Source organism: Cydia amplana, chromosome Z (genome assembly GCF_948474715.1).
Source record: "Cydia amplana chromosome Z, ilCydAmpl1.1, whole genome shotgun sequence".
NCBI classification, from domain to species: Eukaryota; Metazoa; Arthropoda; class Insecta; order Lepidoptera; family Tortricidae; genus Cydia; species Cydia amplana.
Window position 1 is genome coordinate 34,987,565 of NC_086096.1, and position 66,743 is coordinate 35,054,307.

The following is a 66,743-nucleotide window of genomic DNA, read 5'->3' on the forward strand; positions in this document are numbered from 1 at the left end:
AATATTTTGATAAAGTGTGGCAAACACATTTTGTCAGAACACTGTTTCATACATTCTGGCTGATCTTGTAATCTGTATGGGACAGCAAAAGTATTTTTTCGTTTCGGCATTGGTCTTATAATAAAAGTTGTTCAGTATGACCTATAAAATGTCACTCTGTATAGAGACGTATAATCTCTTTATGTTAAGTTATCAGAGATACTAGTTTTGACGCGTACCTAGTTTGATGCTGACTGTGGCTATGTGCACGATTTTCGTAATTTTCCATAGTTCAAGATTTATGTTCTATTTATATTTTATCTGTTGGTATACAACATCAGATTTTGCACAAAAAACACATTTTACTTTTCGAAACCTTTATTTTTACAGATAGTACAACAATGTTTTCGCAACTTATGATAAGTTTTACCTAGACACTAATATTTATTTTAAATCTTAAGTATAAAACAATGATTTTAGTCTCAGTACACTTATTCAATACATATAGTTCGGTAGGTATTATTAAATAGGTACCTAATATAAAAAATCATTCAGTTGAATCATTCAGTTATAAAATAGTAGTTTATGCAACAGTGATATAATAAGGGTTCTTAAAATTCAAGGGTCGAAGTTACAAAACGAGACGTAGTCGAGTTTTGTAAAAAAAGACCCGAGAATTTTAAGAACCAATTATGAGCTGTTGCATACATTACTTTTTCTATGACAGCTGCAGCAAAAAAAAAAAAAAAAAAAGAGTTATTATTAAAAAAAAGAGTTATTATTTAAAAAAAATTGAGTTATTATTTTAAAAAAAAAAGTTATTATTTAAAAAAAAAAGAGTTATTATTGTAAATGAAAACATACCTCTTTCAATCAAGATGATCGGAACTTGTATCTTTAAAAAAAATAAAGCAGTTGTATTATACTCATAAGATGACTGCTAGCAGTCATCTTATGAGCCTATAGACAAAGCATTCAAATGACATTGCTTTAGATATCACTGTCAGTCATTTAATTGACACATTTAAGTGCTGGAGTAGAAAATAGTAGTTTATGCAACAGTGATATAATAAGGGTTCTTAAAATTCAAGGGTCGAAGTTACAAAACGAGACGTAGTCGAGTTTTGTAAAAAAAGACCCGAGAATTTTAAGAACCAATTATGAGCTGTTGCATACATTACTTTTTCTATGACAGCTGCAGCAAAAAAAAAAAAGAAAAGAAAAAAAAAAGTTATTATTAAAAAAAAAGAGTTATTATTAAAAAAAAGAGTTATTATTTAAAAAAAAATGAGTTATTATTTAAAAAAAAAAGAGTTATTATTTAAAAAAAAAAAGAGTTATTATTGTAAATGAAAACATACCTCTTTCAATCAAGATGATCGGAACTTGTATCTTTAAAAAAAATAAAGCAGTTGTATTATACTCATAAGATGACTGCTAGCAGTCATCTTATGAGCCTATAGACAAAGCATTCAAATGACATTGCTTTAGATATCACTGTCAGTCATTTAATTGACACATTTAAGTGCTGGAGTAGAAAAAGATAATAATTGAGTAATCGTGTTCTAATGTGTTCAATTCAGTACATTTTCTTATTATAGAATTTATAGATCTACCACTTATCTTATGCGGATGCATCTACAATATATATAGATCTATATAAAGGAACGCGCAGTTTAAAAATGCTTTCGTTAACTGTTATAGACTCCGTCTAAACTAACTCTGTACCGACTTTTATACGACAAAGTGTGGGGTGTCAATATAAACGTCACATTTTCATACAAATTTGACACTTATGACGACTGTCCCACACTTAGTCATTACAAATGCGATGCAGTTGGGTTAGGCCGACTCTAATATGTAACATCATTTAATACGAAAAAAAAACTTTTATAAGTAACAAAGCTCGAAAGACACTTACAGTCACCTGCAATAATATGTTACACAACGAAGGCCGCAAAACACGATCTTATTTGTCGAGCCATAAGAGCTTCGAAGAGTAACATATTATTGCAGGTGACTGTACTAATATTATACACCGTGTTAATATTGAATTCTGTTAACTTCGGGGTATGGTTCAGTACGTTTAAGAAAACTAAATGGCATGGTTAATTTTAAAAATACTAATTTTATTTAGTTTTTATCAATCACCAATCACCATCGTCATACCAAGCAGACGAAATCGCGGGCAGATGCTAATATAAACGTTATCTCAAAGAGTAAGCCAAAGTATATGGCATCAGGGGCCCTCTCAAAAGCTTGTAACTTGTAATACAAGCGGATGTCACTTTTTGACAGCTTTTGTTAGAAAGCGACTTCCACTTGTATTACAAGTTACAAGCTTTTGAGAAACGAGCACTAGAGGCCTATTGCATAATAGAATACAAGCTACTTAATACTTATTAGTGATTTTACATACAAATTCACTAATAGTATAGCTTGTATTTTATTATACAATAGGCCCCATATCTGCCAATTGCGTACAGAAAACTCTAAGAATAGATTCAGCAATTGGTCTTTAGACAAAATGAAATATACACATTTATTTAAATACTGTTACAGAGTATCCTGTGTTAACTTAATATGGCATACCTATACAAAAAAAAACATTACAAGTGTATTTTGTCTAAAATTCCGATTCTTGATTCAAACAACAGTTGATTACTTTTCCATTTAGTTCTACAGGCACCGGAAATGCCTAGCTAACGGCTCGGCCACGACATTGCACGACAGGCGACGGTGGCAACCATAGGAACGAAAGGTCCGATCGCTGTCTCGCTCCAACCTATGGTTGCCGTCGCCAGTCGCGCAATGTCGTAACGTAACGCTGTCGTCCTCAAGCTAAAAGGCTTCTAAGTCTTCCAGAATAGTAGACTAAAGGCCGGTTGGTCATGCCAAGTGTGATGGTACGTACTTATACTTTAATTTTGATAACACATTTAAATAACATAATATATTTGGCCCCCAATACCCGCAATTAATAGGGATGATGACACATGTTGAATTTTATAACAAAATGTAGTAAAATAGATAGCAAACGAGCAATTTATCACAATAATGTGGATATTAAAATAAAATATTGAAAAATTACAATAATACAGGACCTGAAAGTTTCAAAATTTAAGTTTTTTTTTAACTTCCAAAAACGATAAAAGTAAGGGTACCAATTCGATTCCTTACATTTCATCCAAAAAAAATATTGTATAGCAACTATATACATAAACGCAATATTTCACCGACAAAACCGCAATTTTCTTGTTTTGTCCATACTACAAGATGGGCGATGACGTCACGGCCTCTGGCCGTTTTGTATAGGGCGTTTCGCGAGTGAAGTGCGACTATCGGACTTTGACTACAATTTCTGACTTTTGTGTTACTTTAATGCAATGGGTCCCGTATAGACATTTGATCCTAAAAACAAACCCGATCCATTGATCATCATCTTCCTCGCGTTGTCCCGGCATTTTTTGCCACGGCTCATGGGAGCCTGGGGTCCGCTTGGCAACTAATCCCAGTAATTGGCGTGGGCACTAGTTTTTACGAAAGCGACTGCCATCTGACCTTCCAACCCAGAGGGTAAACTAGGCCCGTTTAGGGATTAGTCCGGTTTCCTCACGATGTTTTCCTTCACCGAAAAGCGACTGGTAAATATCAAATGATATTTCGTACATAAGTTCCGAAAAACTCATTGGTACGAGCCGGGGTTGGGGAGCCGATACCATAAAAAAAAAATTAGTCATGTAGCCTATTTTGATAGATGAAACTCCCCTATTGTGGTTGATGCAAGGCGACGTACTACTGGCAATAAGTACAGCTGCCTAGGATATGATCCACAGCATGTTGAGGCCGGCGGGGCCGAGATGCACGCGGTGCAGCGCGGGCGGCGTGCGCCGCGCGCAAGCGGCTATCAGCAGCAGTATAGTATGCAGGAGGTTATTGCGGCCGCGGCACACCTGCAAACAAATAGGTTTAAGATTCTTTATTCTCACTAAGAATTTACAATTCCATACATTTATTTTGCATGAAAGAACTATTAACCTTTTCGACGCCGTGTCAAACACAAAAGCTGTCACGCTGACGCCACGTCACCGAAGTGTCGAAACTGAAATTGAACTTTATGCATATGCACGTAGGTCTATGTTGCTCTATGATCTGTCTCTATGATTAATCGGTCTTTGGCGTTGAACCTACGGTGCGGATATATTCCAACGCGTATTTTCCAACCCTACCCTAGATCCGGCCCTGCTGGTCAGTATAATGATTAAGTAGACCGTAGGTTTCACGAATCGGGACTGCTTTTTATATAAGTCTTGTTAACCTGTCGAATCCCACGATATGACGTCACCATAAGCGTTCTGGCTCATATATGAGCCGTGGGAGCTGACGTGCACGGACGTGCTAAGATTTTAATGCAAAAAAATATATAATTTTGTGTACAGACTCAATAACTTCCGATGTTCGCGCATACAGGATAGTCCAAACCTCGACGTCCAAACATTTTTTTAGTTTCCTCACATCGTGGGCTATCAGAATATACCCCATGTATGTTAGCCGAATTTTCGTAGTTTTCAAGTTATGATAGTAAGTATAAGTTGCTTTAATATGGTTTGAAGGCTTATTTAATTTAATTAATTAATTCATAAACGCGCTACCAACCTAAATTACCTAATATAATCGTTTGTCCTTATCTGTAATTTTGACTTATGTATTTGTAAGAAAGGGATAAAACTTAACTAAATCAGGCCCGTAAAGTTTTATGAATAAGGGGAATAGAAGACTCACCTCAATAGTGTCATCCTCTAGTGCTAATACGTAGTGCGGCGGCCGACTGGTCACTTTATGTATAGACAACGCACTGGCGCCGCGCGGCGGTGGCGAAGGCGCGCTTGATAAGTGCCCCTCCGTGAAAGCCTACAAAAATATCACAAATTATTAATAAACGTCAAATACAGACGAAATTTTCGGTTAAATACTCGTTGTAAGTAACAACGACGTTTTGAACTAGAAATACTAAGTTCAATAAAACATTTCCATTCCATTTCAAAAACAGATTCGATAAACTTCCTCTCGGCAGTCAGGTAAAAACTAGCACAGATAGAAGATATGTGAAGAAGATGTCTTGAGACCATGAGCGGATGTCGCGCTTGAAACGCAAGAGGTAATTACAAGTTTAAGCTTTTATCAGGACAGTGACGTAATAACGTTCTATTACCGACGTATTAGCGACAACTTCCAAGATTTACCTTGCGGCCTACGTCAGGCAGTTGTCCGTCAAGGTAGGTGGCGAGTAAATGTAGAATTATCTCTGCGTCGCTGCCGCCGTTTCATGTGTAGTTGCTGTGCACAGACAAGACATCCTCTAGACTGAGCATAGTAACGCTACCCACTCTGCCACTTATACGGTAGTTTTACTCCATCTTCGAGTCAATCCCGTGCCGTGATTGGTCCGTGTCTTTGAACGGACCAATCACGGGACGGGATTCGCTCACCTCGTCCCCCCGCACCCCCCCCCCCCCCAATGTAGAATTATCTCTGCGTCGCTGCCGCCGTTTCATGTGTAGTTGCTGTGCACAGACAAGACATCCTCTAGACTGAGCATAGTAACGCTACCCACTCTGCCACTTATACGGTAGTTTTACTCCATCTTCGAGTCAATCCCGTGCCGTGATTGGTCCGTGTCTTTGAACGGACCAATCACGGGACGGGATTCGCTCACCTTGTCCCCCCGCACCCCCGTATTTTTGGCAGCATCGGTTTCATGAAATAATTGCTCTAAACTCCGTCTAGAGGATTCCTAGTCTATGTTGCTGTGGTGCTACATACCTTGCGCCGACGGCAGGCAGTTGTCCTTCGAGGTAGGTGGCGAGTAAGTGTAGGACTATCTCCGCGTCGGTGGGCTTGCTGTCGTCGTGGTCGCCGCCGCCGTTTCATGTGTAGTTGCTGTGGTGCTACATACCTTGCGGCCTACGTCAGGCAGTTGTCCGTCGAGGTAGGTGGCGAGTAAGTGTAGGACTATCTCCGCGTCGGTGGGCTTGCTGTCGTCGTGGTCGCCGCCGCCGTTTCATGTGTAGTTGCTGTGGTGCTACATACCTTGCGGCCTACGTCAGGCAGTTGTCCGTCGAGGTAGGTGGCGAGTAAGTGTAGGACTATCTCCGCGTCGGTGGGCTTGCTGTCGTCGTGGTCGCCGCCGCCGTTTCATGTGTAGTTGCTGTGGTGCTACATACCTTGCGGCCTACGTCAGGCAGTTGTCCGTCGAGGTAGGTGGCGAGTAAGTGTAGGACTATCTCCGCGTCGGTGGGCTTGCTGTCGTCGTGGTCGCCGCCGCCGTTTCATGTGTAGTTGCTGTGGTGCTACATACCTTGCGGCCTACGTCAGGCAGTTGTCCGTCGAGGTAGGTGGCGAGTAAGTGTAGGACTATCTCCGCGTCGGTGGGCTTGCTGTCGTCGTGGTCGCCGCCGCCGTTTCATGTGTAGTTGCTGTGGTGCTACATACCTTGCGGCCTACGTCAGGCAGTTGTCCGTCGAGGTAGGTGGCGAGTAAGTGTAGGACTATCTCCGCGTCGGTGGGCTTGCTGTCGTCGTGGTCGCCGCCGCCGTTTCATGTGTAGTTGCTGTGGTGCTACATACCTTGCGGCCTACGTCAGGCAGTTGTCCGTCGAGGTAGGTGGCGAGTAAGTGTAGGACTATCTCCGCGTCGGTGGGCTTGCTGTCGTCGTGGTCGCCGCCGCCGTTTCATGTGTAGTTGCTGTGGTGCTACATACCTTGCGGCCTACGTCAGGCAGTTGTCCGTCGAGGTAGGTGGCGAGTAAGTGTAGGACTATCTCCGCGTCGGTGGGCTTGCTGTCGTCGTGGTCGCCGCCGCCGTTTCATGTGTAGTTGCTGTGGTGCTACATACCTTGCGGCCTACGTCAGGCAGTTGTCCGTCGAGGTAGGTGGCGAGTAAGTGTAGGACTATCTCCGCGTCGGTGGGCTTGCTGTCGTCGTGGTCGCCGCCGCCGTTTCATGTGTAGTTGCTGTGGTGCTACATACCTTGCGGCCTACGTCAGGCAGTTGTCCGTCGAGGTAGGTGGCGAGTAAGTGTAGGACTATCTCCGCGTCGGTGGGCTTGCTGTCGTCGTGGTCGCCGCCGCCGTTTCATGTGTAGTTGCTGTGGTGCTACATACCTTGCGGCCTACGTCAGGCAGTTGTCCGTCGAGGTAGGTGGCGAGTAAGTGTAGGACTATCTCCGCGTCGGTGGGCTTGCTGTCGTCGTGGTCGCCGCCGCCGTTTCATGTGTAGTTGCTGTGGTGCTACATACCTTGCGGCCTACGTCAGGCAGTTGTCCGTCGAGGTAGGTGGCGAGTAAGTGTAGGACTATCTCCGCGTCGGTGGGCTTGCTGTCGTCGTGGTCGCCGCCGCCGTTTCATGTGTAGTTGCTGTGGTGCTACATACCTTGCGGCCTACGTCAGGCAGTTGTCCGTCGAGGTAGGTGGCGAGTAAGTGTAGGACTATCTCCGCGTCGGTGGGCTTGCTGTCGTCGTGGTCGCCGCCGCCGTTTCATGTGTAGTTGCTGTGGTGCTACATACCTTGCGGCCTACGTCAGGCAGTTGTCCGTCGAGGTAGGTGGCGAGTAAGTGTAGGACTATCTCCGCGTCGGTGGGCTTGCTGTCGTCGTAGTCGCTGCCGCCACCGTTCCATTTGTAGTTGCTGAGACAGCCACCAACTGCCAGTTCTGAAAGGAATGTGTTGTAAGAAGTAAAGAAAATGAATGAACGAACGAAACGCAACTGTCACTCTCACAAATATGGAAGAGTGATAGAGAGACACAAAGCGTTCTAACAATTGTCACCTTGGCCAAGTACCCAGATACGCTTACATGAGTTATATCATGTTTGTAAAACAGCTTTAGTTAAAGCATTTTCAGCCAAAGTTTATCATTTTTAAATTGCCCTTGTGGCCTCATAATAGGTATAAAGGGGCCCACTGATTACCAGTCCGCCGGACGTTATCGGCCTGCCAATTAGAACAAAAAGTTGACAGTTACGAACAACTGACAGGCCGATATCGTCCGGCGGACTGTTAATCAGTGGGCCCCTTTATGGGTGCTTCAGTTGCGTGGTGCATTTAGTTCAAATAGTTTCATAAACAATCCTGAACGTTTTAATGTATAATTATTTATTCTTTATGAGATGTCACATGGCCTGCGTGGCGTGAGCGTGGCGTAAGTGTGACGTGTTACCTTTAATCCTTTGCACGAGGTACTTCTGGTCTGGGAAGGCTTCGAGGAAAGGCAGCACCGCGGCCAAGGACCCGCAACCCACGGTCTTCGCGCTCTGTCGTAGACGCTCCACGGATACCTGACAAATACAATAATTTTACTCAAATGTGCATTACGTCTCACTCCCTCATTAAGCAAAATGTGAGACGCAAATACACATTGGACAAAGAAATTGGACGGGTGGAATACCACCCTAAGGGGCTGTCCATAAATTACGTCATCTATTTTTGACCCCCCCCCCCCCCTAATCATCCAAAAATCATGCTTCGAATGACCCCGTTTCCTCCTACGTCTTGCTACCATCATCCGATGTCCAGACCTCCCCCCCCCCCTAATTTGAAATGACGTAATTTATGAATAACCCCTAAGGTGCATTACGTACTGCCAGCAGATTTCTTTAAAATTCGTAATAAGGCTGCCAAAAATATTAATACCAATCCTGAGGCCATTCTCTAGTAACTTAATCTGATTAAACAACTTTCGCTCGATGGATAATAATACGCACTATTAAAAATTTGTTTTTATTTTAGGACATAAGCTTTTTCATAATGATTTTCCGTAGTTTCCGATAAGGTTCACGATGACGCGCCCAGGGTTCGAAAGGATAATTATCAATGATAGTTAGGTATCTTTATAATTATCGTGATTTTTATGCCAGATAATTATCGATTTGATAATAACCTAATAAAATTTGTAAAAAAAATAGCAATAAAAGTCCAATTATTTTTTACTATCAAAGAATTCAAAGAAAATAAATATAGCACCATGCATACCTGGGATAATTATCCGATATTCATCGGCTAATTATCGCGATAATTATCAAAGACTATAATTATCTGGATAATTTCGAACCCTGGACGCGCCGCGCAAGATAGGCGTCCAAAGGGTTAAAAAAATTGAAAATGTAACACTCACATGTCCCAGTTTCACGTCATGCAGCCCGATCCTAGCGAAGGCCTCGTCAACGGCCGCCATCTCTCTCACCAAGCGCTCCAAAATAGTCACATGTAGCCACTGTACATAAACAAAAATAAGTTTTTGGCAAAAATTTCATTTTTAGGGTTCCGTAGCCAAATGGCAAAAAACGGAACCCTTATAGATTCGTCATGTCTGTCTGTCTGTCTGTCTGTCTGTCTGTCTGTCTGTCTGTCTGTCTGTCTGTCTGTCCGTCTGTCTGTCCGTCCGTATGTCACAGCCACTTTTCTCCGAAACTATAAGAACTATACTGTTGAAACTTGGTAAGTAGATGTATTCTGTGAACCGCATTAAGATTTTCACACAAAAATAGAAAAAAAACAATAAATTTTTGGGGTTCCCCATACTTCGAACTGAAACTCAAAAATTTTTTTTTCATCAAATCCATACGTGTGGGGTATCTATGGATAGGTCTTCAAAAATGATATTGAGGTTTCTAATATCATTTTTTTCTAAACTGAATAGTTTGCGCGAGAGACACTTCCAAAGTGGTAAAATGTGTGTCCCCCCCCCCTGTAACTTCTAAAATAAGAGAATGATAAAACTAAAAAAAATATATGATGTACATTACCATGTAAACTTCCACCGAAAATTGGTTTGAACGAGATCTAGTAAGTAGTTTTTTTTTATACGTCTTAAATCGCCTAAATACGGAACCCTTCATGGGCGAGTCCGACTCGCACTTGGCCGCTTTTATTGGTACAAGCTTTTATCGCTGACTGTACTTTTCTACGACAGATAACTAATACTCATCGAGACAATTCTAAAAACCCCTAACACAATTAGGTTGCGTTGTTTCATCGCAGAGTTCCTATGGCCACCTCCTGTCTCCATCATCAGATCAGCTCGATGGTACCATAATATTGCATTGTCACCCGACTTACATGTGTATGCAAAATTTCAGCTCAATCGGAAACCGGGAAGTGGATCAAATTTAACTTGCAAGATTTGATTACAGACCGACAGACAGGACGGGACAGGTGAAACTAAATAATAAAAACTTTGGAATGAATAAATACAGATGTAGTGCGTTATCAGGCGTGTCTCACTCCGCGATTTCGTCGCTTTGCTACAGGTAGCTAAAAGTACATCCGTTCGGCCCCAATTTTGGGGAAAGGCATAAGCCGCGCGTGGCGCTGTCGCCACCTAGCGGCCATTGTGCTGATCGTAACAGACGCGTTTTGTTAGAGAGTGAGTCTTCTGTACTTTGTACTATTATTTATTCTGTGGCGTTATTCATAAACGGCTACTAACTTAATCAGTTGATGGTCATCGTTTCTCCGTATCTGTCGTAATGCCATAGAGAGAGACAAACGACGATCATCAGCTGATTAACTTAGCAGATGTTTATGAATAAGGGGAAGGGGGTAAGTGCATAATTATTTCTATCGTATTTTCACGATAACGTACGAACGTGTCTTGCTATTTCAGTCAGTCTCGGTACAAAAAGTGCTGACGTTGACTGAAGTAGCATGACAAATACGAGCGTTTCCGAGAAAATGCGATATATAACAATTGAGGAATGCCTTTTCAAAAGGGCTTATTTTTGTATGGTGTTCATAGAGAAATAGCCCTTTTGAAAAGATGCACTACATCTGTACCATACAATTGAATCATACATAAGAGTTAGAAAGGGTATAAAACCGGCCAAGTGCGAGTCGGACTCGCGCACGGAGGGTTCCGCACCATCAACAAAAAATAGAGCAAAACAAACAAAAAAACGGTCACCTATCCAAGTACTGACCCCGCCCGACGTTGCTTAACTTCGGTCAAAAATCACGTTTGTTGTATGGGAGCCCCACTTAAATGTTTATTTTATTGTTTTTAGTATTTGTTGTTATAGCGGCAACAGAAATACATCATCTGTGAATATTTGAACTGTCTAGCTATCACGGTTCGTGAGATACAGGCTGGTGACAGACGGACGGACGGACGGACGGACGGACGGACAGCGGAGTCTTAGTAATAGGGTCCCGTTTTTACCCTTTGGGTACGGAACCCTAAAAAGGAACGGACGAAAAAAGCATGCCATTGCCAACTTCGCTTGGTTTAACTCTACGAATCTCATATTTAAACAAGGTACGAGAATTTTTCGTATAATTTTTCCTCATCGTTCGCTAGCAGCTGACGCTATTCGCTGCAAGCGGCTATTTGACTAGTCATAATACACCTTATAAGTGTTTACCTAGGCAGGATAGATAACGACTGGTCTGGCCTAGTGGGTAGTGACCCTGCCTGTGAAGCCGCGGTCCTGGGTTCGAATCCCAGTAAGGGCATTTATTTGTGTGATGAGCACAGATATTTGTTGCTGAGTCTTGGTTGTTTTCTATGTATTTATGTATTTGTATATTATATATATATCGTTGTCTGAGTACCCACAACACAAGCCTTCTTGAGCTTACTGTGGGACTTAGTCAATCTGTGTAAGAATGTCCTATAATATTTAATATCTGGGAGACCGAGCTTCGCTCGGAAAACATACAAAAACTCAAAAATTAGCGTTTTCCCAGAGATAAGACCTAGCTAGATCGATTTTTCGCCCCCGAAAACCCCTATATACCAAATTTCATCGAAATCGTTAGAGCCGTTTCCGAGATCCCGAAATATATATATATAAATAAATAAATAAATAAACAAGAATTGCTCGTTTAAAGGTATTAGATTTATAAAAAAAAACATGAGGAACAGACCAGTCTCAAGTTGAGGTTCCAGTCGGTGAGCCTCTGCGGGTCGAGTTGAAGGCGCCACCACACTTGAGGGGCGCCGCTCAGTCCACTGCGGTCGTTCGAGCCGGAATCTTCTAGTTTGCTCTCTGAAAACAATATACACTTTTATTACAGATATCATCATCATCATCATCCTGGCGTCAATCCCAGCTGTGCCGGGGCGCGGGGCGCGAGGACCCGGGGTCCGCCTTCCGACTCCTTCGTGTCCACTTTGCCCGATCTTCGGCGTCCCTGGTGGTGAGTCCGTTGGCACGCATGTCCTCCTTAACGACATCAAACCATCGCTTCCTGGGCCGGCCTTTTCTTCCCGTACCGGGAGGAGGCGGCATGGCCAGGCATTTGTTACCCACGTAACTTGCCGGTCTGCGCGAGACGTGGCCATACCAACGAACTTTTATTACAGATAAGGACTAATGAATTACTTAGTATATACGATTCCAGTCAATCAGCGGGTTTGCGTCCGTTTCACTGTTAAATCGAGACATTTTATACGCGGCGTTAGTTGACTAAAGCCCATAGTCTAGACCAGCTATACTCTAAGTGTGTTCTAGGGTTCCGCGACACCCCTGCAGGGATTCCACAAGAATTTAGAATTATGCTTATTAATAAAAAAATACACTTCTAAAAACTATTGTTTTATTGTAGGGTTCCATCAAGTATTTCGCTTTCCAAAAGGGTTCCGTCAAAAAAAAGATTGAGAACCGCTGGTCTAGACAACGCAGTAGTCAAACGACAGCTAATTGATACCGCATCCGCGGAACATCCGCATTATTTTCAACATCCGCATCTGCATCCGCATCCGCATAAAATCGATGCGGAGCTCATGCGGATGCGGATTTCGACCAAGTTGGTAACAGGAACGTCTTAGCGGCGGCGTAAAGCTAGGTAATTTCGTCATTATATAATAACGAAATCGTCTAGATCCCGAAAAGTCGACCAAGTTACTGTTTATTAAATAAAACGCACCTATATTCTTGCTCAAACACTAAACGTTTCGTTTTTTTTAAATAAAAATTACTAAAAATGAAATTATTGACGTTTTTTAAGTACCAAATCTTGACATCCGCATCCGCGTCCGCGGATGTGAGGCTTTAAATATTCACATCCGCGTCCGCGGCTGTCAAAAAATCTGCATCCGCAACATCCCTGAACCCGGCGACCCACCCGATCTGGTTGATGTCTTCTCTTCTAGAATCCTCTGCATTTTTCTCTACATAGCCCAATAGGGTATTTGACTACAAGTCAAATCAGTTTCTTTTTTCGAACTGTCAAAACGATGGAATTTATTTATATGAAACTCTATCATGTGACGTCACGATCAAATTACCTACTCTTTATAGTTTTATGCGGGTTTTAAAATAGAAATTGTGTCTAAATATAGTTGCTGTCTACGTTTTTCTATTAATCATCTGGTCCTTTATTTCTTTCATTGTGTAAAATAATTTATTTTAAACACATACCCTATTGGCAGACACTCTCTCCTCCGGAGTGAGCCTTGCCATTTTTTATATATTGTCCTTGTATCAGATTGGTGGTCTGTGATCCGGTCGTTCTAAGAAAAGTATTTAAGCTAGGATACCGGCCATGTCAAGAAAAAAGCGGCCAAGTGCGAGTCGGACTCGCCCATGAAGGGTTCCGTATTTAGGCGATTTATGACGTATAAAAAAAAACTACTTACTAGATCTCGTTCAAACCAATTTTCGGTGGAAGTTTACATGGTAATGTACATCATATATTTTTTTTAGTTTTATCATTCTCTTATTTTAGAAGTTACAGGGGGGGGGGGGGGGGACACACATTTTACCACTTTGGAAGTGTCTCTCGCGCAAACTATTCAGTTTAGAAAAAAATGATATTAGAAACCTCAATATCATTTTTGAAGACCTATCCATAGATACCCCACACGTATGGGTTTGATGAAAAAAAAATTTTTTGAGTTTCAGTTCTAAGTATAGGGAACCCTAAAAAATTTTTGTTTTTTTTTCTATTTTTGTGTGAAAATCTTAATGCGGTTCACAGAATACATCTACTTACCAAGTTTCAACAGTATAGTTCTTATAGTTTCGGAGAAAAGTGACTGTGACATACACGGACAGACGGACAGACAGACAGACATGACGAATCTATAAGGGTTCCGTTTTTTGCCATTTGGCTACGGAACCCTAAAAATGTATTCACCTGTATCCAAGGTGGCGAGTTGATAGTGTGGCGGGGGCATGGGCGTGGGACTGCTGGTACTGACGTTGAGGGAAGAATCGAGGATGCTCCGCTCCTCATATTGTCTGTGAACAATACATAGGCTTATTGAAGTTTTTATTTATAAGGATCCACAAAACGGATAGACAACCGCTTACTAACAAGGCCAAACACGCCAAACAGCTGTTTGCCACTGATCATCATCTTCCTCGCGTTGTCCCGGCATTTTGCCACGGCTCATGGGAGCCAGGGGTCCGCTTGACAACTAATCCCAGGAATTGGCGTGGGCACTAGTTTTTACGAAAGCGACTGCCATCTGACCTTGCTGAGGTGCCTGAATTAGTGTCTGACCGAAACATGTTTTTTTGCCGAAACAGAAACCGAAAGTTCGGTTTTGGCTCTAGTTTCGGCCGAAACCAAAACTATTGTAAACTTCTTAAAATCGTTAAAAAAATTACATTAAACCGCTTTTGTATTTGTACACATATTAAGACGGCGTCGACCGTCCAGTGGCGCCATCATTAGGGGAATTGTGTTTTCTAATAAACCAATTAATTTCTGTATACATAAATATTGTTGTCCTACTTGCTCCCCAACTTTTGGCCTTTGTCACATAGTTTAGTTTCATAGTACGAAGTACCATTTCGTAAGTTTCGGCCGTTTTTAGGCCGAAACCGAAACTACAGCCGAAATATGATTTTATGGCCGAAACTGGCCGAAACCGAATCTCCAGTTAGACACTACCAAAAATATCTAAAGACACCTATATTAAGAAGTTTCAAGCATGTCGCCCGCTTAGCTTCTACTCATGTCCGACATATCAATGATGTCTTGATGTGGTTGATAAACTATAATTCTATTGATATAATTGTATAGTAGCAAGTGTAATTGGTATTGGTGTAATTGGTATACTGTAACCGTTCTTGTGGTATTCTCTTCTTCCTCGCGTTGTCCCGGCATTTTGCCACGGCTCATGGGAGCCTGGGGTCCGCTTGGCAACTAATCCCAGTAATTGGCGTGGGCACTAGTTTTTACGAAAGCGACTGCCATCTGACCTTCCAACCCAGAGGGTAAACTAGGCCCGTATAGGGATTAGTCCGGTTTCCTCACGATGTTTTCCTTCACCGAAAAGCAACTGGTAAATATCAAATGATATTTCGTACATAAGTTCCGAAAAACTCATTGGTACGAGCCGGGGTTCGAACCCGCGACCTCCGGATTGCATGTCGCACGCTCTTACCGCTAGGCCACCAGCGCTTCTTCTTGTGGTATTAAATAAATAAATAAATAAATCAATAAGTAACACATGAAAACTCACTTGAGGTAGTGATCCAGCTCCGTGTAGTCTGAGATGAAGCAGTCGGGCGTGGTGTCGGCGCGCGGCGGCTCGGGCGGCGACGCCGACACGGAGCGGCCGCCGGCGTCGGCGTTGCGCCGCCAGCGCGGCGACAGCGACGCCGACAGCGACGACACGTCCGGCGATATGGACTGCGACGATAGCGATTGCTGCTCGATTATGCGGAATGATGTGTCTGTTGAAATACGGGGGTGTGCAATAATTTAGATTTAACTAAGAATAGTATATACCAGGGATGTTGCGGATGCCGATTTTTTGACATCCGCGGATGCGGATGCGGATGCGGATGTCAAGATAGTACCATAAAAAACGTCAAATATTACATTTTAGTAATTTTTATTTCAAAAAACCGGCCAAGTGCGAGTCGGACTCGCATTCCAAGGGCTCCGTACAATAAGTCCCACTCACGCTTGACTGCTCATTTCTAATAGGTTTTCTGGTTAATGACTAAATTACCTAGCAGTCTAGCACTTACGCCGATGCTAAGACGTTCCTGTACCGACCTGTTCCACATCCGCATCTGCATTACATCCGCATCGATTTTATGCGGATGCGGATGCGGATGTTGAAAATAATGCGGAAGTTCCGCGGTTGCGGATGCGGATGCGGATATTCGCAACATCCCTGGTATATACAATAGAATCCGTTTATTATGACTCCGCCTATACTGACCAACCGCATACTATGACGTAATTACTGTGCGAAGTTTGGTTTTCATATAAAATTCTTAGTGACAAAGTCGGATAAGATGACTTCGCTTATAGTGACAAACCGCTGACCTATAAATCCTATTTTCATGAAATGATGTCCGTTATAATGACAAGTACGCTGGTTTTCGTGGCCGTCCCCACGTCTTTCCCTGCGAGGACGTTTAGTGCGTGCGTGGCGTGTAAGTTGAAAGATAAAGATAAGATAAAAATAACTTTATTCAATTAGGATCCGTTGGATCGTTTTAGTTTTGACACTCAGTAACAAGCAATAATTGGTACCAGGTTATTAAAACTCATTTCTTACAAAGGAATTCGAGATTAATTCGGAAAAATCAACAAAAATAAGAAGTTAATCCACTATGCTTTATATGACATCCACTTAGTATGACCTGTTTGTCACTTCCCTTCGATGTCATTATAAGCGGATTCTACTGTATATACAGTTTGCTCTGTACTCTTAGGTATAACGCATAAAGTAGGTACATAATATACTTATAAAAACAATTGAGAGCGCACTATTCGCCAACAAACTGTCTAGTTTGGCGAAACTTTTGTATACGTAGACATAAGTAATTTTTTGAAATAAATATATTTAAAAAAAAAATACGTGGAGGTTCAGCGAGCAGCGAGGTTCAAGTCAAATCTCACAAGGGGGTTTTGTCAATGAGATAATCAGATTAATTTAATAAAGATGGTCCTAGGCTAAAATGTGCTGAGTTCTAAGTTAAGTTATTTAAAAATAAATTAAATTAAATTGATTTTATTTCAGGCAAGCACCCATATAAAACAAAGTGATATATACATACAAAAAAGCGGCCAAGTGCGAGTCGGACTCGCCCATGAAGGGTTCCGTATTTAGGCGATTTAAGACGTATAAAAAAAAACTACTTACTAGATCTCGTTCAAACCAATTTTCGGTGGAAGTTTACATGGTAATGTACATCATATATTTTTTTTAGTTTTATCATTCTCTTATTTTAGAAGTTACGGGGGGGGGGACACACATTTTACCACTTTGGAAGTGTCTCTCGCGCAAACTATTCAGTTTAGAAAAAAATGATATTAGAAACCTCAATATCATTTTTGAAGACCTATCCATAGATACCCCACACGTATGGGTTTGATGAAAAAAAAATTTTTGAGTTTCAGTTCGAAGTATGGGGAACCCCAAAAATTTATTGTTTTTTTTCTATTTTTGTGTGAAAATCTTAATGCGGTTCACAGAATACATCTACTTACCAAGTTTCAACAGTATAGTTCTTATAGTTTCGGAGAAAAGTGGCTGTGACATACGGACGGACAGACAGACGGACAGACAGACGGACAGACAGACATGACGAATCTATAAGGGTTCCGTTTTTTGCCATTTGGCTACGGAACCCTAAAAATTACCTATAAAATAAAATTTTGTGATGATAAATAGAAAATATGGTCCCCGATTATTAATTGGTTGAAATATTAATACTCAGTGTAATTTTAACTATCTTCAGATTCAGAATGACTTGAGTAAATGCGGTGTTTATTTACAATTGCAACAAGAATAAATCAAAGAGGCTTGCAAATACATAATTAAAGAAGCATCGCTCTTAATTACAGTCACATTTGTTATTACGATTTAGAAATTGATTGCTATCAATATCAATAACAATTGAGTCAATTCATTACTCAATGGATCACTAGCATGAGTATGTGTCTGCCCCCGAAAAGCCAAGGGTTAAGCTAATAACGGTTTGATATCTTTACACAATGATTCCATTTTGTGATCATACCTGCATCACCTACTCCCAACAAGTCTCGCTGCCTCGGTGTGATGGCCAGCGGTGGGCTCCGCTTGAACAGCTGATAGCCATGCTGGACCAAACTTATACCCAGCACTATTGCCAAGGCATACTCCGCGTAGTGGAACGCTGAAGTGTAGTTGGGGCATTTGCATGATCTGTTCAGTCCGACACAAGTTAGAGTTTTATCAATGTTTTATAAGTACAGTGGTAGCTACAGAAGGGTCGCTGAAGGTAGGATTGGTAGGAAGGCGTGGCGCGAGCTTAGCGCGAGCGACAGGTACCTATATAAAAATAAATGCGGTTTTTTAAACAGCAGTGATATGATTTGTGACAAATTTGAGGTCGTTAGTCATTTTAAGAGTTAATTGATTCAGCTAAAATAGCATCCAACATTGCATTGCCAATACTATGGCGCCAAAATGAATATAATAAATAGTTTTATCGAAATTTTTAATTGAGTTACGAAAAATAATACCACGCTGATGCAATAAAATCGTGTGAATTAAAAAAAGGGTCAGTATTCAGAATATATACTTACAAATCGTAAACGAAGACAATAAAGAGGAAGCCATTTATCATACTCCACTTTAAAGAATAAGAGCGCTTCTTGTTCTCATACTGTAGATCTATGGTGCGTTGCAACAAACTGGAATTTAGGCTAGCGTTCCTACAAAAATATTAGCAAAATTAAATAACATTATAACAACATAACCTAAGTTTTGCAAACGCCTGTTTACTTACATGGTGATATGATGGAGTATTCAAATGTTATAATTTTTGGTTTGATTACTTTTCTAACCTGATTAAATTACTACTGTTTTAAAATAAGGCCAAATATAAATAATTCATTTTCAATATCTAAACAGCGACAGTCAAGCTCATAGTTGTCAAGCTGTCAAGCTGGCCAACATTACAAAAAAAACCCTAGTGTTGCCTTGAATGCGATCTATCGCGATCACTTTATGGTACGTACCACAACTTTGATGAGATGAGGGCAAGCAGACCTCTCTGTTAGGCTTTAATTGTTAACCTTTTTCACTTTATATACTAAAACCCTAAACGAATCTTACTTTTATAATAATAATTAACGTTATTAACTTATTACGAACTCGTAGGTGCAAGTTTTCTGGTGATGACGAATCGACTTGGCCATCGATTACACGTTATATTTATATTATGGCAGCACTGTGTTATCCGTCATCGCTGTCATCAATCCAAAATACAGAATACAGGCAAAAATGAAATCTGTATCTGAAAACGTGGGATAAAAATCATCAAGATTTTATTTTTGTTCATCTTTTATCGAGTAGTCGCTTGTTGGTATTTCAAGATGGATTTTATTGTAGATACAGTAGGAGACGATGAGCTCCAGTTGGCCACAGAGCTGAAGGATGAAGGAGAAAAGCCAATATTTGTAGGTTAGTAGTGTTTTATAATATGTATTTTGATTCCGATTTTACTTGATAGAGAATTAAATTGTATCTACAGACACAATGCTATCATTAAAATGATCGTTGCGTTCTTTAATTTTTTTATTTGCAGACAAAGCAGCCAGATTTGAAAGCATCCTAGCCCTATGTCAGCGGAAGAAAGAAGAAATGGATGCTATCACCTCCAAAGAAGATGAAGTTCTAAGAAAACTCTGCCCTAAAACTGATTCCATGTTTGAAGCCTTCTTTGAAGAAATGAACTGGACAAGTGCTGTAGTTAGGAAGATTAAGAAGAAACCCAAGTTATTCCATTTTGAACAGCTAGATGTAGAAACAGGTATAATCACTACAGGGTGTATTCCACACCACAATAGTAATGTTTACTATCTGAATATTTCTTAACGCTAGGAAGCGAATGTTTTATCTGATTATATTATCTTCTATTCCTAAACAGGTAAACTGAAGTCCCAGCTGAGTGTGGTGGACATAGAGAAGGAGATGAAGAAGTCAGTTCTCCAGCCAGGGCTGGAGCAAAAGCACCGCCTCCCGAAGTATTCCGTCAGCGATAAGATGTTGAGGCTCAGGCGAAAGGTTTGCTGACATCACTATTTAGTACACTGAAAGTTTGAAATTGTTTGAATATTTGAATTGTGGGTTCTCGCGAGAGCGGCGAACGTAGGGACGAGTGACGTGACCGCTCACTAGAAGTCTCTGGCTCGTACTGACGCGTCGAGCGGCGCGCGCGGCGCTTGTCGGCAATTCCTAGTATTGCCAACTAGGTATTGCGAAGGCCATTAGTTTTAGTGATGGGAAAACCGTGTGGAACATGAGCTCGCCTCAGAATGAATCTACTTTTCCTTGTCACTCATTGATTGCCTAGGCTACATTCTCCTGGGTCACTAGTAAAACCCTAGTTTTATCTTATATCTTATCTTATACCTATCTATCTTATAAGCAATTCTTGTTTATTTATTTATTTTATATACAGTGTAAACTCTACATATATAGCAACACTCAAGGGACCCGGACACTTTTTGACGTTATAGAGAGTTTTCGTTAAATAGAGAGAAATTAATATTAAAGTAAACCAACTAAAGGCAAAAAATGTCGACATTATAGGAAGTGAAACATTATATCGAGTGATGTTATAAGGAGTATACACTGTATATATTTTTGGGATCTCAGAAACGGCTCTAACGATTTCGATGATATTTGCTATATGGGGGTTTTCAGGGGCGAAAAATCGATCTAGGTAAGTCTTATCACTGGGAAAACGCTCATTTTTGAGTTTTTATACAAAGCTCTGTCTCCCAGATATTGGCTGATAATGATAATTAAAATTCAAGACCTAACATAATTTAACATTACAGAAAGAAAGAGCCAAGACCAAAGGCCCCGGCTGGTTCGACCTCCCCGCTCCCGAAGTGACTGAAGAGTTGAAGAATGACCTGCAGGTCCTCAAGATGCGGTCTGTTCTGAACCCCAAACACTTCTACAAGAAGAATGATATGGAAGCTCTGCCTAAATACTTCCAGGTTAGTGTGTACTTTATAGGACAGAGGGCCTACCGTGAGCACCGAAGTTTGCGAACTGCGGGCATCTTTCTCTTCTATTCCAATTATTTAGGTAGGTATTTCGGTGTTTGCAGTGGATCCTCTTTAGCCTTATTTTAACTGTGATTGCCAAAGACGTGTGGTAATTAACTTGCTACAAAAATAAAGGCCAAAAACTGTAATTTAAGGATATTGTTGCGTGTTCTATTTTTGAAATCTTTTGGCTGTGGCGGCGATTCCAGTATTCGTTGCGGATAGCACGCCTATCGTGTCATACACCACACGTTAAAAACATTGATGACACGCCTGTCGTGCCATCCGCATCGAAACGGTTAAAGAGAGTTACATTGTGGTGTATGTGTAAATCACTAGGCAGATTATGTATATATTATTATTTCCAGGTTGGTAAAGTCATGGATTCACCGCTAGACCACGTAAACGAGCGGTTGACGCGTAAACAACGCAAACGGACCATGGTAGATGAGCTCCTCGCCGACTCAGAGTTCCAGAAATATAACAAGAGGAAATATAAGGAGATCATAGTAGAGAAACGGAAGACGGAGTACAGGACGTTCATGAAGGATAAGAGACATGTAAATAAAGCGGAGCTTAAGAAGAATAAAGTTAAAGGGAAGAAGACTAAGAATTAAGATTATAAATGTAAGTGTAAAATAAAAACTTTCATAGAGTGTAAAGTAGTTTTGAAACACTCATTAGCTGACCTCATAGATCACCTCAACTACAATAGGGATGATGACACATGTTGAATTTTATAACAAAATCTAGTAAAATAGATAGCAAATGAACAATTTATCACAATAATACAAAAATACGGCACCTGAAAGTTTCAAAATTTAAGTTTTTTTTTTATCTTTCAAAAACTAAATAAGTAAGGATGCCATTCGATCCCTCACATTTTATCCAAAAAAAGATTGTATGGCAACTATATACATAAACGCAATATTTCACCTACAAAATGCAGTTTTCTTGTTTTGTTCACACTTCAAGATGCGATCTCAGTGACCTTGACGTCACGTTCCTATAGCGATTTGTTAGGGGCGTTTCGCGAGTGAAGTGCGACTGTCGGACTTTGACCATCATTTCTGACTTTTGTATTGCTTTAATGCAATGGGGGACCATATAGACATTTGATCCTAAAAACAAAGCTGATTGATTGATACCATAAATGAAAATTTGACATCTAGCCTATTATGGATTTCAAATGGAACTTCACTGTAAGGGACTTAAAATTAAATACAACTTCCAAACACCATTTTTATTTCCCTAAAATACATCGTTCACATGATATGTAAAAACACATTCCCATATACACATATAATTAGATAAACATTGTTACAAAAATATCTGCGAAAATAAAACACTCAAAAATATCTAGACACTTGACTATCATGATTATTGACTAGTAAGGCGCTATTTGAGCTGGAAATAAGTATATGTGTATATAGTATATACATATATTTTCAGCAGTGGCAAGGCGTTTTTTTTTACTGTTATTTTAATGTTTCTGTCCTGCAATTTATAATTTCTTTCTTCTTCGAATAATAACATATGCATGTACATTTACGTTACATATTTCAAAAGTATCTGGCACAATCTTAATTAATCTACATATAGACACATATCTCATTTTCTTAAGTTAAATAATAGAGAATGAACTTTTTTTAATGTTGACAGTATGACAAAATCATAAAAAGTTGTTCACGGTAAAGTGTAAGATATAAAATTCGCTTAGCAATATTTATTATTAGATTATGTATTCGAATATTACAATCATCTTGGACTAGAATGACTTATTATAACGCGGGGTAGTATGTTGTAAAAGATATAATTCCGTATCTCTTGATTCACTAGTAACTATCGACAAAGGCACTTTTATTCCACCAATAATAAGTGTAAAATAAACATTATTATTACAAAATATACTCTTAATTTACGGTGTCTAAAACAACTCAGGTTTAAATACTCACACAAGTAGAAAAGTGGAACATAAATAGGGTAGGTGCGTTAGTTTTCGTCCACTTGAAATTTGAAAATAAACCTACATTGCTGCACAAATTTGGACTTATTGCAATCCTTAATGTCGAGACAATATATCGTCAGGTGACAAGCAAAAGTCACTAAGTACCACCACAAGTTCATAGCCATAGTGATATTAGTACGAAAAGGTTGATTGTTGTTTAAATATTTTATAGTAATTAGTGACTTTTGCTTGTCACCTGACGATATCTATCAGATCTATCTACATGAAAAATATATTTCGCAAGTAGCAAATTAAATATCAAATATGTTGTTTGCTCTGTCTCATCTGTCAAGTGGACGAAAACTAGAGCATAGCGCAATGACCCTATATACTTCTAGAACCCGCCAGTGACGTCAACTGCTGCGCCGGTGACGAACGAGCTCTTGTCAGAACTCAGGAATGTTATGACCTCTGCTATTTCTGTAAGTTAACGTACGGATACAGTTAATAATGGTAGTTCGGGTATTTTTAATAAAGTCGATAATAATTCGAATAATTTGAGTCGAATAGGGCGGGTTATTACACCTAGGTATTCTTTCGCCGAACACATTCTTATGTAGGTCAGTAGATAAGTTTTGCAAGAGACAAATATGAAACACAGAGGAGGCCTTTCACGTGTACTTTTTATTAAAACTATATTTCGATAGGTAGACAATGTTTGACGGGAAAATATTTACTTTTTAAATTTGTTTATAAAAAAATACATTTAAACTTTGAAAATGACGTGGGATAGAGACGACTTACGAATATATTTTTTATACGATATTTCCATTTCATAGAATGTTTAAATCATTTTTTTAGTAAACGTTTTCCGCCAAACATTGTCTATGGAAATATAGTTTAAAAAAGTATATGTGTGCTCATATTTGTCTAATGCAAAACTTAATTATCTAGTCTATGCATAAACGGACTTACCAGAAGGCTGGCCCATTCTGCCCAAAGGTATCATCTTTATCATCTGATGCATCAGTTTTTCAGGCACAGTCTCCACGATCGGAGTCTCTGTGAAACCGGGAAGGACTGCATTCACTCTGTAATAAGAATATGGGGAGTTTCATCTATCTAAATCAAATTATGAAAGTATGTTATTCCGTCCGTATGCGTCCCTCTAACATGGTTAGAAAAAGACTGGTAGTCTATCTCGCCGCGAGATACTGTCGCGCCAATCATGTGCTAGGCCTACAGAAAATACTATTTTATTATAAAAACATGAGATTTATTTTTATTACAAAATAAAAATTGTAGTTTTATTATCTGTATTCTGTATGTCACAAGACCGCAAACGCCGCCCGCCATCAGAAAGATTCTTTTCTCATGAGTGACGTCACTACCTATAGTAAAACCTGAGGCCCATTTCTCGAACAGTTTTGGATTAATATTATTAGTCCACGAACTGTCAAGTCGTATGGGTTACCATGGCAACACACTAATATTATTAGTCTAATACCGTTCGAGAAATAGGCCCCAAGTGTTGAATTTGCAATTCACATTTGCCGTTTCTTGATACTGCATTGCTGTGATGACGTCACGTTAAGTAGAGTGTCGCGCTTTAAATATATGCAAAAACCATATTGCTTACCTAATATTGAATTTTCCTAATTCTTTAGCTGCCGACTGAGTCATAGCGATCACACCCGCCTTACTACTCGCGTAGTTAGTTTGACCTGTAAATACGGTACGTAAGTAAGGTTGGTAGCCCACCTGTCCAATTTCGGATCTATATCTGAATCCCTAAAGTCTTTTCTCCTATCTTTGCATTCCCTAATATTGTTTGTCATAATGAGTTGTCCTAACACTGAAAACCCTAATTTTGGTTTTCCTAATTATTAATTACTTATCCTAATGTTATTAAGCATATTTTCTTTTTAGCGAGGGTCGCAGTTCTAACCCTAACCTAACCCACTTTTGTGGCAGCAAGTTCTAAAACCTAACCATTTTTCAGAACCTTACATTATGGAAAATAATCGTTATGACAATTGATCGTTAGGGCATGTGCCCATTAGGACAAACCAGTTAGGGCAAGTGACTTTAGGACATACGTTGTTAGGGATTCAGAATGACACCCTCCAATTTCTTGGTCCAATGTGCATTGCGTCTCACTCTCTCACTAAGCGAAATGTGAGACACAAACACATTGGACAGGTGAAATACCAACCTTAGGAATGGTCTGTTGTCGAATAGGTATAATTATAAAGGGGACACCACAGACTACCAGTTCGCCGGACGATATTAGCCTGTCAGTTAAACGCAAAAGGTGACAGTTCCGAACAACTGACAGGCTGATATCGTCCGGCGAACTGGTAATCTGTTGGCCCTTTAAGTTTTGTCAGTGCCGGCCTGAGCCCTTGATCAGGGTAGAGCGTTGTTGTTTTCAAGCGTATTTTCCACAACCCAAACTTTTTTTCTCATTTGTCATTTTGGCGCCCCCCTTGCCATCCGGCGCCTAGAGCGGCCGCTCCACTCGCTCTACCACAGAACAAGTAGAATGGCGATGCGAGCAGGGTACGTGTCGCCGCCGGTTATGAGCAAACGCTCGCATGCTAGTACTCGCCCGCGCTGACCGAAAAACGTAAACATGACTTTTGCGCCACAATAACGTTCAGATTAAGAAGCCAGACATCAAATCTGTCTAAAGGAGGCGTATCCATTCACCAGGCACACAAGTTTTTACTGCCGTTGCGCGAGAAATGTGGAATGTGGAGAGGAACGAGCGGCGACACCGGTTCTGATACTAACTGCGCGCGATAGCCGTTCTAACCTCTTTAATATGTTCTGTGCGCTCTACCCTAGATCCGGCCCTGTGTCTTGTCATACAGAGAATTATATAAGTACGTAGGACTATTAATTATCTATTTAAAATATGGTTCAGACTTACCAATGTTGCCATACTTGGCGACTATGCTGGATATGTTGACGATGGACCCCGGCTTGCCCTTATCAGCCATCGCTTGCGCAAACGCTTGCATCACGAGAAACGTGCCCTGTAAATACAATACAAGTTGTAAACATATAAGGTGTTAAATCCAAGTGAGGAATCAGAAACTATATAGCTGAATTAACTCTTTGTCCGCCAGACGTCAACTGACGCGCACGGCTACAGACCAATATCAACCTTCGTGCATTCCGACAAGGTTCACAATGACGCGCCGCGCGCGATAGGCGTGGCGTTCAAAGGGTATTAAGTATTTAGAACAAACTACAAAGCCCATGTTTACCAGGCTGACAGTACGAGAATGGCAATCGAATGTCATCTTACTTATCAAAAAGAAAACCTTTAACCGGTTAACCCGGGGTTAGTAGAATGATGCAAGTAGGCAACACACAGGCGCGTTTTCCGGGCGGGGCGTGTGAGCGTTTTATATGTAAAAGCGGCGCGACCCGCTCACGCCCCGCCCGGAAAACGCGCCTGTGTGACGAAGCCTTTAGCCTGGTAAAGGGTGATTTAAATGAAAAAAAGGAAATAAAAAAAGGAGGTTCTCAAGGTCATCTCGTTAGTTCTGGACGTTCTGGAGAAATTAAGGGCAGAAGGAATATATTTCCCGCCTGATTTTGAACTTTATTTCAAACCGATAGGGTTCAATTTCGCATAATTCCTGACACCCTTATGCCTTATAAACATAAAGAGTTAAGATTGTTAGTACCTTAAGGTTGACATCCTGCACCCGGCTATAGTCTTCCTCAGACAGTTTCAGTAACCAATTATCTCGTGTGATACCAGCGCAGTTGACCACTATAGTGGGTGGAGCCTTATATTGTTCCAAAGTCTTCTGGACTGCGTGCTTTACCGACTTGGAGTCTGATACGTCTAACTCGAGCGCCGAGTGGTCGCCTGCGTCTGAAAAGTACGATAAATATGTAAATATAGAAGGTCAAGCAAACCTTGTCAGTAGAAAAAGGCGCGAAATTCAAATTTTCTATGGGACGATATCCCTTCGCGCCTACATTTTTCAAATTTGCCACCTTTTTCTACTGACAAGATCTGATGCTTGGCCATCTATAGGTATCAAAAATCCAGAGTGTATGAATTTCAAATGTTTTGTTTTTGCCATTTTGAGATACAAACAGCAACACTCTTAACTGTCCATTCGGCGGACCTTATGCTTTATGTAATAAGGTTTACGAATTGCCAGTTAACAGTGTGGGCGATGGTACATCATTTTTAAATAGGTAGATTATATCTAAAAACTATTTATATTTATTCTCTATTCATTTATCGCAATAAGATAGCTAAATATGTATTATCATTATCAGCTAGTGACATAATTTATGGCAATATCAAGGGCATTGGAATGTTAACTTATGATGGCACTGGTTTATCACCTCAAATAAGTGCTCCGTGAACAGTGTTTATTGCAGAGCACTAAAAAATGTCACGCTCACGTCAGTCACGTCTACCTACGTCAATCAATCAATTTATTAAATATAAATCTTACATGAAAGTAGAAATAGGGTTCATGACCAAATGAGCATGTCAACTTACGATAAAACCGGCCAAGTGCGAGTCGGACTCGCGCACGGAGGGTTCCGCACCATCAACAAAAAATAGAGCAAAACAAGCAAAAAAACGGTCACCCATCCAAGTACTGACCCCGGCCGACGTTGCTTAACTTCGGTCAAAAATCACGTTTGTTGTATGGGAGCCCCACTTAAATCTTTACAGAAAATACATCATTTTTGAAAATTTCAACTGTCTAGCTATCACGGTTCGTGAGATACAGCCTGGTGACAGACGGACGGACGGACGGACGGACAGCGGAGTCTTAGTAATAGGGTCCCGTTTTTACCCTAATAAAACCATAACCATCATAACCGCTACCGCTACTAGGTGATAGATTAAGTTATTGCTGTATGTGTATGTTTTAATCGCTTTCTGTTTTTGTTCCACTAACACTTAGTTTTTAATCTTAATTGTTACTAACCATTATGGGCCATTGTTGTCTTTTAAATAAATAAATTGAATTGAATTGAATAAAACGGAATAAATGTCATATACTAAGGAACAAATGTCCAAAGCCTCCAGTGTCCTGGAATCGAATTAGCATCCTCTGTTTACCGGACAGGTGCATGAACCACTCGGCCATCCGGTCACGGTGGCATGGGTCGAAATTACCATGTATATGACAATTTCCTGAAGGCTTGTGCCACTGAAGAGTGGAGTTTAAATTGTAGTGTGTCAAATTGAAATATTTTCATAGAAAGTAATTTAATTTGTTCTTAGAGTAATTTATTACGATATTATTGTAACATGGGGTTAACGCAAACGTTTTTTTGATGATGCGCATTAACACTTATCCAAATTGATCATATTTGATATGTGACCTCATTCTCTTTGTTAACACTTCATAATACAGTGTCTTTAGTCCATGTTATTAACAATATCTGGGACACCGAGCTTTGCTCGGTAAACATATAAAACCTCAAAAATGGGCGTATTCCCAGAGATGAGACCTAGCTAGATCGATTTTTCGCCCCCGCAAATCCTCATATAGCAAATTTCATCTAAATCGTTGGAGCCATTTCCCAGATCCCCGAAATATCTACACAAGAATTGCTCGTTTAAAGGTATAAGATGTTTAGTTTTGTACTACCTACCATTAAACCCACTAGCGAGGGCAGCATGGCTTTTTATAGTCTGCTCAGCGGCCGCATAATTCTTATCGGACGCTATGACTGTAGCTCCCTCTCGGGACAGAACCTGGCATGTGGCACGTCCAATTCCAGATCCGGCACCTGAGTGAGAACATAGAATATGGATTAATGTGTGCAATAAATAAATAAATATTATAGGACATTCTTAATAGTCTAAGGCCTGAGTGGACGCTCGGAGCGGAGCATTCGGCGGGGCGTGCAGGGGGGCATCGGGCTCACAAGTGATTTCAGCAGCGTGCACTAAGGCTGCTACTATACGTTTGCATTTGTTTAACATGCACGCACGCCCCGCCCCCCTGCACGCCCAGCTTGAGCGTCCACTCAGGCCTTACACTTACACAGATTGACTAAGTCCCACAGTAAGTTCAAGAAGGCTTGTGTAGTGGCAGGCCACAGCAATGACACAGCTTAAAAAAGGACTCTTTGAAGACCACGTCTATCGTACGCCTACCCTTGTAGGAATGGACGAAGGTTGATAATGGGCTGTAGCCGCATGCGCTATAATAGTAGATGGACTGTGCCCGGGGCACGGCATATTCCTTTACCGTCTGGCGTTCAAAAGGTTAAAGAAGCTTCCTTTAGCCTATGACCTAAAGAAATTTAGTATATCAACCACTAGTTTAGCAGCAAACTAATTAAAAGAGCCAAACAATCAACTTTTTCAATTGAAAATCTCCGTGACCAGGCCAGAAAAGAATGGGCTTGAAAATCAAGCTCATATTTAAGTTTACCTATGTATCTGTAGGTACAATACTTATTTTAAACAATACTTCTCAATAAAATAATGTATTTTGTAGACCTAGCCTAGATAAATCTTGCATGACGTTGCTAAATCATAAAACAACTTATAAATTAAATAAAACCGGGACTTAAAGATATAACCTAATAGCAGCTGTTTGATGTTTCAGCTTTTCAACCAACAGAATATCATGTTCATGACAAGTTCATTAAATAAGTAGGATTACTACAAGAATTGCTCATAATTACTTTAACAAATTGTTTAACCCCTCGTTTCCCAGGACCTCTCAAATCAAAATATTGTTTTGGAGATTTACGAATGCGAATAACAAAATGCAAACTTCTTTTGTTTTCTTTTTTTAAACTTAAAACTAACCTGTCACAATAGCTAATCTGCCAGCAACGATTCCTGAAACCATGTTGACGAAGAAGTTAACTAATTAAAATTAAAACAACGTAAAAGTAAAGCAACTGGCTTGTATTGTACACCGCTGTTTTTCTTTTTAATACCACCTTCCTCGACTTTGAACTATTCGTTATCATTTATCAATATCGGTTTGACATACATGACATTGACATTAGAGTCGGCCTCTTATCAGGCGCGTTCAAATATTACCCTAGTTTACCCCATACTTTTTTTTTTTGATATCAAAACAAAAGTTAATCACTAAACAAGGTGGCAAATAGGCGCACAAGTAAAAAGTTTTATATCGTGCACCATATTTAGTGGCATCATTCCATTTTCGTCACCAAAAAAAATGCGGCAAATTTGAAAATTGTAGGCGCAATAAGCAGAACTTGAGATCGAACGCGCGTTAAGGCGAACTGTTCTTTGACTATCTCACATAAATTACAAAATATAGCCAAAACTAGTTCTAGGCGTATAACAGTCATGATATAATTTTATAGAAAGGTATAGTATAGGATAGGACGTATTTGAATGGTGCAGCTTGCCTTTTCAGAGGCCCGTCCCGATAATACCAAATTATTATATTCAGCGGACAAAATTTGAACTTATATTACCACAGAAAACTAGTTACTATTTTGCGACAGTGGCGACATTTTACAAATGAAAAACTAACTTTGCAGTGTTATAGGTAGTACAAGCACTAGCCAACCTAGCCTAGCACTATAAATATGCCTGTTGCATAGGGTTCTGGAAAGTTCCTACAAAGGGGAGAGACGCTGTGGCTCCCAAAGTTTCTTGGGCGTTTTGAGTAGGTATTTTGTTATTATAATTATTATTCATTTACTTTATAATTTAAATGTATGTTTTAGATAGCAGAGGGCCTCCCGCTAACACCAAAGTTCGCAAATTGCAGCATCTTTCTCTGTTACTCTAATTACGCTTTAATTGGAGTAAAAGCTAACGTAGCTCTCACTGCTAAATGCCTCCTTTTTACTGATGACCTGAAGCTGTTCCGAGGTGTCAGTAGTGTGGCTGACAGTGTGGCATTGCAGGCTGATATTGATGCTGCAGCTGAGTGGAGTGTGTTAAATCGGCTGCCTTTTAATGCAAATAAGTGTAAGGTGATAACTTTCTCACGCAAACGTTCGCCACTCCAAACTCAATACAGTTTAGCTGATGTCACCCTGGAGAGAGTTAGTGAAATCCGCGACCTAGGCTTAATTCTTGTGGATAAATTTGACTTTCACACACATGTAATTAATATTAGTAAGCAGGCTAGTAAAATTTTAGGATTTGTTATGCGGATATGTAAACAGTTTCATGTTGGAGTGGCTAAAGTTCTTTATAACGCATATGTGCGCAGCAAATTAGAGTACGCTGCTGTTGTGTGGGATCCTTACGAAGACAAGTACTCTCTAATGTTGGAGAAAATACAGCGCAAATTTGCTCGCTGGTTATATAAAAAAGCCTATGGGTACTATCCGTACCTCTATCCCTCCATCTTTGTATCGGGGATGGTCGGGCTGGATACGCTTGAACTGAGGAGGAAATTGTTACTCTTAGTTCACTATCTCTCGGTCGTTCATCATCGAGTCGACAGTCCAGAGGTGTTGGAGAGGATGGGATTGGTAGTTCCTAAGAGAATACCTCAGGATGTGGACGGGGCGGTAGCGCCGCGCCGCTGGCCATGCCTGTTGCAGCGGCCTTCCGCTCGCACATGCTACGCGAGGCACGCTCCTACCTCGCGCGCTTTATGGAGTCTTCATTCAATGCTCGCTCAGTACGCAGATGCTGACATGTTCGCTAATAGTTTAGCATGCCTATGCAATACGGCTAGACTCTTTCTTAATTCTAAATATTGTAAATTATTGACTGAATTGTAAATTTTATTTTTCTCGACATTATTTAATCTTAAAAATATTGTAATTGACTGAATTTGTAAGTTTTATCTTTCTTGACATTGTATCTGTTTGCATGTTTTTCTTTTGTTTTTTGTAATGTATAGATGTTTCTAGTGTGTAAGCGAATTGGTGTAGTACTGTAAGCTTGCACTGTATTAAATAAAAAAAAAAAAAAAAAAAAAAAAAAAAAAAAAGGTAAATGAGAAAGATGCCCCCAATATTCGGTGTTCGCGGTAGGCCCTCAGTTAACTCTTATGTACCTATAGCGTGATATTGTATTTATTATTACCTACCTACCAAACCAGATTATATTATATGGTTAATATAATGGTGACAACAAGATTATATTATAGTAATGAAGAGAACATATTCTATAGTTTATAATATCATTGAAGTATACAGGCAAAAAATTACGCTTGTTTTCAAGACAAGTAACTTCCAAATTTTCGAGAATTGTGCCAACCATGACAGTATTTAAATTATATTAAGTACATTTTTATTTGCAAAAAAATTGTTTTATTGTATACAATATTTATTTTTTAATTTCTACAAGCACTTTGAATCAAAACACAACACACTGAATCAAACAAAACAGAATCAGTATCCTGCATTTCACAATGTTGTCAATTAGGTACATAGACTTTGAGCACCGCAGCCCTCATCCCACTTAGGGAGGCTAGGGTTACTAGGCAACGCCAGACGTCCTGGGGCTCCGTCCAATCGATGCCAATGGGCATGCGCATATTAGGTCTAGACCCAGCTTCAGAGCTAAAGCTCTAGGCTTCGTCCCGTCCATTTCGCTCGCGCCTCCGTTCCGAACATGACGTCTTCTTTTGGTGAGTAGAGTAGCCCAACCAGTTAAATCTAGATTTCTAATTTCTTTGTCACCGATTTGGGAGCCTTTACTTTTTCAACGTGCGAGTTCTTTTAACGGCTTTTTCGAAATTTGAATTTCGTTTTGCGTTGAAATAGCTCGCGCTTGCTTGGAGTTGGTTTTGAATTTGGAACTGCGCAGCGGTTGGTACCCAGTGTTCGCCCATAAAGAAAGTAAGTAAGTTGTTTTAAATTTTCTTTAGGATAATAACAGGCAGAGGGCTGAACGCAGCACAGAGTGCAGTCTCTATGTTACTCTTCTAAACAAGGAATTGTATCAAATGTATCTCACTTTTTTAACGTAAGTACCTAACTTTCATGAATTTATAAATACGTTACCTACCTATTTGGATTTTATTTACATTTTTAGATTTTCGGTTTATGCGTCGCAAAAAAGTAGGTACCTACCTATCTGTCTGATGACGCAAGAAAAAAGTGCGCGCGCAACGCGCATAATGCGCCGTTGCATAAAAACAAACAAACGCCATGCGTATTGCAATTGCACTTCTATACCTACCTATATACACGCGCATTTTTCTCTCTCACACAACATACTCGTACCTACGGAAGAAAAGAGACTTCTGGATTATTTATTAGATTTACCTACCTGATAACTGACCTGATGCGTGCGCACTAGTGCGCAGCATGGCTCTCAAAAATATATAAACGCGATGAAAAAAAATGCAGGTACATTTCCGGCCAAAGGCCCTTATAATGCGAACTACTTATTTCGAAATGGCTTGTGCACAAAAAGTAGCCGAAAACACCTCGCGTGATTTGTGCACAACCCCTTATGGCCCAGCAGAGCGCATGCGTGATATACCTGTGTCGGGCAAGGTAAGGGCGCCATCTTGTTTTCAGGTTGAACCCCAGCTAAGTACTCATTTTTATGGAGCGAGATAGTTTTATGGTTTGCCGGTAGGTGGCCCTATTGAAAAAGAGGTATTATTTACGATTGTAAATAGTAGTGCGTTTTAAAACTTAATTTCTCGTTACTCATAGATAGCAATAATACTGTCAAGTTTGAAGTGATGTTTTAGTGAATGATAGTAAAGTGATATGTGTAATGTTCAAGTACCTGCCCAGGAATCTTATAAATCTGCGCCAGCCGACCTAACGCGCATGCCTATAGGTACCCTAGAAGACCTGGCGGCCTAGCCAAGGTGACAATCGCTTGCGCTTCGCTATCGAATCGCTTTGTGTCTCTCTATCACTCTTCCATATTAGTGCGACAGTGACAGTTGCGTTTCGTTCGCTACGTAGCGTTAGCGATTGGCATGTTGTCTACGGGGCCTGGCCGCGTAGCCAAGACGCCAATCGCTTACGCTTCGTAGCGATCGAAACGCAACTGTCACTGTCACACTAATATGAAAGAGTGATAGAGAGACACAAAGCGTTTCGTTGTCGAAGCGATAGCGATTGTAACCTTGGCTAGGCCGGCAGGATCGATCGTCGCGAGCAGTTAGTATTCAAGTCGTGGTCTAGGCAGTCTATGTCCGTTTTAGTGCTGTGGTGGACGTGATAATGTGTCATTACCTTTCTGCATTTTTTTTCTAATTATTGACTGCGTGTTAAGGACAATCATTTACTACGTAAGAAAATATTCACTCGTTTATACTTTATAGCACTACGGTATATTATTCGATTATTAAAATTTTAAACATAAAGGTTAATAAGTAACGCTAAATAAAAATTACGCCATCTGTTGGATTGGTTTTAAAAGTGAAGTTTAATGTATCTATCAGTGTATCAATGATAGTAATCATACGTTTTGTCCACAGGTTTTCAATTATACCCTCTGTAATGGCATCATAACTATTTAATAATACGTTCTCCAAAATTTACCATTTGGTGAGTACGTGTATTAACTTTAACTTTAATCCCTTATTTATTAATAATATACTTAATTACAAAATTACAAGCCTCAATTACCTACCTAGTTTATTTAAGTTTTGTCCCTTTCTTACTAATGTATAAGTCAAAATAACAGATTAAGACAAACGATTAATAGCCGATTGAGGCTTGTACCTAGTTGTAGCGCGTTTATGAATAACGCCATAGAATGCTTAGCTTCAAGGATTAGTAAACACACAGCAAAAATCCTATAGGGACCGTGCACATTAGAGGAGCTGCCAATCTTGTCACCTAAATCAGAAACTTAAACTTGCCATTGACACTTCACGCCAAAGCAGGTGTACTGCCCCCTACAGTGCACGCACGCTCTTGTAGGTTCCGCCATCTTGTGGCCTAAATCGGAAACTTAAACTTAACATTTACACTTTGCGCCAATACTCAAGGGGCTCCTGTGCTGCCCCCTACCTTTACAGTTCATGATCTTATTAAGTATGCATACAACAATAAAGAATGTCTACTTAGTTCTGTACAATTGTTCTATAACTACGTATATTACGTTACTTAGGTATGTCTTGTGGTGATGAAATGTACCTACGATATGAATTCTCAAATGCACTGAGAAACGTTTTAGGTACTAATAAAGATATTAATTTTCAGATTTATTTGATATTGATTTCTGAAGTCACACCATGACACAATATCCTGTCTTCAAGCTTCATCTGTCCCTTTTTTATGGTGAGCAATTTATTTTCTTATGAACGATTCTCAACAACTTTCTGTTTACTTTATGTGGCCCTATCGAAGCGAATTGGGCGTGTTTAACCCCATTTAGACCCACTTGTACCATTCCACTAACCCGGGGTTAACCGGTTAAATATGGAGTTACCATGGTTACTAGTACAATTTGACACTAGGTTAACGGTTTAATTTGAAATGACGTAATTTATGAATAGACCCTAATCGACTCAATTCATTTCTAGGTACTCAGTAGGCATTGACATATATATCTAGGGACTGGCTTTACGGACAATAATAATGAGGCATGACAGGGGCCAGTACAGCGGTGTGAAATCGCTACAACGCGATTGGTTGATGAGTTCGCATCACGCGCGCGATTGGTTGACGAGTTCGCATTACGCGCGCTATTGGTCGCAACTAGTTGCGTTAGACTGCACGATTGGCTGGAATTCGTGGGTAGCACCGCTGAACTAGTACGATGTTTAGTGCCCCATTAACCCGTCCTTAGATATTATACGTCAATGTCTGTAGGTAGTTACTCGTTACTCGTTAGCAATGTAGGTATTGAATATTGCATGCAAGTTCTTGAACCATCTAAATTGGGCTTATATTATCCGTTTTATGTAGAATACAGTAAGGACCTCGCTAATCCGGCCGTTGACGGATTAGAGAGCTTTCCGGCTTATCCTCAGCAAAATTAAAAATACTTAATTAAATATGTTTTCGGAAATATTGTACCTATTATTATATTGTTTAATAATGAGCTTTTTTCTTTACTTGTAGCTGTCTTTCTGAGCGAAATGGAGTTCCTTCTTAATTTGGGCCTTGTCAAAATATATCCTACTTAAGGTAAGTAGCGCATTGGAGAGATTAAAAATACAAACGACAAATGATTATTACTGTTCCGTACAAAATTTTGTTCACGGAACACTTATGCGATCACTCTGGTCTTGCAAATCAGTTACCTAAATGTGTTTTTTAATGAAAACACTTTTGTTTTAGCTTTCTTTCGGACTGCTACTATCTCCAACTGCAGCGTTTATCTTCCATTATCCCGAAAGGATCTTCTATGCTACATTATTTGACTCCCTTTGCCAAAAAAATAAGAAAGGAGAATGAGGTCAAGAAAATATGATTGACAGCAGGACAAACGCAATAGAAATGAGACATTTAAAGGCTCGTGAATCTTCGGACTGAAATGTTAAGGATACCATCTATTACATCTATCATTTCAATTGGGCTATTTTGTAAACCATATCCCGGGTGCGACATCAACCACTGGTTTCCAGCAAGCACAATTGAAATTGTACGCCAGACGCAAAGAAATCAGGAGAAATATAAGCTGGAGAAGATAGAAACTGAGAAAAGGTCTGAAACAAGGAAAAACTTTGTCATCGTTTTTGTAATAAGATAACGGTGAGTTGAATAAGATTGACCGAAATCATTTCACGAGACATCGGAGCGTGCTGTTACCATGGATGACGATTTCGGCACATCCTTATTGAACTCATGGGAAGGTTTTAAAAATGGAAACTAAAACACATACAACGAGGATGAATTTAAGAAAGGACAATCTAAAAAGAAGACGTTAACATCGTAATTATCGGTGATTTGAATAAGATTTGACTGAAATCACGATAGATTAAATATGATGATGGCGATTTCAGTTTTAGCTGATTTGGATCACGGAAAGGAATTATCGTTCTAAAGACAGAGGAAGATGTCATCGGTGATTTGAATAAGATGCAATTGAAATCAATTATACAAACACATTGTAAGGTACCGTGAACCAACAAACAATGATGATTTCACAGACATCTTATTTGAAACATGGAAAGGAATAACATAGACATGCTTATAAAGTATCTGAATAAGTTGACGAGACAGATATGAAGCCACTAATTGAAAATAAAGAAATTTCGATCCGGATAGACCTCGAAATAGCGCTAGTTATATCGGTGTATTTTATGAGGCCTGCATAGAAAGATAACCTTTTTGTTTTGGCTTGATAAAAACCACGGAAAGGATATAAATACAGTAAATGCCACAAAGAATCTTCAGCTGTTGCCTTTGATTTTCTCGGTGTATTGCATTCGTCGATGGAACGACACCGACGAATTCACCGCAACCAGGGAAATCATGTTCTTGGCGAGAACAGATACTCGTACTTGACGAGACCATCCAGTGATTTTGTGTTGTGTTAGTGCGTCGAGGTAAGTACCTAGACTATTGGCGAAATTTTCGGACTAAGATCGGAAGAAAATACTATCAGTGATACTAAATAGGTGCGAAAGCAAAAGAATTGCTTGCTGCCTCGGATCCGGATTGACTTTTATTATTATGATCAGGTATTTTTATAGCCGTAATTTTTAAATTTTTAGATTGTTTTAGTGCAGTATAATTTCATTGTGGCTCGGCAGATTTGCCTGACCCGCTGGACATTTTACTGTGTGCTCCGCTTTGTGTGAATTAACATCTTTTATGACCGGGTCAGACTAGTTTTCTGTGCTATAATTAATTTATCCCTCTGGAGTTTTTGTATTCTTCAGGCGGTCTAGTACGAGTTGCGTTCTCGCGCGTGACTCCATACTTGAAGTCGCGCAAGATGTATGGAGTCGCGCGCGAGAACTCAACTCATGCTAGACCGCCAGATGCGTCCTATTGAAATGATTTGTCATATTTTAAACTAGTTTTAAGATCGGCCACTTTAAAATTTTCTTATAATCTTGATCTCTCAAGATTTTGCTTTTTTTATAACAATAATTACCCCGTTTCTTTGACATTAGCGTAAATTTAGACAGGATGAGAGAGCAGGCTCATTTTCTAGTAAGCTGACCATGGTGTGCTTACGTTCTTGTCCTGCCTCTAATTTTCGCGCGGCTGAGGCACCCCCGTACAAACTCGGCCACGCTTGTAGCGTTGTGTGATTCTCGGCACAGTCCGCGTCGGAGCGCTGCGGAGTGTGAAGTGGAGTGAGCGAAGCGACACAACGCTGCGAAAGTCAGTGTCTTGACATTATATATCCTCCCTTGGCACGCGTGGCCCTGTATATTCCTGTATATAACAATAACAGTTTAATACGCCGCTGGCTTCCACGCTACAGCATCGAGTTGACGAACTCTGCGACGACTGTCTTGTTCGCGTCGCTGAAATTCTTCGGATTCAGTACGTAGTACGTCGAGCATAGCCTTGAGAATCTTGGTGCCGCCGTGATTGCTTTCAACTTGTATCCCAAACAGTTGGAAGAGTTGGTTTTGATTTTTTGATTTTGATTTAAATTTGTGAGCACGCTTTTAACCTGAGGTTGCTAAAGTTAAAGCGAATCACCGTGCCGTGCGTTACAGCTTTTCGTTTCTGTGCTGGCCACTAAGGGTTTTTTGCAATACGGCGAAGGGCTGTATCTATCCGTGTTCCGTCGTATTCATTTAAATCGTCGCCATCTTGAATGCGTATACGTTCAACTTAGTGGAAAACGGTAACTAGCACCGTTAAAAGCGTGTAAATTTCTACAAATGCCTTCATTTCCAGTTTTAAGTAGACTCAGACATTTGCTTCAGCTGCAAATATTGGAAATGAGACGCATAATTACACCTTAGGTGAAAATGGAGATTAATCGGTTCCGATTCTGCTATTTATTTTTTATGGAGTCACTGTTCTGTAGCTAAATCGCAGAACTTAACGGAAGCTCCAAACGCCTCTCGGTGTCGTTAAGGTCGTGGGTCGTTCCGAGTCCAAAGTGCTTGGTCCGTCAGGAGGCGCACCGGCGCTTCCATGCCAAGCCGGGCACTCCGGGGAACATTAGTGACTACTCGCCTCGTTTCGAAGTGAGTCGAAGAAACACTTTATCATCTTTACTATCTCTATACTCGCGCGTATACACGTAAACATCTTTCCTGGATGTGCGAAAAGTCTATTCTGACGTCTATGTCTACAAATGATTATTCGCACTGTGACTCGCAGGTCTACATGATGAAGGACTTATCTCCTAAAGCATATGAGTTTTGGGTAAAATTGCTAGTTACAAATATTATCTGAAATATATTTCAGACACGACAGCTCCCGACCAATTTTACCCATAAACATGTGTTTTAAGAAAAAATCTATCTACTTACAGCTTTTTTAGTCTATAGTGGTCTTTCGGACGCCAAACATTTCCTATTTTAGATTTTCCTGTTGATTTTTACGTTCGGCGTTCGGTTTTAAAAATTGACATTTAAGGAGCCCACTGTTTACCAGTCGGTCGGACGATATCAGCCTGTCAGTTGTTCGGAACTGTCAACTGACAGGCCGATATCGTCCGGCAGACTGTTAATCAGTGGGCCCCTTAAGATTTGTATTGTCCTTTGCGTTTTGGTCAGTTGGTACTAGAACCGAAATAAGATTTTAAAAAAGTCACTGAATGGAATATTATGATGGATTTAGTTAGTTTTGATGTATTTATTCAAGCTTGATGTGATTATTTCCATTCTGTGTCCTTTGTTAGGTTTGATGTAATAAGTTTCCAGGCTAAATAGTAATCTTACATTATTAACGGTTAGACATATGGCAAAACCCGTCACATTATGAAGCCCAGTATCTTAATTTTACGATTTTTTTCGTTATCGTCCGCTTTATTAGGTGTCAATTTATTGAAATAATGTTAGCACGCACGCAAGTATCCAATGCTTTTCTTTGTAGAAATCAGTCCCAAATGTTTATATTTTTATTATTATACCTATTGCAACTATTGTCTCTTTAGTTAGTTTTGGAGTTTAATATAAAATATATTAATACACATAAGTATACAGTTTAAATAGGGTGGGTGGAGGGTTTACCGTTCGTACATCTACGGTATATATAAATTAGTAGGTATATTATTTGGATTGGACTGGTTATTTTTTCGAGACGATACTGATTATAAAAGAGCACATTGTAACAGGGAGGGTGGCGGGATTGCTGCGATCATCTGCAGCAACAATTTATATTTAATTTCGATTATTAAGTATCGTGTCTTGATCAATATTTTATAATGTCCTTATAATGAGACCGGGTGGGTGGTGGGTTTACCGCACGACTATCCGTGGTAGCTATTATTACTTAATTTGACTTATTAATCTTATTATCGTCTCGTGGTAGAAATTTAATATGAAGTGCACACAGTAAATCACACAAGGGTAGGTGGTGGGTAACCGCGCGAGTATCTGCGGCCATTATTTTATTCAATAGCTTATGTTAAGGCAAATGGAACTTAAACTTATCTTCAACATTTAACTAATATTCGTTTAACTTGGCACATCTTTTCGTCTCCCTTGCCCTTTCTCATCTCATGCTCAATGTCTTTGCCCTATATAATATATTACTTCATGCGAATTAAATCATTCACACAATTTACGCGTAACGCATGTTTTATGGCCATGTTTCAATATAAGTAAATATGCCACAAACTCTTTTTATGATTTTTCCATATCAAAGGATCTTGGCCGCAATTTCTAGTTTAACTTTAAGGGGCCCACTAATTACCAGTCCGCCGGACGGTATCGGCCTGTCAGTTGTTCGGAGCTGTCAACTTTTTGTTCTAACTGACAGGCCGATATCGTCCGGCGGACTGTTAATCAGTGGGCCCCTTTAGGCCACGTTTATTTAATAATCTTTTTCATCTCAACTTAGATTTAATATCGAACTTATGCATATACTATCCTATTGATATCACTTTTTTATGTACTCTCAAACACAATGCACTGATCAACTCCTTTACCGTTATTTTTACCTACCTAAATTACTTTTAAATTCAAGTCGTTAACATCCGTGTCATTTTGATTTACCTCCCCAAAACACAATTAGTGTTACGGGTTGGTAAACTTACCTACTATAGGTACTCTGGCTAGCCAGCTTTATCAGTGGAACCGGGTAAATTTGAAATTACATGCTAATGATAAAATTGACTCGCCAGAGTATATAATAGTTAGGTATTCGATGACTGATGACTGACAAGATGTTAGAACGGGCTAAACCTTACGTACTCGTAAGTGACAGTCCTAACACCGGTTTACATGTCAGGCGACTTTTACCTTCCAATCTTGAATCTAATTTTATTCAAGAGCACAAATATGATAACGCACGTGATTTTGTAGGAATATATTAGAAAATAACAAAAGTTTAGAATAGTTCAGAACATCACGATTAATGTGCGTTGCATTTTTCTGAGATCTAAAGTAACACATACAATTCAGCATACGTCGGAGTCGGGCATGCAAATACAAAAGGGCTAGGCTGATTTTAAATATTGAGATAAAAATTACATAAATAAGTAATTGGACTAACAGCCTACATCAAGAAACATCTGAAATATAATTATCTCAAATTCAAACCATCGAAGTGTTTTATTATAATTTGTGTGTGTGTTAAAAAAGTGTAACTGTGCTCAAGTGTGATGTATTGTTGTTGAACTTTACTTTGTGGTGTTCCTTAAGTTATAAATCTAGTGTTCTAACGTATACCCTAGTGCTAGTCTGAGTGCTGTACTATGCTCCGGGAAAACGGTTATGGAATAAGTGGAAACCAACTCAAAAGATAAACCTCTATTTAATAAATCTACACATGCCTCTTGAAAACAAAAAACAAAATTACCTCTTGTTTTAGCCTTAAAAAGCTTAGTTAAGTGTGTTGCATTTCCAGTTAAAACTAATTTAGAAACAATAACCTGTGTAACGAATGTAACTCTCGCTAGTTATTTTGAGTGAAATGAGTGTGATTTCAATTTCAACTTATTGTGCCGCATTTTAATTCTACTTAAGGCCATATTATTATTCGAAAGGCCATATTAAGACATTGCCCTAACGATCTGAACAGTCGTAGGCTTTGGTGTTATAAAGAGATTAAGAGGCTTTCAAATATTTTTAGTTAAGTTCTTTACAATTGAATATACAAAAAGAACTGTTACCTACATCTAAAAAGAAGAAAAATAAATGATCTCAGCAAACGGATACACCATGGATACTTAGTTTGTTTGGAGTCAAGCAGCTTGAAAAACTTGGAAATACAATAGACTAAGAAAATACATCAAGTTTAAGTCTCGCAAGATCTTCATATAACTACGACCATTCGCGAACAAGGGAGGGGTCAACAGATGAAAGTATTTTTTATATAAATAATAAAATGAAAGTACGCACCTATTTTTTGTATAAGGGGATTACATATTGAATGGTCGAAGGACGAATTCGACGTTTACCAACGAGACTACCCAAAAAACCTTGAAGTCAAATTAAAGCAAGCAGATTTGCTGTACAGATTTGTTGAAACGATTGCAAAGATTGGTAGGTAACTAGGTACTACAAAAATATATCCCAGCACGACACTAAACTGTTGCCTGCGGTATTTCCGGACCGATACGACCTTCAAACCTTCAAGAAAAGAGCGTACTCCCATCTTAAATGCCGGCAACGCACTTACAACCCTTCTGGTGTCGCGGGTGTCCATGGGCGGCGGTAATCGCTTACCATCAGGTGATCCGTCTGCTCGTTTGCCTCCTATATCATGAAAAAAAAACGACAACTAAGTAGGTACCTATACTTTGTAACCGAAACTTCTACCTAGTTCATAGAGAAATATAGTAAGACAAGAGTGCTCACTCCATACATCAGTTAGACTATTAATTTCAGTGTCTACATCTAGCATCGAGTAGCGGAACTATCAGTACTGCTACTTGACAATAGATGTAGCACCGACCGGAAAGTCTTATCTCAACAGCATAAGACTTTCCGGTCGGTGCTACTGCTACATCTATTGTCAAGTAGCAGTACTGATAGTTCCGCTACTCGATGCTAGATGCTAATAGTCTTTTTGGCACTAAAACTGATGTATAGAGTGACCAATCTATATATTTTTTTCTATATGACTAGTTCTATTTAAACTTTTACGGTCTTGGCATACCTAGTTACAATTATATTATGTAGAGTGTAGACGATTTGGGTCTGTATACTCGTAACTTAACGGTAAAAAAATCCTGACGATCGTTCATTGTAAACTTCGTTTGTCTCATTTTTATAATATTACACATAAATGTTACATTTTTCTGTAACACACAGGCAATAAGCAAACACTATGTCTACAAATATTTTTATAAAATTAATTCTAATGTCTAAATGGCTGGCCATAGGTACCTAGTCAGACTAAATAACTACAAAAATAATAAATTTACTATATAAATATGAATTGAACACACCACGTTCGGCTTTTTCGCAAGATTAAAACTATAATTTTATTAACATCAGTAATACTTAATTAAATTATAGAATTTAAAAGTGATGTATACATTGGATATTACGTTATTTGAACATATTTTTTGAACTTACAGTATACTCACAAATTATTAAAGTCGAGTAGGTAAGCGAAATTACAATTTGCAACCCAACTCTTAATTAAATCGACACTTTTTCTCTTTACTATTACACAAACTAAATATTATTTATAATATTCCATTTTGTTATAAAACAGCTGACCTATTTATGATTTTTGGGAACTGAATGCTTGAATCATCTGCAAAGAAAATCCTTGCTTTTGCTTTGAAAATAAATAATACAATTATCTCAATGTTATTTTTCATAAATGTAATTTATTCCTATCTAGGTATCCTTATTCACTTTGATATAAATATAACCATGGATAGTCGATGTAAAACTAAATCTTCTCTTGCGGCTCGTCTTGTCTCTAATCTCTCATTCTATCTAAATCTTATTGTCGAATGAACAGAATGTAAAAAATAAGTATTTTTCGACGAATTTTTGAACTGAATAAGTATATAGTGAATGCAAAAGGGGTGAAACAAACGCAAATATCTATGAAATTAACTTCCTATCTCTTTCTTTTCATTGTTGTGGCGACTGTACTGACGGAGCAGGTACATACGGTGCGCAAGTACAGATGTGCAACGGACAGTTTCCAAAAACTTGAAAAGTTCTCGGAAATTTCCAGGAAAATTCCACAGGAAGCAAAGGGAACTTTTATATTGAAAATGGAAAATATTAATTCTTGTACAAAAATTAGAAGTACTTATCGGAAATTGTTTTAAGTGGAAATTTCGTTATTTTTGTAATCTTTTACGGCACATCAGTATGCGCAACGTACGTGTTTCAATTCTAGTTTAGGTACATTTATTACAGCTGACCTGTACGGCTAGCATCAATTTGGCACTGACATAAACGCCGTCGAGAACGTAATTTACTTTCTATACATCTCGTTTGCAGTAATATGCGAGTACGAGCGAGATGATGAGAACGTAATTTACTTTATATACATCTCGCTCGTACTCGCATATTAGTGCAAACGAGATGTATAGAAAGTAAATTACGATAGCGTAAATGTCAGTTTTGACACTGTCAGTGACTCATGGTACGGGCTCTGAGGATGTTAATTTCATACACGTTTTGGAAAATGGTTAAACTTTTTAAATGTAAGTACACAATATCATCTGATATTTACCAGTCGCTATTAGGTGAAGGAAAACATTGTGAGGAAACTGGACTTGTCCCATGCTTGTCCCAATAGCCTAGTTTCCCCTCTGAAAAAAAAAGACACTGTCAGTGACTCATGGTACGGGCTCTGAGGATGTTAATTTCATACACGTTTTGGTAAATGGTTAAACTTTTTAAATGTAAGTACACAATATCATCTGATATTTACCAGTCGCTATTAGGTGAAGGAAAACATTGTGAGGAAACTGGACTTGTCCCATGCTTGTCCCAATAGCCTAGTTTCCCCTCTGAAAAAAAAAGACACTATCAGTGACTCATGGTACGGGCTCTGAGGATGTTAATTTCATACATGTTTTGGAAAATGGTTAAACTTTTTAAATGTAAGTACACAATATCATCTGATATTTACCAGTCGCTATTAGGTGAAGGAAAACATTGTGAGGAAACTGGACTTGTCCCATGCTTGTCCCAATAGCCTAGTTTCCCCTCTGAAAAAAAAAGACACTGTCAGTGACTCATGGTACGGGCTCTGAGGATGTTAATTTCATACACGTTTTGGAAAATGGTTAAACTTTTTAAATGTAAGTACACAATATCATCTGATATTTACCAGTCGCTATTAGGTGAAGGAAAACATTGTGAGGAAACTGGACTTGTCCCATGCTTGTCCCAATAGCCTAGTTTCCCCTCTGCTCTGGGTTAGAATGTCAGATGGCAGTTACTCTCGTTAAGACTTGTGACTGTCAATTCTGGGGGTTATGATTAGGTTATTGAATCATGACGTTTTTTGTGTTGAATAATGTCAACACATTGCGTTCAAATACTTACCTTAAAGAATTTTGACAATAAATGACGCAACTACTGAGTTCAGGTAAAAGAAAATTTGTTCTTAGATTATTTTCTTAATGTTATAATGGATTTTATACTATTAATACTATACTGCGTTGGCAGATCAGTATTTTCGGAAAGTACTAAAGAGTAGAGCCGGATTTTTGTGTGTCGTTCGTAAAACAGGCAACGTGTGGTATATACAAATGACGCTATTTTTTAAACAGAACGAACGTAAAGGTTTTTTATGAAATCTATGTCTGTCTAATACTTCGTCAGTGTGTATTTGTGCAACTTAAGTACTTCCCTTGTATGAATGATAATCTTCTCGGTGTTTCTCTCAAATCTTGATGTAACTATGTCTTGTCATTTAATTGTCTCTCACATGAAATTTATTTTAACGGAGAAACTGAATCATCATTTTCACCACTTAGATCGTTGGCAGTCCTACAATTGTGCGTTTCTCCAGAGACTTCCTGCCTTGCACAGTTAAACTGTGGAATGTACCGTCGCCCACGGTATTTCCGATCGATACAACCTCCAAACCTTCAAGAAAAAAGCGTACTCCCATCTTAAATCCATAACGCACTTGCTTCCCCTCTGATGTTGCAGATGTCTATGGGCGATGGTCATTGCTTACTATCAGGCGATTTGTCTCCTAATAGTATGCCTCCCATATCATTAAAAAACTCCCGGACGGGTTTTTAAATTCTGTATCCATACTCTTTCTTCCTATCTTTTGGGCTTAAACCATCTATATCTGAACTTCAACTTGTATTTTTGTGAAATATTTTCATTCGATGATAGTAAAATCAAACATGATTGAAAATCACAAAGTGTCATGCATTTGCACTGCGCATTTTACTATTAATTTCGATTTCTTCTTGTCACAAAGATACATTTGAATGAGTGCGTGTCGTCTCCGTGGTTCCCAATCTTCTTATTATGACTATCTATCAATGTCTCTGCATAATAATGTCTTCTCTACTTCTTAAAATAATCATTTAATACCTATGTGTATAACCAGCGTCCAGGGGGCCGATTTTTGAATTTGGATCCCTCGATTTCGTCACTCGAAAATCGGTGGAAAACGGCGAAATGCTAATTTTTGAAATAGGTACCATTGATAGAAATTTGGAATCGAGTGGTATCGACCACTCGTTTTCAATTCTATTAGTAGAATTTATATGCCTAGTAGTGGAGATATTACTGAACGAAATACACGAAATCGAGTGGTCGAAAAATCGGCCCCCAGTGGTGTAGCTAGCGTGGGACAAGAAATGGCCCCTCGCCCACGGCCTCGCCAACCCTTGAAAGATAAAGGGCAGATGAGACTTAGCCCACGGCTAGATTGTTCACACTACGCCACTGTGTGCATCCTATTAGCTATTGCAATGTCTATAAAATTGCTTATGTGTGACACTATGCCTACTTTATTTATTTATATGCCACATCTTAGATGTCGATTAACTTTAGGTCTCTAGATATATTATTCTAGGGACTGAATAACGGGACAGTTGTTAAAACCTATGTAACGTATGATATTAGATATAAATATGTATAAAACCGATAGATGTAACGTTTGGACATAACTAGCAACGATAAAGTTTATAATTTAATATTTATTTTTGTATTACTTGTGTTTATGAGTCAGTAAAAAAATGCTTTTGTTAAAATTATGAACTTTGGTTATATAAGTACCTAAATATTATAGAGTTATTACGTTAATATGATTTGAAATACAATAATTTACAACGCAAATAGACGTTATTAAAATGTAACTAAAATAACACGTACAACTTCCGTAGTAAAACTAAAATTGCAATGAATATAATAATTATATCAACAATTTACTAAGTATTTAATTATATATATCAAAACATAAAGATTATATAAACCATGGAAGCCTTCATTGAGAGAAAATGTAAACATATATATCTATATCAAATATATATCCTCTATAACATGTATCGAAAATAGGATCATAAGGTATAACATAATAATATTAGAGGTTACATAGTAGGTATCCACACACATATACATATAGTGTTATGTGTAGGCGTTTATGTGATTAACTAGTATGTTAAAAATTAACTTAACTTACACGTATAAAGTTGCCGATAATTTATCAAAATAATTGATTATAGGAATAAAAACGGGTAATAAAGCCTTTTCAATGTATAATAAAAATAAAAGGTCTGAAGTCTCAATATTAGGTAAGATATCGGGCGAAGCGGCAATGTAGGTACTTAATCATAAATAGGTATAGTTTGTGTATCCTAATATCGTATTGTATCCAGGCGGTCTAGCACGAGTTGCGTTCTCGCGCGCGACTCCATACATCTGGCGCGACTTCAAGTATGGAGTCGCGCGCGAGAACGCAACTCATGCTAGACCGCCAGTATCCTATTATAAGTACACATTCCGATCTACAATGAATAATTGAATATTTTGGCTAAGTATGTATTACACGCGTTGTGTCACATGGCGACCCCGACAATCTAATAATCTGTCACCAAATCTCAGTGACTGGCTCTTGCTCATTTCTGTAGGTATCACTACCGTGGAATTGCTTTTTCATTTAGGAAAACCTAATGGTATGAGGTGACTTCCACATATACCCTCGTGCCGCCCAATGTATATTAGGATGGATGTACATTAGGTTCGATGGAATGTCAACCTTAATTAAAAACAAAGTAGCATTTCATTTGTCTTGTAAAATTCAACCTAATTGAAAATACAACTAGAATCTAACTTCCTTGGCTATAATTTTGTATGGTGGGCGGCATGCGGATACTGTGACTGTGTGCCTAGAAATACGCCTAACCTCAACGACACGACAGTGACATCCATGGAAATGACTGTGTGCAAAAATGGAGAATAACCCGTTTGAAACGTACGATACTTACAATATTTCACATGCTAAATGAACTAACTTTCTGCCTAGCCCTAATACATCAGGCATTCAATCAATCAATCAATCAATCAATCAATCAAAATCAACGTTACGTTTCAGATTGAGGTGACCTTTGTCGGCTTTTTCATTAAATGCCCTAACTTAAATGATTCTGTAACCGTCCGCCGACAGTCGTTTCGTCGCTTAACTGTTCGCCGACAGAACAACGTGGCTGACGCGTTAACTTGTTATGACAATATCCAATCCGATAATTAGGTGCCCTTAATGAAAATAAGTGTGCTATATACCTGTACACATGTGCCTAGTGTCGTTTACTGATTACCGCCTCAAACATAGTGCTTTGTGAGTAGATTCGGTTGTACTCGGGAGTTCAATAACCCGTCATCTGGAGAGCCATCTTTGGTAGTAATTACTTCTTAGTACGTGATCGCGAGTGTAAGCATACTAGTAAAGATTTCACTCTTTTTGTAGTCGAAAAACGAGGAAAAAAGGCAAGCAATCGAGATGTGATATGTCTTCACACGCGATTCGCGCTCTAATTTGTAAAGGTTTTCTGCGTGTTGAAGTGCGCTTGTTTAGCGAATGAGCGGCGTGATTCTGATTCCAAATCCCACGCCATTTAACTTATTTTTCAAACATGCCGGGATAGGCGGATAATGTTCTAAAAGTTTGATCTCCAACCGATTACCTTTTAAGGGTACCTAATGTAGCTTGACAATCAAAGACATATTCTACCTCAAAATTACGATAAACATTTTCGGGCCAGCTTTGCAAGTATAGAAATAAGGTTAACTTATAACATATTTATGTATTTAAATGTACCTATTGTTAGAAATCTCTGGGTTTTGTTACATAAGTAAATAAACAGAACATACTTAGCATTTCTGGGGGCCTAAACAAAATGCCAATCGTTTGCGCCTGCACCGTAGCGAACGCTTCAACTTTTAAACCTTCGGCTCGAGTAGATATCTCGTGCAGTCTCAGGCACAAACAGGCACATATATTGCTCTTTACTACGACACCTGGTACCGTGTGACTCTTTATTATAAAAAACCGGACACCTGCATCTCTGGACCGGACGTTATGACCGTCCAACGTAAAGTTAGTAATATACGGCTATATATGCGTCCAAACTCGTCTAAAAGTGCTCTCTTTCATAATCCGTTAAAAATGTAAACAAACACAACTGTGAATAGAAACGAATACCTACTTGATGTAATAATCGACGTACGATTTTCAAGACTGACGTGTAGAGTGACGTGAGTCACTAACAGTATCAAAACTGACATTTACGCTATCGAGAACGTACTTTCTATACATCTCGTTTGCACTAATATGCGAGTACGAGCGAGATGTATAGAAAGTAAATTACGTTCTCGACGGCGTTTATGTCAGTGCCAAACTGATGGTAGCCGTACAGGTAGCACGACAACAGGATATTCACGTTTTATAATCGTAAAACCTTGACATTTTAACGACTTTGACAATAAACGATAAAACGAAAATATCGTTACGTACGTAATTCTCCTCGTAACAACACCAACTTTCTTAAAGTCATATACCTACTCGTAACGATGTGATATAACCACCAAACGATCCATATTTGAATCGGCAATCCACGATAAGAACTATAGAGTGCCACTCGTGAATGAGGCTTCCACTATCCAGTACAGGGAACAAAGTTCGTGGCATGGCACGACCACATCCATGGAACGGGCGGGGATGTCCACACCAAATCATCAAATGTCCGTACATACTTGCCACAATATCTCTCCCGCGTAATAGACTACCATCCTTCTATAATTAATGCAGTTAGAAAAAGACGGGTCTCCCCACCACCAGCGACAGAGGAAAAGTCTCCCTGAATACCTTTCGTTGATATCGGACTGTCGACTTACTTCCTAGCTATAAGCCTTAAGAATTCTTAATCGTTGTTCGTGGTCAAACTGTTAATATACATACTGTACAATAAAATGTACCTCAAGCATTTAAACTAATAAATAAAACTTTTGAATCTAAATCGCGATCATAATGTTACAGTAATATTTACCGAAATATTGGAAACTATTACGGCTAATATAAATTACATCAATATTTAACTCGAAAGGATCTAATGAGGTTTATGACTTGGATTCTACTCTAGCAAAACCCCAATTTTCAGTGGTATCATCTCATCACTATCTAATAAGTATCATACTTTATAAAAGTTTTTATTTTAATAACAACAGGACTGTGGTAGACCATTGTCAGTCTCGTATCGGTCTATTCAGCCACCAAAAAAGGTGTCTTCAAAGATTTACGAGTTTGCAACTTATGTAATTCAAAACTTCACGGGGTCAACTAAGTTTCATACTTAGTTCTTAAAAAGGTTTATCCGAACACGAATTTATATTTTGGGCTGTCTCATTTAAAACAAGATACAGAGAATCATACTGTCTTTGTCTTACGCTAGTAGTACTAATAAAGCGCCTAAAAGATAAATATCGAGCACAAGTTTGTCATCCACATCTGCTATTTTCTTTCTTTCTTCTTCCTTCCAAGAGAACTCAATAAGAATTTAAATTAAAAAAATACTTGTTCGTAAGATCTCGTAATCTTCGAATGAAAAAATATCATAATACATACAGAGAGTGTAATAAGGTTTTTTAGCGGCGGGCTTACGAGTATTTTATCATTTCCTGGGCATCAGGTGTGTGACATTACTACTTGTAAGAGGGGGTTCAATTTACATGAGTGTTATGACTATAAGCCATTAATATAGTCTTAACCACATTTTTCTCGGATTAGCACTAACTACAAAGACGTGTGTTTCGAAAAACACATATTCCTGTTGATCTGGTATGAATATTGGGCTTGCGTCAGTTCGTAGGACAAATAGTTAACACCAGAACCTTTTTACATGTCACATATTATTTCTCACCGTGGAGGTGTTGACTAAAATGACTTCATTAAGTACATATTATATCAGTATTTAGCTTACACAAGGTCCTCTATTAACTCATTTACGCACACATTTGCCAAGATTAGCTAAAAGATAAATGGAAATAAAACAATAAACGCTCTTTAATTAGTGTTGTGAATTACGCTCATTTCGAGGCTTAAAGACTCGAACCCTTAAGACTCTCTAGGCTTAACGCCTCAAAGGCGGCAAAGACGATTTATTACATCCATACGCGTAAAATAAATAAATACAATTCTCAAATATAGTCGAGTCTTCAAGACTTACGAGTCTTGAAGGCTCAAGTCTTTAAGCCTAAAAGTAAGCGTTATTCACAACAACACCATAAAACTAATTATGTACATACTTATTTAATACTAGCGGCCCGCCCCGGCTTCGCACGGGTTAACAAATTAAACACCTAAACCTTCCTAAAGAATCACTCTATTGATAGGTGAAAGCCGTATAAAAATCCGTTCAGTAGTTTTTGAGTTATCGCGAATATACAAACACACAAACAGACAGACGCGGCGGGGGACTTTGTTTTATAAGGTGTATTGTATTGATATTTTACCGAAATTGTATATTAGGAAGATTTTCATAATTTAATATTAGCCGTAATAATTTCCAATATGGTTATGCCTCATAATATTCTAAATTGTTGAACATACATAAGTTAGGTAATTGTTTGCTTATAGTGGAGTCCAGACGAGACAATTTTTCGCCAATCTGATGAAATTGTCCGATCAAACGAGGACGTGCCCGACGCAAACGCCATTTTGGCTGGCCGAATTCGACCGCTGATTATGACCGATATTCCCGATAAAATGGGGTGCGGACGGAAGAATACCAATTTGTGACGCTAGTATTTTTTGGGGCATTTTTTTTTTTACTTAGAGGACTCAAATATCATCATTAATCTTAAATTGGTGATTAAATTGGAGATTGGCGCCAATTATTTTCCTGATCAAATCAGTCGATTTGCCCAGCTCGTCTGGACATGGCTTAAATATTAATATTATGTACGAGTAATAAATTCAAATACAGCCAAGCAAAAAGAGCATTGAAAGCATTGGTGACCCTAAGAAGCTCATAGCCGTGTTAAAAATACCGGGATAGCGCGCTCGGAAGTTGCATGATGATGATGATATATATTGATGATACAGCCAAGCAATATGGACAATATTCTTGTTAAATGAGTAGCCTGTACCCCGTACACAAGATTGTGATGATGATAGAAACTGAACGATTCGTAAAATATGCAACGGCATGTATTTTATATAACAATTACATGTCTTCCGTTTATGTGTAAGTGGACAAGTTGCATAGATCTAATAATGACTACTAACAAAAATCAAAAGTCGTGTTTGAGCTATTCTGCACAAGCCAATAGGTATACTATATTAATGTCGTATAAGTGTCGTCTGCGAAGAAATTCAAAGGTGTATGTGAAGTCCCCAATCCGCATTGGGCTAGCGTGGGGATAGCCCAAGCCATCTCGCGCATTAGAGGAGGCCTGTGCCCAGCAGTGGGACGCTTATGGGCTCGCATTATTATATTATTATTATTATAAGTGTCGTCAAGTGTCCGTGTTTTTAATTCAACAATATCGTAGCATTCTTAGCTAATACTCGTTCGATATTGTAGTTTGTAGTGTAAGTATTTAAAATACCATTGTTATTAGATCGTCGTGTGTTTGATTCAGTGTTTCATCATAATTTCGATCAGAAAGAACTCGTAAATATCGTCGTTACGCTATACCTATATGTACGTACGATGTACGCTAGAAGGCTCGAAATATCGGTATTTTGTATCGGTTCATTTAAAAAGCTGGAAAGCATTCCTTATACATGATCTCTATCGATATCTTAGTCGTGTACCTACTCAATAACTGATGTGACTTGATTAAGACACGAAAATGTTCTTCTAAAGACAAACAAGTATTCGCTGAGATACCGATCAGAACACCAAAAATCGATATTTCGTTTAAGTTTCGTAGCCGTACTCAACTCGGTGAAGAATCGATAAACTCGGTAAATTTTAAGGCGGCGGTTAAGAACTCTATACTGATCTCGAAAATTAGGTCCTAACTCGTCGTAGTAAGTAGTAATAAGTTAGTTCGTAGTTAGTAATAGCATTCATTTTTAGGCAGCTACGTTAACCCAAGCGATGTGGAATAGTTTGTATCATATTCGATTATTCATAAATTTAGATGTTATTCCTAATAACGAATATAAAAGCGTATTATACTGCCGTTCTAGGTTAAGATTAAGTGTAGGTACTAATTTCAGGCGCATCATTCAGAGAAATGTAAAAAAAAATGTTTTATTCACTAATGACAGGCGAGAACCGATTCCGTTTTGTGCCTGCTAGGTTAATTATCTTTAAACAATACCGTTATTCTTGAAATACCCTGACAAGATTTTATTTGGCCTTCGCCCAGTGGATTTTTAGTGACACTAAATTATTTTACTCGCAAGGAGACTTGAGACGTGAAACGTTGAAACCGTTACAAACGATTTTACTATAAAAATGGCAAAAAAGATTATCAAAGGTGCTAGAATAGTTATTTTCGATACAAGTGCGAAAAAGAGGAAATTCGAAACGAGTGGCGATAAATTAAAACACGACCGAAGGGAGTGTTTTAAATCGACACGAGTTGCGAATTACCTATTCGCACGTGTATCGAACAACGTTTTACAGTACATATGGCACTTTAAAGTTTCGAGATTCGCACGAAAAGCGAAAAAAGTGCGGAAAAGTGCGGAAATGTAGCCCCATATGTACTGTAAAAAATATTTTGAATACAATAAAATATTATTTCCATCAATAAAAGAATGAAGGATTGCGTAGCATTCCGATAAACAATGTTTTGCAATTAGTCGTTGACATGGCGAGTACTGATATATTATAAGGGCGCGTGTACACGGTGCCGCCTCCGCGCCGATACCGCACCGCCGCCGCACGGGCTCGTGTACACGGTACCGCCTCCGCGCCGACACCGCACCGCCGCCGCACCTCCGCGCTATGTACACTAGACGCGTAAAACCCGCCTCCGTGCCGACACCGCACCTCCGCGCTATCTACACGAGACGCGTAAAACCCGTGTACAGGCGCGCTATAAGATCATGACATATGACAGCTGCTTGCAGCGACACTATCTCAGGGCCAAATAGAATCTTGTCAGATTTGGTAAAGTAAGTAAAAATACAGCCTCATAGGGGATGAAAGATCTATAAATAAAATTGATTGACTGCCTAGTAGGATTCCAAATCTATCATTAAAAAAATGACAATCGATTTCAGAGCACCTGGGTTTTAAAAACATTATGACAAATATTTTATCATCAGTCACTCAATTAAAGTATACATCCAAAACCATATAGGGTTTCCAATGAGCATCTTTGAATATTTTTATATATTTAAGTACCTATTATATACTAGATTATAAATTTTACCCTCTTATTTATGAGTTTCCTAGTTTCTTGAGACACTACTTCCATGGCAATACAAAGGCCCAACAACATTTAAATCCTTAACCGTCAGTGGCTCTTTATATAAGCGTTAGTTCCAAATCACTGAAAAGTGGTCACATTTTTATACATCTGACAATATATCTTGAAGGCGATTCACCAAATAATCGAAAATGCTTCCAAAATTAAAACGAGTTTGGCAAAAATGTGTCTACAATTTACAGTGAGGCTGCTGAAACGTTTACGAAATTCCCCTTTAGGCTGGTTTAGTGCTTCTGACGGTCAGTCCTGAAAATCTATTGCGAACATCGAAAATCGTATGTTCGTTGTCTCTCTCTACAAAGGAGATGCGTCGTACCTAGGCTTTCTGAAGTCATCATCCGTACGTTTTAAACACGCGAACAGGAGCCGATTTTTAAATTTCGCACTCACCTTCAGTTTCTCAATAATTCCCTTTTGAATGTTTGAGTTTTGATTACACTCGAATCTAAAAGATTGGCCCCCTATGCTGGTATAAAAGAGCACACAATGTATATAGCGCTTTACGGGTTGACCATCAAAAGAGTACTTGAACAGTCAAGTGAACTTTTATATACCCAACCTCCCTTTAAAACCTATTTACATTACGCCTTTCTTCCACGATTTGAAACGAGAAGTCATATCGCATATCCTAAGCGATTATCGTACAATAATGTTTACATTCACGTCAGTAATAAAAACTCGCTTACGATTTTGTCGTATGACACTCACCTGTATAATACAACTCTCACATTAAATTTATTTTGACGGAGAAAATGAATGCGACAACATTTCCATCTCCGCCACATAGACGGCAGTCATCAACTATGCGTTTCTCCAGAAACTTCCTGCGTCGCACATAGGGAATTCTCCCGGTACTGAGTTTGTATGGCGAGAACCGGGAATTCCCGGTCCGGTGTATTTGTATAGAAAACCAGTACCGAGAGCACTCCCTAGTCGCACAGCAGCTAAACTGTGGAATGAATTGTCGCCTGCGGTATTTCCGGAACGATACGATAAACAAACCTTCAAGAAAAGAGCGTACTCCCATCTAAAAGTGGAGGTTCGCGCCACGACAGGAGACAGAGCGTCTCTGTCTACTGTCTCTGTCTCGCTCGCGACGTGTCGCTTATATATTGCCTATCGTCAAGTGATGGTCGCGGTCTTCTGTCTCGGTCGCTTGTCTCTGTCGTGGCGCGAACCTCCACCTTTAGAGGACGGCAACCCCTCTGGTGTTGCAGGTTGCAGGCCATGGTTGATGGTTGCTTATCATCGGGGGATTCGTCTGCCCGTTTACCTCCTGTATCATAAAAAAGATTATAGTTCTATTTTGCCTCGTTTTAATCATCGTATATTTAAAGGCGAGAACCGCTCAAATGATCCCTTCTTAGCCCAAAATTGATTAGAAAATTATTTTATCTGTCAATGGACGGATATGAATTCTCTTCTAGGTTAGTCGTGGTTAAGTAAGGTTCTAGTTATAAAAAATGATCTCTTAGAATAAATAAGTCATTAGAATATATGCGCGATTGTAGCTGTTAAGAGAAAGTCGGTTCATTGTATAGATAAGTAATACTCGGTGAAATAAATAGTAACCAGTCGGGCAATCCCATCGGTATATAGAATTAAGGACTCATATGTATTGATATTTATTATATAACACAGATAATAGAAGGTATTCGTATTGCACTTTTTTATATAACAATTAATACTGAAATAGGATGAGGTTACATTAGGTATTTACTGTATTTAGCCTATTTTCAATCAACAATTATTCATATAGCGCAGTAACTTGCGTACACCCGTGAAGAAATTTAAACGTGTATGTGAAGTGTCCAACCCGCATTGGGCTAGCGTGGAAACTATAGCCCAAGCCCTCTCGCGCATGAGAGGACGCCTGAGCCTAGCATTGGGGCGTGTATAGGTTGAATTATGAATTATTCTTTATTTAATTATTCTAAGGTAATCAGAGAGTGCAGGATGCAAATTGTATTAAGGCTGATCCATTAAGACGTTATTTTTATGACCACCCTTTTCACATAAAAAGATATGACATGGTTTTAAAACATAACCTCTTGTTGGAGGAAAATAAAATTGCAACTTAATTATTCCACGCAGACACCTATTACATATATTAAAAGTGTATACATACATAATAATGCACATTGGGCATTACGAGGTCAACCAAATATACATATAGGATGCGCTCGCGCACGCTACCCATGTTTTTATATTTTGAAACTGTACGAGACACTGGGCCCGATTCGGATTTCGTAATAGACATCTATTAGATATCTTTTAGACATCGCCAAGATACGATAACGATATGTTTAAGATCTAACCTGTCAAATTTGACATTTCCGCGATTCTGAAGATACTCTTGAAAGATTTCCACAAGATATTACTTAGAGATCTAATTCACATCTAATAGATATCTAACACGATTTATCGTAAAAGTGACATTGGTTGCCCGAATTGCGCTGCAAAAGAGAACTAGTTGAAATCTAAACTATAACGTATCTATAATGGATCTAGTACGTGTCATATCTTGAAGCTCGAATACGGCAGTCTGACTCGGATAATATATAAGTTATATAAACTCACTAAAGAATGATGAAAGATTGATTATTGGGATGTGCAAAGCAAAAGCATTAAAATCTGCGGTCTTGTTCTGCCTAAATCAGTCGCAGGTGCATATAATGTCTCCTAAATCACTACTTTTATATTTATATCAGAATCATTTGCAAATTTATCAATCACACATTCACCGCTAATTACGTCACATCATTACTCATCTACGAAACATTTTCGCTACTTACCTGAAAAAAAATTTATCACCTACAACGTAGCGCTAATAGTGAGAAGGGTTAACACATTCACTGCCAGCGACCCGCAAGGCAGGTTCTTTGTTCGTAGGCGATTTTCGCTACATATGGGTTTTCCCATGTTATAGACTACGCTCGTAGCGCGTAGCTCGCGCTGGCTGTAAATGTGCTGGCTTCTCAAGGCGCAGTTTGGCTACAAAGTGCTACGCCACCGTAGCATGTACTCCAGCACATGCAGTCATTTATTCACTTCTTCAGAAATAAAAATACGACGAATAAAAGATGTGCCAATGTTGATAATGAACATGAAAATAATTATTTAGGAAATAATCGAATCAACGCAGAGTAAACTATATTTCAAACTTTATTCGTAACAAGAATTATTTATATTAAAAAACCTTATATCAGGTTTCGATTCGAATGCGAGGAATTCTGAACCTATCTGTTCACATACAGAGACGCCTGGAAACCATAAAACTTCAGGAAAAAGCCTGGTTTTATTATATAGCTGAGTATTGCGTAGTATTAATTTACTTAAATGCTGTTAATCTCATTGAACTGCGCGCTAAGGAGGCGCTGGTAGCCTAGCGGTAAGAGCGTGCAATTTTCAAACCGAAACTCATGGGTTCAAACCCCGGCTCGTACCAATGAGTTTTTCGGAACTTAGATACGAGTAAATATACATTTTAATATTTACCAGTCGCTTGTCGGTGAAGGAAATCATCGTGAGGAACCGGACTAATCCCAATAAGGCCTTATTTCCCCTCTGGGTTGGAAGGTTAGAGGGCAGTTACTTTCGTAAAAAAATTGTGCCTACGTCAATTTGTGGGATTAGTTGCCAAGCGGACCCCAGGCGTCTATGAGCCGTGGTAAAAAGCCGAGACATCGCGAGGAAGGTGATGATGATCATTACATTTCGTGGTTGATACGAGTGAGAAAGGATATTTCCATAGTGATTCCTATTTTATGCTAAAATTCCGTTAACGTTATCTTTCTTCACCTTGATACTATCTACGTCTGTATGAGTTATAAGTACTACAAAGACTCTAGTAATTTAAATCTATTTTTGAAGGGTCGAAATTTACAGTGCTTTCTTGTTGCAAGACAGACAAGAAAATATTATTGCTTCGTTTTCTGTATATACAGTATTTTCTACAGCGTAAATATTAACGCCTTCAATTAGCAACTCAGCCTAGAAAAAAGCTGTAAATATTTTATTCTTCTTTTGTGCAGTTTTTATTGTTCATCTACCTGGTTCATTCCTTAAAAGTCCCAGTTTACTTCAATTTTTAACGTAAACCGGGATTGCGTCTCAAATTGAAGAAAACTTTCATTTGTTTTACGGATGTTATTAAAAACTATAGCTAGAGCCTATACTTATTATTATTGCAGCATTATCCAGTGCATCTTTAGATGTTGTCTCATGTTTAGACTGAAAACATCTTTACTTATGAATCTTATGATGATAAGAAGACAATATTATTCCAAAGTAACAGAAAATTGTATCGTCTTAGGCTAGACTTATGTTGTTTTTAACCTTTCATATGTATGTTGGTGCTCAAAAAATGCAAAAAGATGACCAAAAATTCGATCAGGGTCACACACAGACAAGATAAATCTGTACACGATTGACACTTGTTGTAATCCTTCTCTTGAATTACACAGTCACACTCCGTAATTGCTGAGCCATTTAGGGATCTAGCTAAATTGGATATTTCATAGCGTAAGTATTGAACAACCAATTTAGCTAGGACCCTAATTGACTCAACAATCACGGAGCGTGAATGTACATGGAGCTTTATTTCAATTTAATCTCGACATTTCTCGCCGGATGGTTGAACTTTAATGTACCATCCGCTTCATATCGTCATCTCTTTCTCTGATTAATTTTGTATCAAGCAGAAACGTCTGCCAATGATACTATTAAGTTTAGAAACCAATTAAAAGTGGAAAAATTTACTGTCATGGGTGGGACGAACCCTTGACCACCGGATCGCTAGCACGGTGCTATTCCATCTGAGCTATAACTTATACTAAGACCTCACCCAATACAGCTAATATTTCCACCATATATCAGCCTTAGGGAGGCCCTAGCTCCATCTACCGTATCTTTCTTTCTCTAGTTCTACTATATTTTCTACTATTTAAAGGAAAACTTAACTTTGTCAACTTTTGTGGAGCAACATTGTGCAACAGTGACTAAGTTTAAGTAAGTTGCCTAAGTGAAAGGCCTGAGTGGACGTTCGAGTTGGGCGTGCAGCGGGGCGGGGAGTGCAGCGTGCATGTTAAACAAATGCAAGCGTATAGGAGCGGCCTTAGTGCACGCCGCTCAAATTACTCCTGACCCCGACGCCACGCTGCACGCCCCGCCGAACGCTCCACTTCGAGCGTCCACTCAGACCTTAGTGTAATGTTACCGTGTTGCATATTGTTGCTTCACGAAAGTTATGCATGCACCTAAAATGTAACATGTTAATGCGTTTCTAGTTCAAAAAGGAAAATTGATCATCTTAATAAATTTTGAACTTATATTTTTCTGTCAATGATTACTTTGTTGTAAGTGTTGTAAAATTTATATTTTATATTATCGATTGGTTATTAATGTATCTTCTGTATGTTTAGGACGCTACCTTTATCAGATGTTGAACTGAATAAAGGAATTGGGAGGTTCAAATTACAGTAAGTAGTTTGCTAAATTACCAAAGATTTTGAAGAGAGATATAGAGAGAGTAAGAGAGGGAGAAAAGTGTAGTTTGCCTCGCCATGACGTGTTGATCAAAAGATTATGAAATAACAACGAGTGATGTTGATACCAAAAGAGTTATCCCCGTAAATTCAAACGTAAAATCTTTATAATGGACTCTCATATATTTAATTCCTGTGTGTGGCGATGGAAAAAAGGATGGGGAGGGCTTTAGCCGCCCATCGTATGCCTATGAAAAGGTCTCACGTTTCATTAAGTATATTTTGATTCTTTACTTTGACAAATAAAAAATTATCTCGGCAAGTTTTTATGGGCGGCTAAAGGTTATGTTTATTTGAAGGGGCCCACTGATTAGTTGTTTACCAGTCCGCCGGACGATATCGGCCTGTGAGTTGTTCAGAACTGTCAACTTTTTGTTCTAACTGACAGGCCGATACCGTCCGGCAGACTGGTAATCAGTGGGCCCCTTAACTAACACCACGGCCTGATTCGAACTTTGAGATACGTCAAAATTTGCTAAAGATACGATATGGAGTGGATAAGTCAGTCAGATGTCAGTCAGTCAGTTCTGCAAATAAAAACTTCACTTTTGACACTGACATATCCGAACCATGTCGTATCTTTAGCAAATTGTTGACGTATATCTTAAAGTTCGAATCAGGCCCGTAACGTCGCCGATTTAGGCATAAGCCCTACAGGCTTCTGCCTGAATGGGCCACTGATGAGATGTAAAAATGATAATCTATATAAAAAGATAACTCAAATGACATAGGACAGTACGTTTCCACGTGTTGCCTCCCTGTCACACTTACGTACAAATGTACAAGTACGACACAGAGGCACGCGGTAGGCCCTCAAGACTTACTAGTCTTACTACCTACGAATCAATCGAAATTAAAACGTCATATTTTCATAGAAATTTGACATTAATGATGATATTTATTACAACACTTTTCCGTTTACTATTAGTCAAGCTGTAATAATTTATAGGTACATTAATCAGTCGCCGAAGCCGAAACCGGCCTGGACAGGATAATGATGATGATGAATAATTTATAGGAAGAGTGTTGTTGAGATATTTTTTCATATGGATCGGCACATTTTTATGTATAAGTATAGTTACTTTCATCGAATTTAAACTGTTGTGAGACATGCTAACATTGAATAATTTTACGGTTTAGACTCACTTGTTTTATGTCACTCGCGCGACACGTTTCGGAGAGCCTAGGTCTCCTTTCTCAAGCACTAACAGTGCAGTGCGAGAGTAGCAGTGAGAGTAACATGTCGCGCGAGTGACTTAAAACAAGTGAGTCTAAACCGTAAAATTATTCAATATAGTTTCTTTGTTTGTAAATTCAGGGCTATCCAAGAATATACTTTTCTTCATTTTATTACTTATATAACGAACGAAGTACACAAACGTTTCGATAAATATTTGAAAAAAAATGCAAATATTGCTTGTGATGAGAAATGTTCACTTGTTTAATTTTTACAATAACCTACGTTTGTATATGTGTAAAGTGTCATTCAATAGAACTTGATAACTATGTAAATAAACCGCCATAATAAAATTGACACTTAATGTCATTTTACTAGTAACTTTTGTTTACATAGTTAGCAAGTTCTATTGAATGACACTTTAGGGACAGCTTTTGAAGGATAGCCTTATTTGCTGATAAATTTGAAGCGTATGTTTCTTTGAAGTGTAATGTAAGACACGGTTTAATTTTACTGCATTTTTTTTTTGAGAATTTAATACGTTGATACTTAAGTCTCCAAGAAAAAGTTAAATTGTAAATGTCATCATAGTTATAAAGTCCATTAAAAATCACTTGCACATTTTATCGTACAGTCACGCTCCGTGATTGTTGAGCCATTTAGGGTTCTAGCTAAATTGGACATTCCATAGAGCAAGTAGTGAACAATCAATTTAGTTAGGAACCTAAGTGGCATAAGAATCGCGGAGCGTGATGGTACATTAAGCCTTACGAGGTGCACATTAGTCACGTTGTGTGTTTCTGTGTATTAAAAAGGCCTGTGCCCCTTGGGTTTAGTAGGCTGATTATATTTTAATAAATACGATATCTTTCGCGAATTGCGATTGCCGATGTACCTACAATAATGTATCCATGGAAAGATCTATTTTCTATTATAATACAAATAAAACTGTTCGGGTTGGTTGCACCAAACAGTCTGTTAACATAATGGTAGTTCGTTAAAGGCTGGTATGAAAATCTGACAATTATCTGTGCCGGCTTGGAGGATATAACCAAATGGCCTACGCCTTATCTCACTTAACTGTAATTATCTTTATTTTCTGTGCAAAACAGTCTGCCGATTTTTACGGGGAAGGGCATGTCAAATGTATACGTAACGTAAGATTAGCCATATCAGGTAACGTCAGTCCATACAATGTGTATAACCATTGGTCATATAATTTCGACAGAGGGGAACGCCTGTTAATGGCTACTCCGTTTGATTCTATCCTCCAAGGGTGTAACCCACCTCTAGCCCTCAAGTGTAATATTATCGAGGGTTTTCATCATGTTAAAGTTTGAATTATATTTCACTCTCAATAAAACAATTTAAAACCTTTGCAGACAGTGTTAACTTTAGGAATTCATACTGTAAAGAGGTCACCAACATGTGCTTTTACAGAAATAGACATGTCTAATATAAAGTAAGAACTACCTGCGTATGTTTATGACCTCCGTTGAATAAAAAAACTTGTGAGTAGGTAAGCTACCTTTTTTCTTTGTAGGATTTTTAAAAAACTTTCCTGTTTAAAGCAATAATACAAAAGGTATCATGTATCAATCATTAATTATAACGCCTATATTTTGTAGTCCAGCAACTGCATATCTTCTTGAGCAGAAACAACAAAAATGAGCAAGCTTAGATTGGTATGGCTGCGTTGCTCGCTGCTCGCCAAAATAAAGTTAACCTAAAACACGTCCGATCGTCGCCACTTTTTGGCGATTACTGACATTAAACAAAGGATAAAAATATTTTAGGCCGACTCTCTTGAGGGTATGGTACTTGCTGGCTTGTGTCTTTGAACCGTAAAGATATGTAACATTCATTTGTATTATTGTCTTAACACAATTACTCAAATTCTTATTAGAATAACTGTGTTTGTAAAGCATTTTGATTCGATTGTGTCTCGTTCTGTAGAATAAATTTGACTGAATTTGGATTGTAAATTGTAAAGTCCAGAATATGGTCTGCGTTGAACGAATTATAGTAAATACCAGACCTGGGGATGAATCGACTGATTCCACCCCGCTTCCTCATCCGTTGTTGAGTGGTACGGTGTAGAATGTAAATGGATTAAGGAGTAAAAAATGTGTATGTGGTTGAGCAAAAAAAATAAATAGAACGTCTATAAAACACTGCTACATACACAACGTTCTACTCTTTTTTATTTACTTTGCAAAATAGACTGTGTGAACTTTTCGCGATTCGTTTCCAGTATTGGGGTTAATGAGACTGAGAATTTAGTTTTTTCTTTTTTAATTTTATGAAAGACAGGACATGTGCCAATTTCAATTGAATGTATCTTGGACTGTACAAATATAATGTTTGTATACTTGAGTGAGTCGTATAAAGAAACCGATCATAATTTTACAAGTTTAACAACTGATGAATTGGCAGTCGATTTCATTACACAAGAAAACTATAGCAATTTGAAAAAAACTTACGAATTCTTTTGTATTAGTATAGTTACGAGTGAGCTTATTGTCGGAAGTGATTTCATCCAGACGTATTGTGGACTGAGCGATGGATACATAGACGTAAAAACTATTTTTGATGATTGTATACTGGTTATGTTTACAAAAAAAATGCTCTCGAATGTATAATTGTCTTTTATTCATCTTATAGAGGCGTGTCCATCGCTCGTTATGACATTTGTATAATAAAATGCACAAAGTAGTCGTATGTCTTGGTTTTCATAAGTGAAGTAGATGGCGTTGTACGGCACATCATTCCGCGGGAGCTAGAATATCAAGTTAACGTTTGATAATCTAAATTCTACAAAAAGTATGCTGGCATACAATGACATTTAATTCTAAACAAGTTCACTTTGGGTGTCTTATTGTTCATTTGTCCTTGCTATTTGTAAAATAAAATTTCATAGTAGTTTTAGGATTGAGATCTTTCTATTTTGGTCTATAACTTCTACACTAAGGTTTTTTTCATGTGTTTTCCATATGTACGTACCTGTATTATAAAATCCTTAAAATAACCATTCGCGTCGTCACATAATCAAAACTTTTTACAACTCTGTGACAACAAATTCTTCTGTTTGCTGCGTAACCACAGCCGATCTTGTTACATAACTACTAGAGAGTTAAGTATTGTGGGGCCAAAACCAACGTGCCGATATGGCAATAAAATCAAAGAGAGAAAACTGCAACATGCGTTCGCTAGGGATTGCGAGTGCGAGCGAGACAGCCAGCTTATTCATTTACGACTCTGCATGCGCATTTGTATTGGCCCTACAATTTATTACACTTTAGGAGCAAATCGTGAAACGTTAAGTCCATTCGCTACCCGTTTCTAGCTACGTACCTACATATAGGAAGAAATCTTAAGGATAATGATTTACAAACTTTTTGACAAAAAATTCGCTTGTTAATGTTTCCAGAAATTTCACAGTGATTATAATAAATAAAAGCTAAAATTTGTCAATACCATGCAGTTGGGCAAACAAGATGTTTTATTGATACAATCCATTTATTTTCTATGAATTGCGAAACGTTTATTGTCACAAACATATGCGCATTGAGAGTGAGAGAGTGACTTACTTCGATTTGATAATACATAATTGTGTAACACTAAAAAACATTAAATCGCGATCCATGGAAACATAATTCTTTAACTATCCTCTAGCCGCCCGAGGCTTATAAAAGAGCATTTTCACTTAGTGTAAGGCCTGAGTGACGCTCGAGTTGGGCGTGCAGCGGGGCGGGGCGCGCGGCGTGCATGTTAAACAAATGCATGCGTATAGGAGCGGCCTTAGTGCACGCTGCTCAAATCACTCGTGAGCCCGACGCCACGCTGCACGCCCCGCCAAACGCTCCGCTTCGAGCGTCCACTCAAGCCTTACACTTAACTGTGCACCTTAATTCAGTAACGTCTAACCGTTACATTACTGACAAAATGTATGGGATCTGACATTGACCGTCAGTTTTGTAACGATTGCTAACCGGCCGTTAAAGGTGCACAGTTAAGTGAAAATGCCCAAAAAGGTCTTCAGTACAATACTAATTTAAATCTTTATTTTGTCGTTTTTGACAAATTAAAATTGCATTTGTCTTGAGAAGTTGTAATGTCTGTTTTTGTAGTTTGGCTAAGGATATAAACTTTTTAACTAGTTGTACCTATGTACTTCCAATCACGTAATAACTTGCAACACTCCTATTTGTGTCATAATTAAATTGATTATAGTCATGATAATACATAATTACAGCTTCTAAATTAACTTTTGTATGTCCTCTCGAACGCAAAATTCAGTAACTAGATCTGTCACACTTTTAGGGATAGAAATAGATCCAAACTAAATGACAGATATCATAGAGTTAGACCAAGAAAAGTCTGCAACAATTTTGATAGCACACGCAGTGTAACTTGACTTTTCTTGGTCTAACTCTACAAGATCACCCTGGTTTATGCGGTAGAAATCTTGTAACTATGAAGTCGCATGCAGAACCCTTAACCATAGAGAAAAAGATACATAGATTGCTCACTCCATACATCAGTTTAGTACCAAAAAGACTATTAGCATCTAGCATCGAGTAGCGGAACTATCAGTATGGCTACTTGACAATAGATGTAGCACCGAACGGAAAGTCTTATGCTGTTGAGTCAAGTAGCAGTACTGATAGTTCCGCTACTCGATGCTAGATGTAGACACTGAAATTAATAGTCTAACTGATGTATGGAGTGAGCACTCTTGTCTTATTATTATTATATTTCTCTATGCCTTAAGTATATACAGCTTTAATGACATTCGACGTACCTTATTAATTGCGACTTCCATATTTAGGCCCAAATAACTGCCATGTGGCGAATGTATCCTAGCCTGTCGGCAGCAGTACTATCACTCGTACAGTCAATAAGGGTAACATTCCATTTCTGACCGCAGCTGCACTACTGGTACTGAACGCGCCGCTGTTACTGTCAATTTCCATAGTAAAATGAACAGTAGTGCAGGTGCGGTTGGAAATGGACTGTCACCTTAAGTAGAAAACTTCTTCTCTCGTTTAGCGCCATCTAGTGCGTAGTAGCGACACTACTGCTTAACATAGAGTCCTTTCAAGAAGTTGTCCCACCGCAAGCGATGAGCTATAAGCGAGTAGAACGATAAACTAGAAACGACTGGGCGAGCGGCGAGAAGCGAGTGTTAGCTTCAATAGTTTTGTC

The 66,743-nt window shown here is 38.8% G+C and overlaps 3 protein-coding genes across 3 annotated transcripts; 1 reads left to right on the forward strand and 2 right to left on the reverse strand.

The window, feature by feature from the left end:
- Positions 1–3,789: 3,789 nt before the first annotated feature.
- LOC134661254 (transmembrane protein 209) lies at positions 3,790–18,845 on the reverse strand. Its single transcript, XM_063517241.1, has 11 exons — positions 18,722–18,845; positions 18,519–18,647; positions 17,969–18,135; positions 15,451–15,664; positions 14,115–14,218; positions 11,901–12,022; positions 9,151–9,249; positions 8,197–8,314; positions 7,544–7,689; positions 4,762–4,890; positions 3,790–3,932 (listed from the first exon to the last, which is right to left on the reverse strand). Coding segments are annotated over exons 1-11 (1,365 nt in total). The 5' UTR covers positions 18,724–18,845; the 3' UTR covers positions 3,790–3,797.
- Positions 18,846–19,184: 339 nt separating this feature from the next.
- On the forward strand, positions 19,185–21,633 carry LOC134661231 (deoxynucleotidyltransferase terminal-interacting protein 2). Its single transcript, XM_063517211.1, has 5 exons — positions 19,185–19,398; positions 19,523–19,747; positions 19,865–20,001; positions 20,781–20,945; positions 21,365–21,633. Exons 1-5 carry the CDS (start codon positions 19,311–19,313, stop codon positions 21,611–21,613), a joined length of 864 nt encoding a protein of 287 aa, XP_063373281.1. The 5' UTR covers positions 19,185–19,310; the 3' UTR covers positions 21,614–21,633.
- Positions 21,634–23,338: 1,705 nt separating this feature from the next.
- Positions 23,339–29,852, reverse strand: LOC134661233 (estradiol 17-beta-dehydrogenase 8). Its single transcript, XM_063517217.1, has 7 exons — positions 29,768–29,852; positions 28,597–28,734; positions 26,646–26,839; positions 25,880–25,985; positions 24,584–24,668; positions 23,920–24,035; positions 23,339–23,424 (listed from the first exon to the last, which is right to left on the reverse strand). The coding sequence occupies exons 1-7, from the start codon at positions 29,808–29,810 to the stop codon at positions 23,339–23,341; spliced, it is 768 nt and encodes a 255-aa protein (XP_063373287.1). The 5' UTR covers positions 29,811–29,852.
- Positions 29,853–66,743: the final 36,891 nt, after the last annotated feature.

What these genes read in the sequence shown, in the direction of transcription:
- LOC134661254 (XM_063517241.1), bottom strand. An exon ending in CCTCGTGCAAAGGATTAAAG is followed by an intron (nt 7,690 to 8,196) that starts GTAACACGTCAC and finishes CATTCCTTTCAG; the next exon opens with AACTGGCAGTTGGTGGCTGT. An exon ending in TGCCTGACGTAGGCCGCAAG is followed by an intron (nt 4,891 to 7,543) that starts GTATGTAGCACC and finishes ATATTTTTGTAG; the next exon opens with GCTTTCACGGAGGGGCACTT.
- LOC134661231 (XM_063517211.1), top strand. Translation starts at nt 19,311, where the DNA reads ATGGATTTTATTGTAGATACAGTAGGAGACGATGAGCTCCAGTTGGCC. An exon ending in ACAGCTAGATGTAGAAACAG is followed by an intron (nt 19,748 to 19,864) that starts GTATAATCACTA and finishes ATTCCTAAACAG; the next exon opens with GTAAACTGAAGTCCCAGCTG. An exon ending in CTCTGCCTAAATACTTCCAG is followed by an intron (nt 20,946 to 21,364) that starts GTTAGTGTGTAC and finishes TATTATTTCCAG; the next exon opens with GTTGGTAAAGTCATGGATTC.
- LOC134661233 (XM_063517217.1), bottom strand. Translation starts at nt 29,810, where the DNA reads ATGGTTTCAGGAATCGTTGCTGGCAGATTAGCTATTGTGACAG. An exon ending in TGCAGGATGTCAACCTTAAG is followed by an intron (nt 25,986 to 26,645) that starts GTACTAACAATC and finishes TTGTATTTACAG; the next exon opens with GGCACGTTTCTCGTGATGCA. An exon ending in TTAGGAAAATTCAATATTAG is followed by an intron (nt 24,036 to 24,583) that starts GTAAGCAATATG and finishes TTCTTATTACAG; the next exon opens with AGTGAATGCAGTCCTTCCCG.